Genomic DNA, 72,089 nt, shown 5'->3' on the forward strand with positions numbered 1-72,089 from the left:
TGTATGGTCATGTCTGTGTTGGTATGTGTGTATCTGTGTTTCAGCCACCTTCTCATTGCTGAAACCAAACACCTGACAGCTACAACTGAGAGGAGGAGCAGTTTATTTTAGCTTATGGTTTCAGTTCATGGCTGGCCAGCTCTAAGATAGAAAGAGCATGACTAGGGAGTATAGTGAGGGGAAAAAGTATTCAACATATGGCAGCCAGAAAGTATTAAAAACAGAGGGCTGGGTATACACTCTTCCAAAACTGGTACCACAACTATGGAAATCAGAGTGATTACTCAAAAATTAAAAGTAGAAGTTCCATTTCACTCATCTCTTCTTCTAGGTATCTTCTTAAAAGTGTTCAAGACTTCATACTACAGAGACATCTGCATACCCATGTTTATAGCAACACAACTCTTAATAGCTAAATCTTGGAAATCACCTATATTTTGATCAACAGATGAATGACTAAATAAAATGTGGTATTTATACATATGGAATACTACTTTATTACAAAGCAGGATAAACTTGAGTTTTTTATAGGAGGTACCTTGAGACTGTAATGTTAAGAGAAGCAAATCAGACACACAAGCTTAAATCACATGGCTTATCTCATATGAGAAACTCAACATACAAATAAAGTACAAAATAAATGATAGACAATAGAAAAAAAGATATTCTTCCAGATCAATCACCCGATAACTCACCTCCAACCATGCTCCACCTTCTAACAGCACATTTAGTTTTTTAATTCATCAATGAATGAGTCAGCTTATGAGAATAACATCCCTGTGATCCAATCAGCTTTCCTATATGAGAATTCTGAAAAACATTTTACCTCTGAACAATATGTTTGGGCACATACACATGGTATGTGTGTGTTAGTATGTGGTCTCAGTTATGGGTGCACATACACATATACACACATGTAGAATTGTGCATATATGTATGTGACCAGGGGTTCATAGATACATGGGAATGTATGTGCATAAGATGAGGGTAGAAAAGGCCATCCCTTTTTTTTTGTGAGAATGCACATGGAAATGTGATTCTACTTCATTTCACATCTTGACTGAGAGGAGCCCAGAGTTCGAGAACCTGCCTCAAGTTGCAGTGGTGACTCAGGTACAGGGCTCTCTAACCCCCAGGCTTGGGTTCCTTTGACCCCTGGGTTGCTCCTTGGGAACAGGGAGACAGTAGGGAATGGTATAGTCTCTGAGCCCCTACTCTGCACAGCCCCATATGTAAGAGGTGCATTGATCCTCTACCTTAAGGAGATCACTGCTCCAGGCGCAGTGTGGGTGGTCAGCCATCAAAGAGGGAGATTCAAAAGAGCTGGATGACAGCCTGGCTAGGGAAATAACTGCCAGGCAGAAGACAGTCCAGAGTAACAAGAGGACAGTGACGATGAGATGGACAGAAAGGGCACTCAGCCTAGACTCCAGAGTATTTGTGATTTAGCTCTGTTCTAAGGTATCTATCTTTAGGCAAGTCATGTTAGTTTTCTGAGCCTTGACTTGCACATCTGCCAAATGGGGCCATTCTCCCCACCCAAGCCCAATCCTACCTCAATGTGGGGTTAAGAACACAGCTTTTGGTATTTTAGGAGAGAGCTCCACTCTCAATCCTTAGCAGCTGTGTGACTTTTGGGAAGTCATTTAAGTACTCTCAGTCTCCTCACATGTAAAATGTAGTCTCTAATTGATAGGATTGCTGTGAATATTGACTAAAATAATGCTGGATACAGTCAGAACAGCACCTGGCACAAAGAAAGGAGCTAGTAAATATTAATTACTATCAGCACTGCTATTATTAGTAAAGTTGTTACAAGAATAAACTGATGTCGTGGGGTGGAAGCTGCTCAGCTGTAGAAAGAGCTGTTGGAATGGCTCTTACAGTTTGTGGTTATTTATATCCTCTTCCCTATTGAGAATCCTATACATTCTTATACCATTGACTTTGAACTTGACAAGCTTCAGTACACAGCCAACAGTACTTACCAGGTCTCAGCAGGAATTCTAATATCGCAATGCTTATTTGTCCTTTGACTATGAGAATATCAACTGCTTGGTGAGGCAGCTCCTCCAGCCTGAGCCTTGGAAAGAGCAGCCACAGAGCAGAGACACAGGAGCCAGGTTTGTAGCCACTATCATATGACGTACATAAGAAATGTGTTCATTATTGACAGCCACTGAAATCTGAGGGCTGCACATTACAGCAGCCAAACTGACACATGAACTGACACAGTACAAAAAAGAGAGGTCTCCAAGGAAGTGTCACTAACCTATTGAGGCGGAGTTAAGTTTTGATATCTGAGGTCAAGGAGTAGGTAACACACACACACACACACACACACACACACACACACACACACCCTCCGTATTGCTTGTCTTTTATTTCCATAAGTCATCTAATCATCTAATATATTAATATTTAGCAAATCTCTGGTGCTAACTAGCTGTTACATAGGATCCCCTCATCTATAATTCTGGCCCAATGTGGGTTCCTTGGTTGTCTCATTGAGAAAGTCCTTTAAGTCCAGAGCACTGGCTTTTGATTTGTTTGCCTTTATGCACTTAGGCCATCTTGTTAGAAACAAGAAGGCCACAAGCCAACATCAGCCCCCACCACAGACTATGGGAACAGTTCCCGGTCTCCAGTTAACAGTGGTTCCCTTCCTGTGGGTCTCCTTTTCAGAGCCAGCCCCATTAACCTGAGGAGCAAATGGTTCAATGCCATGCTCTGTTTGGCTCGGAAGCTGAGTATCTCAGAGGGGACCCCGAGTGAGAGCTGAGGACTGTGCTGTGCTATTCTGCCTTCCCTCTGGTCCAGCCACCCTCACAAGTGGTCATGGCAGACTTGGCAAACACTGCCATCTTGATCTTGGGAAGAGGAGCTGTTCATAGACTCTGACCTCACTGGGCTGGGAAAGTTCCCATTTGGAGTGATTTTTCACCCAGGAGGCAAAGCAAACATCTTGTTGCACAGTTCCCTTTCTCCCTGCCAGCCACCCCACTCAGGGATTCCAGGCATTTATTCTACTGCTTGTCCATTTTCTTTTCATACCATCCAACTGAGCCTTGATGGCTTTGATCATGCCTCCCATCCAGAAAGCCATTCACAGTCACTCTCCCCTCGTGTCTGCTTCTGGCCCTGACAGGAATTTTCCTGTGGTATTCTGTGGTCACAGTCCTATAATTTACAGCCCAGCGCATGCAGGCTTTCACCACACTGAAGACTTTCTGAGCAAATCTCGGTCTAGTGTGGTGCTCTGATTAACTGTCACAGAAGGCTGTGGAGAAGTTGCCTCTGGGGTCCAGCAGCACCCCACCTCCAGCTCACAGCACGCATGTCCAGTCACTATTTTCTTGTTCTCAGGGTGCAAACACCAGAGACATATGTGGGCAACGCTAGAGGCTGCTGGCCAGAAATATGGGAGGGAAAGAATCTCAGGCTGCCTCTACAGGACTGCGTTGAATGGCCTCTTAGTCACTCACTATTTAGTCCACAGTAGTTTGTGGCCTTCTCAGAAGTCAGCTCCCTCCCTTCCCTGCTCTCCTACTGTCTTCATCATGCTTGACTCAGCCTCCTTTGGCACCTACTTCTAAGCTGTCTCCACCAGTCTCTCTCGTTTCTTCCTTCTGTCTCATTTTTGCTTGCTTGTGTCATCAAGAGTTGTGCAGATTCTTCTTACTGCTATCTTTTGTGGGATTTCTGAGCTCTGGTTCCCATTTGTCCCGTTTTTCAACACACTCCATCCCGCCAATGGCTTCTCACCGATGCCCTGTTACCTCAGTTCAGTGGTCTCTGCCCAGTTCCATCTACCATCCACTCAAGGGCGCACCCAGGTTCCATGCCTCCTTGAAGTTTCCTTCTATTACCTTTCCTTTCCAGGGTGCTTGTAGTTCCTGCCAAGTGGAGGTCCTCATGCTTTGTCCTGCACTGTTTTCCATATGTTATCTCCAAGCTACTCCTCAGTAAGGCAAAAACTCAGGCAGGGCCACTGCAGAGTGTAAGTCAATGACACTGTGTATCTCATTAACAGTGTTCTCTTCATGTGGTCCAGCTTCTGCAGGTCCAGGGAGGAGTGAGACAGAACCTCTATGTCTACTACAGAAATCAGAAAGAAACCCAGGAGCAGTTCAAGTACAACAGTAGCATTTGTAAAAGTGATTATGTCACTTTTTTGTTTAAAACCTACCAGTGGTTTCCAATTGCAACAGAAATCACACCTTACCCTTCGTATGGCTTGCAAATACCTATAGTATCTAGGTTCTGATGATTTCTTCAGCCTTCTTTCAAGCCACAACTCCTCCCCACCCAGGCTACCTTATCCCATTCATCATTCTGCAGGTTCCAAATATGAACTGAGCCTTTTCATTTCCATAATGTCTAAGATGATATTCAATTAATAGGTTTAAATGTCTGAGTGAGGCATTTATATATTGGTATGAGTGGAGATGTGATACAGATTGAATTTAGTTTGTTCTATAAATTGTTAATATGTTCAAAATATGGCCCTCAATGTAGTGGTATTGAAAAGTAGTGAAGCCTCGTGGGAGGTCACAAGGCTTTCCCTCCTTCTCCACCTGGCTTGGTTGAGACATGATCTTTTCCTCTCACATGTTTGTCTGCCACATGGAGCTTTCTGCTACAAGGTAACACAGCCATGGTGGCTCTACCAGAGCCATAGCTATATTATCTAGAGTTTCAGCCTTCAAAACTGTAAGTTAGATAAACGTCTTCTCTCTGTAACTATTCAGCCTTGAATATTTCATGATAGTAATGAAAAACACTAATATAAGATGAGAAATTATTAGGTACGTATGAGTTACAGAGAACAGGGAATCACAGCTAAAGACTGAAGAGGTTAGAAGGCAGTGATAGACCCAGCCCAGGAGGAATTTGTCAGACCTCAAAGCCCTGAATACTATGCTTAACCCTGGCTTTGACCATATAACTTGCAGTAAGGGGTTAGAACATCCTCCCGGGGAAGGAGTATGAATAGCTTTTAGCAGCCACAAACAGGGTAGGCTGAAGCATGAAAAACTTGGAGACAGGACAAGAAGCTTTGGAAGTTCTCTAGTGCTGGCTAAGAAATCCTGTGGAGTAGGGCAGGACTAATAAGAATGCACAGGTGCTGAGGTCTGCCAAAGAGCCAGAAGGACTCACTGCTGGAGTAAAGAAGAAACCAACTCCAGGAATATGAGAATTTAGGTCTCAGACTAATTTTATCTGTCAATTTGACTGGGCTAAAGAAATACCCTGACAACTAGTAATGCTATTTCTGAGTGTGTCTGAGAGGCAGTTTCCAGAAGAGATTTGCATTTCTGTTAGCGAATCAAGTGAGGATCAACCTCATCGACATGGGTGGACATTGCCCACATCTCTGAAAGCCAGAAGTCAGAGCTCTTGCACCTTGGGCCTTTGGGCTCCAGAACACACACAGCAGGCCCTGGTTCTCAAGCCTTCTGAATCAGACTGAGTCACACCCCTGGCTTTGCTGGTTTGGGTAGACAGCATATTGTGGGGCTTCTTGGCTTCCAGAACCAATTGCCATAAGCCAATTGCCATCATGAATATATACATATTTCTTTGATTGGTTCTGATTTTCTGGAGAACATAGACTAACACAGTGTCTCTCCAGGAGTGCACACATTGGTCTTTAGGAAAACAAGAGGATGGCAAGACTCTGGGATCTTGGAAGAACTTAGAATGGGGCCAAATTAGCAGATCAGGAGAAAAGAATAGTGGCCATATCAGTGTGACATGAGCTGACATCCAGCAGCCCTGGGTCACTTCCCAGCTCTGTTGCTTTACTAACATACTGAACTTCACTCACCATTTAACATCTCTGTACAAGTTTCCTTGTTGATCATACAGGAATGACAATGGTCTTTATTGTTGTGATGATTCCTTAAGGTAATGCATACAGAAGGTATAATACAATGTTTAACACATAGTCAATCTTCAGGAAACTAGTAATAACTCTCTTTTGTAATTAACATTATTAATAAAATAATAATGTATAAATTGGAAGCTTAGAGGAATTCATATTTGGTGATTTAGGCACAAAAATTCTTTTCTTTTTTTTTGGTACTGGGGATCGAACTCATGACCTTGCACGTGCCTGACAGGTGCTTATGCCACTGAGCTAAATTCCCAGCCCTAGGCACGAAAATTCTATATATAATGAAAATTCCCAAGTGTATGAGCTAGGTCTTGGGAATACTGTGACCTGTGGCTGGGCTCTTAGGGTAGTCACTCAGCTTTTTGGTGGGGGCTGGGGCAGCTGTTCTTTCTCAGGCTAGTGTAGCTGGGAAGCCTGAGGTAATCAAGTCTATAGGCACTGAGCATGACTCAGCTATAATGAGTGGGGGTAGAGGTGACTGCACTGGAGTTGGGTCCATGATCCAATTAAACCCCTTCTTACTCTTTGATAATGCTTCTGACCAGACACATGATAGGAAGCAGCAGTAGAAGCCTCTGCCCACTTGGGTGGCTTCAGTTACGACTGAAGTACCCCGTCCTTCCAGAGCTCCCTGTCTACGGGCTGAGATGTGTGTGGATGAACACTGTGTGGAATGGACCCCGATGGTGGTTTCTATCACAGATGTTGTTCAGGCTCTTCTATCTGTGAAGCATTTCATAGACCTCTGCTAAGCATGCATCATGATGATTTCTAGAACATGAGCTCACTTCACCGTGGGTGCCAGATCATCATTACACTGGACTTGTATGATGCTAGCTTTTGGAATGTCAGCGCTCAGATTTGATTCAGACTAAGGCACGAGCAAGGCCAGACCCTGTTGCTTCTAATTGATGGAATCTTGAGCCATTCTTGAACTTTCTTGGGCTGTAATTCACCTGAAAAACAGAAAATGTTTGTCAGATTTTTTTAGTTGGAAAGTAAGCAAGCAGTAAATGCTTGTTAGTTGGTTAGTGATTAAAATTCATGAAAAAGGCCATCACATATGTGAGCACTTTTCGTCTCCACACAAAGCTGTGATACTGATGAGGCCATTATTATGATCCTCCACTTACAGAGAAAGCTGAGGTTCAGAGGTGTTTAAGCTGAAATAAAGTTGGCCTAAACTGGTCTTCACAATTGGGTGATAAAATTTGTCCCCACAGTTCTTCTTTACACAGTGGAGCAACTTGATATGTAAACAATTTGTAACTCAGTTACTGAGTCTCAGCCAATTGCAGCAGTCAAGCTTTAGGCAGTCACAGACTGCCACTGATCATCCCATGTCTATAGAAAGCAAATTATGGCTGAAGTCAATCAGGTTGTTTCTGTTTGTCCTATCTTTTTCTCTGGCTATAAATGAACCTATACATGTGGTGGGACATAGTGAATCATCACTGAATAGATTAATGTCTGGTTCTAGAACCTTTTTCTTACTCAAGTAAACTCTGTTCAATTAAATCAGACTTTATTTTTCTTTTAACTGAGGTTATGGGTGACTATATAGCACATAATAATCCTGGATCTTTCTAGCTAGAAACTTGTGCTCCATTTCCTATGTCAGATACTCTCAAAGATTCTCTCTGGCTGCTTTATATTCTGATTAAGAAGATACGGGATGGGTAAAAGAAAAGATCATTTTAACAGTTAAACCAAAGGAAGGTTTCTAGAGCTAGAACAAACTGGAAAAAACTCTGGTCATTGCCTGGGGCTCCTAGCACAGACTGTTAAACTGAAGTCCAACAAGATTAAAAGGAACAGAGCATGTTATATGTGTAAACAGTGGAAAACTCTTAAAGGAGATCTTTCCTTCCCTCGAGACCTTGGCATTAGTCTTCAAGGACAGCTGAAAAGGGATCCTCTCCAACTGTTCAGTGACTGTCTGGAGGAATGTCTTCTCTGTCAAGGTAATGCTCCTCCCTAGAGGCCAGGTCTGGAGCTGGATGTCCTGGATTTGAATCTTGATTCTCTGGCTCACTAGTCCTGTGGCTTTGATTGGTCATTTAATCTTTTTTTCCTCAGTTTTCCCTATGAAACCTACCTCCAGGAAATAGCCATTGGTATGACTCTCAGGACACAGTAAGCACTTAATAATTGCTAGCAACTAAATGAATATTGTCGCATTTCTAGGCAGCCTCCCTCATTTATTCAACTGCTACACTTTTGGACCAGATTTAACCAGGAATAAACAGGCATAAAGATGAACACGAAGATGAGGTAAACTAATAGACTCCGCTCAGTAATGGACTTGCTCAAAGACCATACAATCCCTAATCTCAAAGCTTTTCCTCACATCAATGTGACAGGAGATCACTGAGGCAGACTAGAAGGAACAGGCTGCTTTCGTGACCACACAGTCTGGCTGATATTGCCATGTGCCAGCCACCTTGCTCCCCTGGATGTGAATGTGGACTGCAGGGCAAGGCCATGGTGGGCAGCATGGGCTCACGGTTTCCTGCCTCCCCAGATCTGTGCTTTCTTCACAGGACGTCAGACAAGCGAGAACTCTGTCAGTATACTGGTAAGACACGATCGGGCTGCTGCTTGACGCTTTGTAACTGAACAAGTCGGTGACTGATGGAGCTGTCCATTCTTCCTCTCACTGTCCTGGCATCAGGAAAACTCAGCTAATGTTCTTGGGTCTGGAAACTATGTCGTCATTTCAGGCTTTCTCCATTACCACCAACCCCATTCCACTTGGCTGGCTACCCCGGGGAATTTGCTCAGTACAAAACAAATAAAAATGTATTTTATATTGGATCACTGGCAGCAGGATGGGTTCTTCCTGTAGCCTGTCAAACTAGAAGCAAAATCAAGCATCATTTCAGGGACCATGAAGGCTAACCCCTACACCTAGATTTACAGACTCTATGTCAGAAGGGACATGGGACAGAGGGGTAAACCCTTGCTGTAAAGAGGGAACTCTCAAAACTCAGCAGAAGCAGCCTGCCTAGGGTCACATAGCAAATTAGAGAGACACAAGACTGGAACCCCCATCTCTGAACTTCTTTGCACCCAGATTCCCCAGCTGGTTTTTTGTGGGGAAGATATAAGTCTTAAGTGGTTCCCAAAGCTTTAGGCTCAATAATGTATAAGTTGGGTCACTCAGAATTTTAATTATTAGAAATGCCCACATAGGAATTTTCAGATGCAATGATAATCATTATTCTTAATAATAAAACAGTGCTTTGGAAAATTTTAAAGTAACTTCCTAATCCTCCAAGCTTAAGTTTTTGTTTAGTGAAGTTTGGGAACTGCCAGACACTCGGTATAAAGTAGCCAATGAACTAAGTAATTCATTTGTACTGTCAGTGAGTTCAGATATTTAACAACACAGTAACCCCATTTTTTAATGGATGGATGCTGGCTCTTGGGATATTATTTGAAAAACCAGAAGTCTAAGACTTAATGGGTACTTGCGGGGGGCATCTGTACAGCTGTGATGTCAATGTAGGGGACATGCTTTCTACAAATAGCTGTTTTTTGGGGGGCAGCAAACAGGCATATGGAATACTGGGAGTTTATGCAGTTAAAAGAGAAAGAAGAAGGATGTAAGTGTGGCCACGTGGAGGTGTATACTGGTAGATGTGTTTATCAGTGAAGATTTTGAATCAATAGCCTAAATTAACACTTCCTCAGAGCTGTAGAATTAACATTCATTCCTGCAAAAACACAAACTTTCACAAGTACAGGCTCTGTCTTTATGTTTACCTTTTCCAGAGCCACAATAATCATAACACAACTAATTATCACCATGCATTCAGAGCAGCACCTAACTGCCTACATTTGTTTTTCCTAATAGCCCAGTGAGATTGAGTTTCTTATCCCCATTTCTCAGAAGAGAGAACCGAAGCACAGAGAAATTGAAAAGCTGCCAAAGACTACACGATCAAAAAGTGGCACAGCTGGGTATGGAGTCATGCTCTCTCAACACTGTAACCTCCTTTTAGACTAGGCTCTAAAAAACTCAGCAGGTCAGAGTTACCAGGGTTGCTTGTCAAAATAAAATTCTCCTAGTTCCAACCCTGAGCTACCTAATAGGAGCCTTCGAATTTGGGATACAGGAATATATCTTTTTAATATGTGGCCCCAAGTCTTCCAGTGGTCTCAAAGCATAGAGAACAATGTCTTAAATGAAGGACTCAATTTAACACTTGCAGGCGGGAACCCTCTCTTATTCCATCAGGCCAAGACCCAGGGGAAGGGCTTTCTTCGTGAGAGCTCAGCATGATTTCCCATCTGAGATATGTACTTCTTAGGTGACTGATCCCAACATTCACTCAACATGCAAACAAGACTCTTGCCCTCCTTGTAAGAGAAGGATTGTCCTCAGCCTTGTCTTCCTGTCCAGACACAGAACAATGTCTACCAGAGCATCTTCTGTCATGGGCTTAGGATGGATCTCCCTTTACCACTGTGATGTTCAGTTATCCATGTTGTCCCATCCCCTACCAATTTTCCTAATCAGCAGGGAGGAAAGGGTGTCACTTCACCCAAGTCTGCATGAATGTGATCTTGACAGCTCAGACACAGATTTCTAAGCCTGTACCCCAGGCCACAAGAGGCATCTTACCCTGTGCTCTAGGTAATTTGGCACAGATTAGGGCCAATGTGGTTATAAAACCTTTTTTATACAGTCTACAAGCACCAAGCCTATGATTATTTTAGATTCCTTCAGACAAAAACAAGTCCTCTGGCAGACAGGCAGCTTAAGGGCTCCAAAGGCACAATGATCCCTTTTGCTTGGGAATGTCAGCTAGATGAGAGGAGACCTCTGGCCTGCATGGTTGTGCCCAAATGAGAAAGGGGGAAAGAAAGAAGCTGAAGCCTGATGATACCTGCATCATCCCGCTAGTGGTAGGCAAAGAAGCACTTTGCCTGTTGTCCCTGTAACTGAAGGTCAGCACCAAGGCCTCAGTCTCTTGGTGTCCCTTCTGCTAAGAGTTGCTCCTGTACCACCCGTTCTCCACTTTCACCCTACCCCTCTGCCTTCATCTGAGTATATTTGGCTCAGGAGCAGTCAACTTTAAAGCTGCCAGAGTGAAAATATATGTTCAAATAAATTTGTTGAAACCAACTTCCCCCATCAGATTCTGTGTAGGAACTTGAATTTTAGGTAGTTGGGAATTTGTGTGGGAAAGACTCTAGAAAAGAGGGTAGGTAGTCAAATATCACTAATTACCAGAAATCAGCAATATGCCACTGAGAGGAAGATGGGAAAAATGGGTCTCTAAGACTGCCATGACCCATTTGAGTTTCCAAATTACATCCTAGGTACTGTGAGGTTAGTTTTTCCTTGTTCTCATCTGAAGTCATTGAGATTCCTATTGCCTCATTACCCTACTAATTTAAAAAAAAGACACTCTGGGGCTGGGGATTTAGCTTAGCTGCATAAACGCCTGCCTTGCAAGCAGGCAGTCGTGAGTTCAATCCCTGGTACCAATACAAAGGAAAAAGGAAAAAAAAAAAGACACTAATGATCAGAAGCCCACTGTGAGGGCTTACTGTCTCACACCCTGCAGAGCCTTTCCCAGCTTGGTGCTTCACTGTAATGATGGCTGATGGCCTCAGGTTCCCCATAAAGGGGGAAACAGATATTCACAAGGTCCTGTGATATGACAGACACTTTCATACATCACATGGAGCATTTGGTAGAATCCTAGGTCACCATGAGAGCCAGGGACGGTGTGCCCCTTTTTTTATGGAGATACCTGCAGTAGTAGTCACAATCTTTGACTCTCTGATCCATGCTTTTTGCCATGCTCTTGATAGGCAAAGTATGGGATCATCAGTGTGGACTCATTCATTCTATGTACATTGCTAAGATCTCTGTACTGCTAAAACAAAAGCAAGAGCCACACTAATATCTTCCTTTAGCTCCCTTGCCCTTGCTGAGGGCAAGACATCTTGTACTGTAGGTAAATGAGCTTCTTTTTCTCATTGAAAGTCTCTGAGTAGCCACCTGTAACAACTCCACGCTTCTCAGAGCAGCATGTTGGGCTGGAAGGAGCCACGGAGATTTTCTGAAACATTCCTTCCTACATCTTTTAAATAATACTAGATGACATTTTTGGAAAACTTCCTAACTGCCACAGCCATGGTACACAAATTAGCTCGTGAAATCCTTACAACATCCAAATGAGAGAAATAGGCCTATTTTTATTATCTTGAGATAAGGAAGTTATGACCTATCAAGGTCAAATAATTCACCCAAAGGGAAAGGCAGAGTTGGGGTTTAAATCCACCAGGCTGATCTGAGAACCCATTCTTCCCACCCACTGTGGAATTAAGGCCCTGCCCCTCCGCCTGCCCTGTTTGTTCTCCTGCCAAGAACTAGAGATGAGCTGGCTTAGGGAAGCATCCCTATTTCTGGGGGTTGCCCCTTCAGGTCTCCATTTGCTCTACACTCGAGAAACTTTCATTGTCAAGGATAAAGTTTCTTTTGTTTGTCTACTGTATAGTACGATGAGGGAGAAATTATTTGGAAAGAACAAAACCATTACAGGAAGTGGCTATATGGAAAGTGAAGTAGGGGGACTTTGGATCAAAGAAAGCACCATTTGTAAGATCAGCTTGAGTTTACATGATATAAAGATTGTCCTTCAATCAACAGATTTGTCATTTTTGGTTTGATCAGTATGACACTCTTACTTTTTACCAGATAGTAATTGAGTTGCAAAAAAAGTTACTTAATTATATCAGATGCTCTGTTGTCAAGTATCAGAAAAGTTAGTAAGATTGGCTAAACAATGTATGGGGAGTTACGGGCTCTTGAAAGGCAGGTACAATGGCAGTGTGATCTTCTGGCATGGTGGTCCTTGCTAGACTTGTGTGACTTAACAAGACAGAAAACAGTGGACATACATGTCTTCTGTCCAGACAAGGATTGACCTTCTCTGTGTCTCTTCCTCTGCTAAATGGGCATGAGATACAGATGTGCTTGAAAAATGTTTAAATTTTAAAAGCTACTGCAGTAAAGGACACATTGCTGTTAATCATTGCTGTTAATCCTTCTCAAACTATTCTCTGTCACCAGAACACCAGATTCACTGGAATGCCAGATTCAGTGAATAATGTGGATGCGGTCGTACTGTATTATTTTTATAAGTCTGCCTTTTTATTTACTGGCACTTGCAGCCCTATTCACCGTATTTTTTATCCTTCTCATAGTCACTCAGGAAAGGAGACCTTCCAGAAAATGGTAAGAATGACTGGGTATGTTTGAGGCTAGGAAGAGTATTTTGAGAGGGATTGATATCAACGTATGTTTTGCTATAATAAAAATTTTTAATTTAACTATTGACTGTTATGTTCAATTATCCTGTTGTTTTCTGAATGATCATATCTCAAGGGGATAGAATTATTCTGATGGTCTTAGACCAGTCAGGATTCATCCTGCGAGCTGGAGTGCCCAGTTGTACTCAGTCAAAATGCTGATTTAGACTGGAAATGAAAAGATGGATATTAGTGGTTGTGGTGGTTGAACTTCCCCTTTTATAAGTAATCCTCTCCTCAGATAAGAGCCTTAATCTACTCAAGAGGGTGGTACCCTCTTAAAGGGCAGTGACCCTTTTGACCTCTTAAAGATTTGATCTCTCAGTGTTGTGGCACTGGGATTGGGACATGTCCCTCTGCCTGGTTAATGGCTGTTGGTCTTGTGCCCTGAACCAGTCTATGAAACTGTAAGCTTCTGAAGGTCAAGGGTCTCAGCCAGTCCATTTCCTCCTTGATACTTGCAGCTGGGTCTTATGCCATGGAGGAGTCCCATTTACTAAATAACAGAAGAGCTGACTCCCTTAAAGTCAGAGAATGCAACGAAAGTCCTAAATCATTATGTCTAAGGCCACATCACAAAGCAATAGTTCATTACACTCATTTGGCGTGGTCAAGAAGAGAATTAGCTGAAAGAAAGACACTGCATGTTCCTGATTTGGAAATGAAGATATTTAAAATCATTTGTTGCATTTGTAAATACACAAGAAGAGCTTCTGGGGCAGTTTCTACATGCTCAAGCAGATCCTCTCTCCAGTGTTCTAACTTTCCATTGGGTTCAGGTGATCAGCCAATGGCAGAGGGCAGGAAATCAGATGTTTCTGTCTGGCTCCCTCCCTAATGAGATCAAACTAATGGTGGTAGAACTTTTTAACTCAAAGCCACAGCTCCTGTCAAGCTACCCTTCTAGCTGTAGCATTTCTGCTAAAGAAACTGGGTACTTGTCTCTTCTTTTCAGGCCTACTGTGGAATAGTTGCCCACTTGTTACAGAACCTAGGGGCTGCCATTGCCTGGTAAGTTTCCCCTTAATTAAAATCTCAGTAACTCTGTCCCAGTGTGGAGACCCTTCCAATATAGGCATAGTGGGTGTGTGTACCTATATATGCATAGGTGTGGAAGGATACACACCAAAATATTAACACAGTCACCAGTGTGGGATTAATCATAATTTATTCCCTCCTTTTGTCTCTGTATTTTATCATTTTTCTACAATGCTGCATATATTATTTATGTTACAAAATTAAACTGAGTGTGTGGCATATGGCTGTAATCCCGGAACTCTGAACTCTGGGAAGCTGAGACAGGAGGATAAAAAAATTTGAACTCAGCTTGGGCAACGTAGTGATTTATTGGGACTTTCTCTTAAAATTAAAAATGGGGTGGGAATGATGCTGAGGATGAAGGTGTTGGGCTCGGTCATTAGTACATTCCACCAGACAAACACACAAGGTTTAAGAAGTAAATAAAAGTTCACAAGTTTTTTTAAAAAATTCAGTTGTTTCTATGAGGGCTGGGATTAGGAAAGACAAAAAATCCTCAGATCCAGATCTTCTGGGTAGTGACCTGGCCCTGGTACTTGGTGGAAAGAAACTGAAGACATTGGACATTACCGCCCAGCTCAGATGTCATGTGGATTAATGAGATAAACACGTCTGCAGCTTGGAATTCTTAACATGATTAAAAAGAAAATAAGGAGCCCATTATCATTCCTGGGCTTCTGACAGATTCTTTAACCTTGGCTGCCCCAAATCCTGCTGCTGACCTACCTCTGCTGTAACCACACTAGGCACAGAACAGAAGAGGGCAGTCTTCAGATTTTAGCATTTATAGGCTCCTCTGAAAATGTGCTAAATGTGGATCCCATCGATCTATCCCCAGAGCTTCTAATTCAATAAGGCTAAGATGAGACCTGTGTGTTAAGGAAGCTGGCCTTGCTCCCATGCACAGCATGAGGAGCAGAGGTGTCTTGGCCATGAGTTTTGGCGGAAACCCCGCTTCCTTTGGCCCCTCATCCCTAAGGCCAAGTGAGCAGAGGGAGAAGGGAGAGAGGAGGCTGAGAACCAGGTGGCTGAGAGGGACCAGCAGGGTAAGCCTAAGCCAACCTTGTCATCACTCAGGAGGAAACCCACAGGCAGGACATTGAACCCTGCCTGGGTGATTAGTGCTCCGGAAACCACGCGGACCCACTGGAGGCTTTGACTGATGCTGTGTTCTTTTCCATTTCTTCTCTAATTACATTGATCCTGTACTTTTGCTGATGTTGTGATGGTCTAATTATAGACTTCTCGGCTGCTGAGCAAACAGTCATCCTCTCTCTGTAAATCTGCCTGTTACACAAGCGCCAGCTCTGGGACACTGTCATTATGTGCAGCCAACCCCATGATGTGCCCTGGGCAGCACAGCCCCACACTCTTCAGCTCCTTGACACTCACTGCTGAAGCTGGAAGCACTGGAAGAGAGCCAGACGAGGTGCAGTTTGTTTGTTTTTCTAATAGATGGGGAAACTGAGGCCCGGCGTATTAAAGCAATTAATACCACATGCAGCTAGGAATAAAAGCTGAAATGTGAGTTAGTAGTGGTTATGTAAGGGCTCTCTTTTTCTTTTCTCTTTTCCTGTTTTTCTATCATATCCAGTGAGTGTCTATTCTAGGAAATTTGAAGAGGAAATGTGTTGCCCAGCCAAAAGCAGAATATGGCAGGGTGGGGCCAGCTGGGCAGCTTGCATCCTAGAAGCTTCTCAAGAATCCATTTTCCTGGCCCTCCAACCCGGAGGCTTCTGAAACTTGTCTACATTTGAGTCCCAGAGCTCAGAGCATTAACGTATACTCTCTGTCTACTCAATGCTTACAGAGAGAAGTGTGTGAGCCTGGAAGGGACAGGGACATATTCTGGTCACCCAATATCTGAAGCATTTTTCTGTTTGAAGATCCTGGCCTTATAAGGTGAAGCCCATTTTACAAGGTCACAGGTGAATACAACAGGCAATCTGCTCCCCCAGCTTTTGTGTACCAGTGCACTCTGTCTGGGCCCTGCTCATCAGATGTACCTGTCTACCCCAGAATTTGAATCAGAATCTGCTGCTGGAAAAGCAGTAACAAAGAGTCGCAAAGACTGATGATCAAATAGTGAGGGCAGCAGTGACAGGGACAGTTATATCCAATTTCTATAGACAGCAGCGGTGACATATGCTAAGGCCTGCTCCTGGTAGCAGAATCACTGTCCAGTCATCCTGCTCCATAGTATACAGCATTTTAGATAAATTCCACATTATGTAAATCGAGTCTATTTTGATTGCTTGCAACTAAAACTCAAGATGCACAGGAAGACTAGAAGATCAATGTATGAAATGAGACCTAAGGGTTATCAGTGGAGAAGCTGCTCCTGGCAGTGGGCCATTTATCCTTTTTCTCTGGCAAACTATATAGACAACATAGACTTGAGTATTGGAAGTTTCAGGCATCATGGCAGGCTGGTAACACAGATGCATGGACAAAAATATATGGCAGCTTCCAAGCCGATCCAATGTTTGGTTATGTTGCATGAAATGAACAATTAACAATTTACACTCATGAAATTTCTTTTCCCAAAAGATATCTGAAAGACTTTAAACCTTAGATAAGACATCTGGGGAACTAGAAGTGATGGCAGGCCCAGCAAGGTGTAGAGAATTTACCCTCCTCTCCTTTCTTCCAAACTTCTCGCTAAGCAGTCCTGACATTAATGTGAGAAAAGCACATAAAGTCAGCATAGCCAAGCCTAGGGTGTATAGTCCATTTTCCCCTTCTGATCTATCCATTCTCATCAAGTCCTAGGTTCCAGTAATTCTGGATTTTGCTCCCATAAAACTTAAGACTTTCTTACTCCAAACCTAGTCCTTAACCTAGTCTTTTAACCCAAGAAAATACTGGACAGAAGACAGAGAAGAAACAGGAATTTACAAGTGTGAATTCTAGGTGGTCACTGGAAAGCCAAGATACATTTTGTCATTGTCCTACCCAGAGACTCGTTAGGAAACAGATAAATCCATTGTGTTGGTTTTTATATATGTCTATAAATGCTTTGATGTTCCTTTGCTTCTTGGTTAGTATACAAGTAACACAGGTTTGCTCAGTTTGTAAAACTTACTGAGCTCTGCTCTTACGAGCTTCGATACCTAAGAAACTGATAAGGGCTGTCTAAATACTGCACAAAAGGTCTTTCTTGCCTGACTAAAAGAGTAACAGAAGAATTTCTTTGCTTTACTGGAGTAGATATAAAAGGTTCTATCCAGACATAAAATTTTTTCAGGGTCATCACCACAAGTGAGGCATTCTTGCATTTACTGTTTTACTCCTTTGATTTTTCTCTCCTAGCTTTCATAAGTATAAATCTGACTCAATGTAAAAATGGCCTTTCAGCCATTTTGATTGGATTTGCTCCAACAAAGGCTGGAATTTGGCAAGAAGGCACTGATAATCTTGGAAAGACAATTTCAATATCTGATTCCATGTCCAATGGACAGGACCTGGCAACTTCCTGAGACTCCTTCCAGTTCTAGAATGCCACAGTTTTATGAGATAGAAAGAATGCCATGTATTATAGAAAAGTAAAAATCTGAAATAAAATTCAAAGTCAAGTGATGTCCCAAGGAAAAAATATACATGTATGAATACATAATGAATTACCTAACTTTGATCGGGAAGTTGAACAAAATTTCACCTAAGCAAAGACATAACTAAAACATGCTAGATCAAATTTCAGGCTAAGAATCTTTGCTTTGTATTCTATCTTGAAGCTATCACCAGGAGAGATTGAAAAAATAGAAACAGTCCAAAGACCAGGGTAATAATCTGCATTAGTTTTACTGTAATCAGAGTTTATAAATGAATGGTTAGGTTACTTGCCCAAGGGTTTACAGATAATGAAAGTCAAAATGATCCGGACTTAGAAAAAAATGGAGATTATCTATGGTTTTAGAATAAACAGAGATTTCTTAAAAGGATATTAAAAATGCTACACATTAAACACAAGATCAATAAAGTGTGCTAATTTAAAATTAAGAATTTCTGTTCTTCAAACATAAATTTAAAATAATAAAGCAGGAAGCCACATAACAGAAGACATTTGTGATATGTATATGAAACAAAGGACTCATATCCAGAATATGTACAGCATTGGTATCATTAAGACAGAGAATTCCCACAAATGGGCCAAAGACTTGCACACACACTTCGCTAAAAGGGTCTTGAATGGCTAATAAGCATCTGAAAAGTTGTTCACCATAATAGATCATCAGAGAATTGAAAATCTAAATCATCATGAAGAAATCAGAAATCTCACATTGCTTGGGACACAAATTATCACACACCTTTGTTGTTTTCTTCTTTTAAAACTTTTTGTTTTTGAATTTTTTCTTTGATTTAAAAAAAAACTTCTTTTAAATTTTTCTTTGCTTTTGTTGTTATTGTTCTACCACTTTGGCTGTTTGGCAGTACATTTAAAGATAAATATGTATATACTCAGTGAGCCAGGGATTCCAATCCTGGTTTTAAATCCCAACATAAATGAATACTATGTCTACCAAGAGACATAATGTAAGAATGCTTCTAGTAGCTTCATTTATGAAAATCAAAAACTTGAAACAGTGCAAGTGTCCACCAATAGTTGAATGAGCACATAAAACGGTTGACTATAAAATGAATACACAGCAGTAAAAAAGAATGAACTGTGTTGCACACATGTATGAATGTCAGAGACACACTTTTGAACAAAAAGAAGATAGGAAAGCACATCTACTGCGCATTCCCTCTGTATCAGGTTTAAGCACTGCTAATCCTAATGTATGGTGATAACAGATTAGAATGGGTGCTATGTAAGACGCTGAGTGGGAATGCATTTGAATAAGCTCGAGATGTTCTGTATCTTGTGTTAGGTGTCAGATATATGCAAAGCATATGAAAATTTAACCAATAGGTACACTTTAGATCTGTGTACTTTATTGAATGTGATACCTCAAAAAACCAAAAGTAAAAATAAAGTCAGATAATATATCTTAATTTTGTGTCCAAAAGTAAGGTCACTGTACCTTTCCCTACACGCCCTCATGCTGGTACCTTTCCCATTGGAGTTCCTGGAAACTCTGCTCCCCTTTGCCAGGGACAGCATATGTGTGAGAACTTTTCATAGCTTGGTAAACACTGAGGGTACACTTATTTCAGGCAGGAATGAAAAGGGGGAAGGGAGAAATAGTGCATTCCAAAAGTAATATTTTCCCCCAGCAACTAGAGGATCAAAACAAATTCAATAAATGTTTATCTGTAATAACAATTGGCTACTATTATCTATAAATAGCACTTCACTTCATGAAAAGCACTGGAGTAATTAATACCTTTTTAAGAATTTTTAAAAATACTTATATAAGCCTACAAATTGTCCCATCCTACAGACATTATGTGGAGGTCTATGGAAGGTTAAATTACTTGTCTAAGCCCTTACCGATTACTAATGGAAATGTCAAATTAGTCTGCTTATTGGGAAGGAACCCAGTCCAGGCCCTGGCTGCATGTTACATAACTTACACGACCAAGTCCTGTGGTATCCTGAGTAGGCTAAAGCAGTAGCGGTTCCCAGGATTGGTGATAGATTCCCTGCAGCCTGCAGTCGCACTAACTGCACACAGGTGGTCCCTGTGGCCAGCGAACCAACTGCGCCTTTTCTCCAAGACTACGTCTTCACCTTCAGCCAATTTCCTTGGGTAATCAGAAAGGTTCCCAGTACCCAGAAGCCTTGCCTTTTTCCGCCTTCACAAATAAACGCCCTCTGAGTGGGCATCTCACTCTCCGCTCCTGGACCTGGGGAGAACCAGCTCGACAACCCCCGGAGAAACCCAAAACAAATGGCCTTCGAGACAGGAGGACAGAGACGGGGAAAGCAGCGATAGGGAAAAGTTATACGACAGGTATATTCTGCAGAAGAAAATGTAGAGGAAAGTAGAAAGGAAGGTGTCCAAGAGACTCCGAAGCGAAAAGGCAGCTTCGACACAGCCCTTCTCTATTGCGCCTGCGCAGTGCTACCTCCTTGGCGCCCTCCGCCCCTTCCCTGGGGGGGGGAGATTTACTCGTCTCCTGGCAACCATTCACCCGAGGAGCCAATCAGAGGGCTCCGCTCGCCCTGCGTCTCTGTCTGCGCCGGGGCAGGAGGATCCCAAGGGGCCGGGCCGGCTCCGCCCGGCTTTGGCTCCCTCGGGAGGGCCGGCCTCGGGGCGGGGGCAGGGGCGGTGGCGGCGGGTGGGGGCGTGGCCAGGCCGAATAAGAGCGGAGGGGGCGGCGGCCGCACGGCTCACTAGGTGCCGCTGCCTGGGGGCTGTAGTGACCGTGCTGCTCCTGCCGGGGGCTGCCCACGCCAAGGACCCGCCTCCGTCGCCTCTTCCACCGCGCAGGTGAGTGCACAGCCCCTTCCCCTAAAGACTCGAGGATGCAGCCCGGGGCTCGGGGAGCCCCGCGCCCGGCCCTCGGGGGTCTCTTCGCACCGGCGCTGGTCCGTCCTTCGCCGAGCGGGAGCCGGACGGGAGGTGCGCACAGGTGCCGGGACCCGGCGCCCCTTTCCTCTCCTACGCCCGTGATCATCCGCCCTCTCACATCCCGTCCCCGGATGCGCAGTCTGGCGCGGAAGGGAGCTGCAGCCTCTCCGAGTCTGCGGCCGGGGTTTGGCAAACTTCAGCGAGTTCCCTCCGCGAGTCCCGCGGGCCGCGCGCCAGCCTGACGCGGGCTGGGCGGCCGACTGGGAGAGATGGGCGCCTCCCGGAGCCGGCGGCGACCCCAGGAACCCTGCTGGCGCTCGCGGTCTCCGGTGGCCCCTGTGCCCCCGCGGCGCGCACGCCGTCGCCGGCCGGCGGGGAGTTGGAATTCGGCGGTTCCGCCACGCGCGGTGGGGCAGCTGGCGATCTGGGGCTCGCGTCAGGCGGGGGAGGGCAGGGGCGCTCCTCAGGACCTGGGTTTTCGAGAGAGGGGCGCAGACGCTTTCTGAACTGTCCTTGGACTCACGCTCGTGCCCTGTGCACACGGTGAGCTGCAGAGAGACACAAGGGAATGACTTGTGCGCCTGGCGTCTCTCGGAAACTTTCGAGAATGCGGTGTCTGCGAAACCTGGGTCTTACCCTTTGGGGATTGAAACTTGCTTACCGCGTAGGCTAAAAGCCAGGGCGAGTCAGTGGACTTGGATAGCGGGGCCGCTGGTGGCTTAAGAGGCGCGGCTGCCCCAGGAGGTGTCGCAGTTGGGAAACTTGGTTCGCGCAAACTTAGAAGCGCAAGGAGCAAGCTGGGAAGGGAGCCTCAGGACTCGGAGCCTGAAGCTCACAGATCCGCAGCCTGGACACCTAAGTACAGGACGTCGGCGGGCTGGCGAGGAAACCAGACGTCGCTCCCTGGAAGGAGGGCGGGCTCCGGGGGGGAAATGCCTGGCGAGCTTCCCTAGAGCAGACTCCTGCAGCACGGCTGTCAGCGTGGGATGGTCAGCGTGGGATGGTCAGCCTCCAGCCAGCCATCCCCCTGAGAACACTTGCTCAGGGTTTTGGCCGGTTCCCTAAGGGGAACCTGCTTCTTTTGAGTTTTTTAAAAATGGAAGTATAACATGTACAACATCTAACGAAGTACTTACACACTACAGTAAGCTTTCCTAAAAACTACGTAGTAATCATTTGTATTGTGACCACTTAGTAGTCCGGATATTTGGTAGGTGGATTAGGAGACTGAGCCAAACCGGGAAACAAGGTTAAGGTTATTGATTCCTCCTGAAGTAGATTCTTCCCTGCCAGGCAGCCCTAGGAGTGGGGCGAGAGAGTGGCCGTTGTTGGCTACACTAAGCTTTAAACGTGAGTTAAGTTGGCAGGACCGTGAGCCAGGAAGCAAGCCAGGCTGCTGAAAGGTTGGCCAGAGAGCTTACCAAGAGCTGCACTGTGCCTCCAGTCGCCAGAGGTATTATTGGGGATTGAGATCTGCCACGTTAGACCCTGCAGTTAAAGAGGGTGGAGTGGGGACTGACTTTTCCTTTCAGGGAAGCAGTCTGAGCTGGACCAAGCAGTGGTTCTGTCCTTTGACATTCTTGTTTGTGAAAATGGAAAACTTAGTATTCTTGGGGTCATGCTTAGTTTACTTCAGATAGCTGAAACTTTGTTTCTTAAGATATATTTTTTAGCTTTAGAGAACATGTATTGTCAAAGAGTTTTTAGAAAGGTGACTTTGATATAGTATTGTATATAAATGTTCAGGCAGTTGAAAGGGAGATATCACCTAATATCAAAGCTTCTTTGTAGTTTTTTTTCCTGCTTAGAAACCTCTCATTGTTACAAAACAAAAATTACTAATTTCGTAAGTGACTGTAATGTATGCACATAGAATCAACAACACTCTTTGTGCTTTCCTCCATAGTAACTATCTTATATCCAGAAATTAAATTTGTATAAATCTGAAGGAAAGGATTTTCTCTTGGCTTGTTTGTCAGAATGATTGTGACTTAGGTCCAGCATTAGGGACTTTCCCCTACCTAGTGTTTTCAGTATACTTTGAATATGACTAGCCAGGAGAGTACAACCTGACTTCCAGCTCCCTCCCCAACCTCAGTCTCCCAGCAGTACATATACTTACCCTTCATCCCTGAGTGTTCAAGGCCAGGGGTAGATATGTACATTTTGCACTGCCCCTCAGAGACAGAGAATTCCTTCTCAATGTCCAAGGAATAGCTCAACAGTACAGATAACTTAAAAGTAAACTGTAGTACCCTTGTTCTCCCAGGTCAGTTAACTAGATATACTTGATACAACATTGAAAAACTTACTGCTCCTTGTCTTGAATCTTCCTCTTTGCTATGTTTTGTTGGTGGAATTAGTCACCAAAGAAAGGCAATCTGAGAGCTGCAAATGAATCTATCAAACTATTTTTGCCATATGAGAGAAGTTGCAAAAGTCCAAGACTACCTGCTTAACTTAAACTTGTGTTGTTGGGTTTCTTGGTTTCCCTCTCTGCCATATTGAGCTGCATCTGTTACTTTGTATTCATGTTTGCAGTCTGAGGTGTTGCTTAGATAAAGGTATTCTGACTAGATAAAATCTTTTGTTGTTTTTTTCATTGTCATTGATAAAACAGGGCAATATAGTAAAATAACTTTCTACCACATTAATGTTTAAAGTATAGTACATTTGGCGTGAATTGTATCATGCCCCATATTTAAAGAAGCAGGCTACTGCTCCTTAAAGAATTGTTTAAATCTATTCAAAGACATCAATAAAGTCTATCCTTTGGGATATTTCCAAGCTCTGAAGCCTGTCCATCATTTTTTATCCATTTTGAACACACATTATAAGGAACACACTTATATTTGGAATTTCAGTGTTTTAGAGAAAGCATCTTTATGTAACCCACCTATGTATGGAAAATTTATGAATTGTTTTGAATTAATGCCCTTTGTATATCTGCCCCCTGTGGCTTGTGTTAGAACTGTTTATAGAACTTCTTGGAACAGCAGGAAAAAGCCAATATGAAGAAATAATTGCTGATGTTAAGCAATTCTCCCTCTGTGTAGAATGTTTTTTAATTGCAGAGCATTTGAGAGTCTTGGTTACTATATTGTGTAGCATATTATTTCTTGGATAACAGTGACTCAGTAAGGAGTTGAGTGTTTGGTAAGCGGTGGTTTGTGCCAGGTGCTGGAGACCAAGGGAATGGTATGTGAGTGGAGCTGGGCTGCTTTAAGATGCACTCAGAGAACTCAGTTTTCTCTTACTTCCCTGGCATGTGGGTACCAGGAAGCCAGGATCATGGAGCCCACGTGCTTGCTTGGAGCATGGCCTTGCACATAGAAGGCACTACTGTGAACTGGATGCATGTTCTTTGGGGATCTCTGATTTACACTAATTTACATTCCTTATGAAAGGGGGCACACTTAAAGTAGGTGCTCTCCTTATGGGCCCATGCACTCAGTGGAACTTTGGGGATCCAAAGCTGCCAGCCTACAGCGGAAGTATAGATTTGGAGCTGCAGTGCAGTGACTGCTAATTGACCAACAGCTGAAAGTCCTCAGTAGAGCTCCAGCCGGGCTCCTTTGTGCGCTTCCCCTCTTCCCACAGCAGCCTCGCCAGGCTTGCTCAGCCTGGCTGCCTCCATGTTCGCTCAGTTGCTGGTTCTGCTGATTCTTTCGTTTTTATTTTTTGTTCCCTACTGTCATTGCTGACCTGGTTTCAGGGCCTGTAGACTGTAGCTCCATCAGAGCAATACCAGGCTCCTCATTCCTGACAATTCTATGGAACCAGATACCTCAAATACTAATCTAACAGTTCTCAGGAACTGCCCATCCCCTGGGGATCCCTATGCTCCTCCAGACCTGCCACTTCCTGACTGTCCTTGACCTCCCTTGCATGTGTATTCCCAGCTTTCCTACCTTACCTTGTGGAATACATATGCAGAAATTCAAACAGTGAGTGGCTGTTTCTTCACTGAACTTTATTTTAGTACAGATTTGGGCCACTGGTACAGACTTCTTACCCATCTCCTCCTGACTGAGGGCTCCCTTATTCCACACCTCACCTCTTTACAGTCCTTTTTGCACATTATTTTCTAGTTTTGAAAATTTTATCTTCTATTGGATAAGCACAAAATTCTATATCTGTTCCCATATTCTGCCTCCTGTAAAAACATTTGCTGAAGAAAATTAGCCATGAATCTCAAAACACTCTACCTTCATTGGCTTCTGTTGCCACTGGCTTCTCTCACCTTGTTTAACCCCTGTAAGATGCCAGTAGAGATAATCCTCCTCCAGCCCTGGCTGCATATCGCTCACCTCGAAGATACTCTGTGGATCCTGCCCTCTGTTTGTCATGATGAGAGACAAGCACTAGAACTCAGATGTTGAACAGTTTTGGACAGCTCTGTATTTCACATGGCAAAATTATATGGGGGACTGTAGTAGAAAAAATAGGATCCAGAGCAAAGATGAATCAGATACTAAATGGGTACCTGTTGTGTGTCCAGGTGTTTGCCCAGGGCTGCTCAGTTAGGAACCAGCACACTGCTGAGTCCTGCAACCTGGCCTTTTGTAGTCTTTATGTTCACTTCTTCTTGCCTCTTAGATTATGGGGAGACCCATAATACACATATATACATAAAACACAACAAATTAGTTCATGCTGTTTGATACAAATGTAAGAGGTAAACTAACTTTCTAGTTGTCATGTGAAAGAATAAAAATAAGTAAAATTAATGTAAATAATAGGTCTATTTAACCCACCATATGAACTACTATCATTTCAATCAATATTTAATCAGTATAAAAATATGAAGAAGATAAGTATGCATTCCTTTCTCATACTCTGTGAACTCCAGTGTATATTTTATACTTAGAGTACACTTTTGCCTGGATGTACCATATTTCAAGTGGTTAACATATGGCTTAGGGCTCCTGTTTTGGAATGAATAAATATTCCATAATATTTCACTCTCAATATCTGATTTTACATTCATGGGAAACAAGAATTAATCCAGAGTTAGGAAAAAAGAATATGAATCTCAACATAAGATCTTTGTCTCTTGCGTTTACTTTTGTCATAAGCTCCTGAGACAGTACTCAGAACACAGTAGGAACTGAGATATTTGAATAAGAAAAAAAAATTCAGTTCATTGCACCTGGCTTGTCAATAATCCTGTAAGTCAAACTTGACACCAAAACATAGGACATTTGATTCCTAGTCCAGTGCTGATTTCTTTACAGTATCTTAGAGAATAACTAACTATAAAGTGATAGAAGATTTTCAGTAAATTATGGATACAATCTTCTGAGACTGGTAGGGAACCTGGATTCAATATATCAAAATTTTATCAAAATTAAAACATCAACAATTAAAATTTACCAACATCCAAGAGGAAGTAACTTTCAAGTTACAGATGTTTATGCAGTGTCTAAATGACACCACACTATTCAATAAAGGCTAATTTAATGATAATCATCTTAGCAATTTATATTCACAGCTCATGTAACTCCACACATATAAGGTACCAAAGGTGGCTTGGCCACCTAACACAAAGTTAGTGCAGAAATAAGTTCCACTTTTGATGTTGCTGCTTCATGTTAATCCCACTCACCCACATTTCTGCCACTTCCAATTATTTAATGTCAGAGAGATGAGTCATTCAGGCTGCTGCATGCTCAGCACCTGGAGCTCAGGTACCTACTGCGTGAAAACCTGTCATGCAAAGCAAAAACCCAAATGGGCTATGTGTGTAATTAGCTTCTGGACTGAAGTTAGGGGAAGTTCACATGGATTTGTGAATGGGGTGTGTGTAAGTGTCTTAACCGTGATAAGTGCTGCATTTGAGGAACTAAGCTTGCTTGTCCCCTTCCTGATAAGGCCCAGGGATGCAGCTTGTGACAGTGACTTTTAGCTACTTTTAGCTGACTGAAGTCTTTGTTTTGGGCAGCTGACAGCTGTTCAAAGTTCTAAGCTGGAGTGTTATGTTAGATAGTAAATTAGGGTGTGGAAATAACCTTTGATAAAACCTGCATGTTGTGTGCTCCTAAACCTGGATGGTGACATAGGCATCCTTACAGTAAACACTCTCCTCAGGGAATGCCTTATGTTTGTCAGTCTGGTCCATCTCCAAAACAAAAAGACCAGTTTGGGGCAGATCTTTAAATTAGTTTAGACTAGTAAAATTTCTAAATTTCTTGACTTAGAATGTTGGGGGCAGGGACAACCAAGTAGCAACAAGTATTATTTCAGTTCAGTTTGTATAAGGCTGATGCATAGGGGGAAATATCATGGACATTTTTGCTTAACTTGCATCTAAATTTGTCTGTGTTTTGATTTTACTGTTTACATTTGCAGCAACTTAAGGATATTCACTTCAGTATTTTGCTGCAGAGGCACCTTTGTTGAATGGTAGTGTTTTGATTCTGTTTTGCGCTATTTTGCAGCCTCAGCATAAGTTCGTCCAGCCTTATCTCTCCATCCACACTTGTGTAGGCATTCTGTTTTGAAAGGTGAGAATGCGCTTCCTGTTTGGAGTCATCTTCGGGCGGTGCCTGTGTACAGAGCTCAGTCACTGATAACCACTCAGGCTGTGTGTTAGCATCAGCAAGAAGTGAGACTTGGTGATGGTTCCTTAGACTCCAGCAACTGGGTGCATGGTAAGGCAGCACCCAGTTTTGCTCCCCACACCGAGTTCAGTCCAGAACTTTGCTGTGAGAATCAAACCAATTTTTTTTGTTTTACACTAGTAAACATCAACGTGAGGTGGTTGGAAGGCTGCTGGTAAGCCTGAGAAGATAGGTTGAGGTCTACAGCTGAATGTCCTCAAGCCATTGAGGGAGAGGAGGAAAGCTGAGAGCTGTAAGACTCTGTCCCTGACTTACAAATGTTTTCCCTGGGTATAATGTTCTGGCACAGGGCAGTTATTTCTTTGAACTGAGGTGAAATGAGTCATGGGTATTTCGTAGAACAATTGCAAAAATAATTTCTTGTGAAAAAGTTAAGATAGAATATATTTTATTGTTTTCTTAAAAATAAAACTGGGCTTTGGGTGTAGTGCAGTGCTTGGCTAGCATGTATGATACCCTGGATTTGATCTTCAGTACCACACACAAAAAAAAACTGAAGTAAGCATTATTTTACTGGTTCTGTTGCTTTGGAACAAAACTCATCTAAACTCTTATTTCATGCATAGGAAACACATATAGCTGAGGATGGTGGTACATGCCTATAATTCAAACACTCTGGAAGGCTGAGGCAGGAGGACTGAAAGTTCTAGCCTACCTCTGGCAATTTAGGAAGACACTGTTTCAAACTTTAAAAAGGACTGGGGAATGTAGCTAGTGCAGAAGGCCTTGGATTCTATCCCCAATATTGGAAGAACAAAATTGTTTGTAAGTACCTGTGTTATGTGCAATTTTTAAATATGTTTGGGAGCTATGGGGGAGCATTCACAATGTGACTTCTTCCCCTGTGGTGGGGTCAGGTCCTGTTTGGGGGCTGGCTGTTGCTAAACAACAGCTTCCTCAGGTTGTTCTTGACCATAGAAAACCTCTGGCCTTCAGGCCCAAGAATTCAAGTATTAGGAGGGGATTTCTCTTTAGATCCATATCGACCCTGGGTTTTCTCTTTTCTACCCATGTATCTGCTGTCGTATATTGGAAGCAATGTGACTGATGTCTAAGGGCATTCCGAGTGCTTGGCTCTTCTCTCAGGTGAGAGAATTTTATGGGTCTAACTATGTAGATGTGGGGATAGGGACAGGTGCCCAGTCTTCAGCTTAGCATTTATATGTTTGTGCATTCTAGGCTGTTACTGTTTTCAGTTTTCTCCCACTCTCCTTTCTGGACTATCTTTTGGGGTCATAGTAACTTCTTAAAAATTAATTTCATAGTCAGTTATGATGGCACACATCTGTAAAACCAATAACCCTTTGAGACTGAGGCTGGATAGCAAGTTCAAGCCAAGCCTGACAATTTAGGACCTTAGCAAGACTGTGTCTCAAGATTTAAAAAAAAATTTTTTTTTAAATAACAGGCTACAAATTTATGTCAGTGTTGGCCCTGAATACCCTATCTGCTACTGACAACAAAACAAAACAAAACAAACAAAACCCCCCTACCTTTCTGTAACTCATTGAGTTACAGGGTTCTTAGATGTGACAAGGTGGCCCTCCTTGCTGTTGGGAGTGTCCTGTTCTATTCCTATACCAACAACTAGCACTCTTGATCCAGCCTTCAGAGTGAATCCCAGTAGTTACCCCTTCATTCCTCATATTTCTAAAAATTTTCCTATTATATCATTTTTTCCCTCTTACTAGTTGTCAAACAGGCTAGGGACCTAGTTGCTCCCACCAAGATGTCTCTGTCCCACACTTGCAGAAGTGAGCATCTTAGGCTTTCACCTTAGCCACCTTTTTTCTAAAATGTCAGCATTAATATTGGCATATCTTTTGTCGTGTGTATCTAGAGATCTCTGCAGTGCTGCCCCATCCGCTCATAGATGGGGCTTTTTGGAGGCAGCTGGATCTTGGGTGTGGACTATGGATTAGGGTATGTGATAACTAAATTGGTTTAGCATATTTCTGGGTATACATAATAGGGAGCCCCTCCCTAGGTATAGGTTGCACCAATCAATAGGCTTATAGCTGGGATGGAAAGTAAAGGGAAAGGTGAAAGGCACACGATTGCACTTGCTGCCTCCTGCTTACCTGCCAGGTTCTCCTCTGTGATGCTCCTCTGCCATGCTGCCCTGCTGTGGAGTCAGCCAACTGTGGACTGAAACTTCTATGAACTGTGAGCTGAAATAAACCTTTTATCCTTTAACTTGTGGGTATCACTGTACTTTGTCCCAGCAATGAGGAAAGTAACTAAACAGTGTGTATACTTAGTTTCTATTGTGGCTCCTCCTTCCAAGCTAGATACACCCCCAAATCCATAGTGACTGTGGGGGAGCAGGTTTCTGTTCTGACAGCTTTTAACGTTAATACTTCAGTTCCAAACACTTCTTCCCTGCCTTCAGCACCTGCCATCTGGCCCGTATTACCCTGGATTAGGTAGCCTCACCCCATCTAGCCAAACTTCTTTCCTGTCATATTACTTAAAAATCTTCATATTTCATTCCTTTTATTTCTGCTGCTGATGCCTCCTTCCCAGGAAGCCTCTCACATAATATTTCTGGCACTTACCAGCAGTGTATCTGTGAGAGTTTACAATTTGCATCTCCTCTTTCTTCATTTGAAATGGAGGTTCCTCTTTAGGGTGTTTGGAGGAATCAAATGGACTGATGCATGTAGAGCCCACACAGCATTGTCTTGCAGCCTATTTGGGACGTTATCAAACAAGCTAAACCTCCAGTCACATTTAGTGTTCCCTGGACATGACTATGGCTACTGCTATAAAAGCACCTGAAGGAGTCTTGGCCAGAAACCTGAGCAAGAAGTAGGGAAATTAACATTTCCAGAAGGACATGGGCAGAACCAGAAGATGTTTATATTATGATGTAACTGATGTCCTTTGATGAGTGGAATTTTATACATTTTGTGGTCAAGAAATTGTCATCCCCTGATTGTCTCTGAGGGGCTCCTCTAAGCCACCTTGATATCTTTTGCTTTACTGCTTCACTCAGAAGCAGGTAGTAAAGGGTGATGGACTCAAGCTTTGCTGTTGGGTAGGGAAAGAGGCAGTGGAAAGGGAAGGTGTTGCTGATAAAGGTTGGCGCCATGTTTTGGTTTGCATTGGTCAAATCTTTATGATAAAAAAAGAGCCCTTTAGTAGCAGAAAAAACTGGTTATCCAGTGCACAGATGGGTTCATGACATGTGTTCATTAGTTTGCCCTCGTGCCCGATCTACCATAGCACCTTGGCTTGGTGGAGAGAGTCACCAGTTTGAGTTGAAGAGTTGGGCTCAATTCACCTTATTTTTTCCGAACCTTATTAATTTGAGAAATAGAGGCAGCTGTACATTTCTCAAGATTGTGAGAGAGCGTTAAATAACTGACCTGGGGAGGCCTGTGCTAAGGACTGTTTCCTTCACTTTTACATGTACACTTCTTCACTTCTCCTTGTACAAATGAATAAGAAACAGGCCAGGAGCTGTGGTTCTGCCTCAGTCTACTCACTAAGGGAAGAGGCCGTAGGAGATGGTGAAGTGTATTGCCGTCACTTGAACTGCTGCTTAAATTCTCTTAAGTTTTATATGCAACAACATAGTCTCTTTTTACTGCAAGAGAAGGAGACGAGATTGTGTGGAAGATAACGCAGGAACCCCAGAACGTGGATTTCCTCTTGGCAAGGAGCTAGGGCCATCAGGTATCTGTGTCTCACACACACATGTCTCTTAGTTGCACTAGTGTGTGTCCAGGTGTGGTCTATAGCTCATGAATGGCTTCTACCCTGAGCTGGAAAAGTCTTACTAGGGAGACAGACATTTTTGAGATATCATCCAGAAACAGTGAGAAGGGATTTTGTAGCCAAAGGAATGCTGAAATGTGTTTGCATTTGTTTTTGTAAACTTGCAGTAGGATCAGAAGAAGAGAATGTTGTTCACTTGCCTCTGGATGGAAGATCTGAATAACTGAGGACTTCTAGTCAAGTCCTGTTTTTTCTCAAACCTTTTAAGAGCTTTCCTGTTAAATATCACAAATACGTATTATCCTTAACCTCCTGAATATAGGTCACCGCAGTCCTTAGTATGGCCACTTCACATCAGAGCTCTTGGAGAGCTTCTAGGTCTAATGCCCACTACAAAATGGAACCAGTGCCTGTTGGAGCTTAGACAGGCATGCGGTTGCCATCATGTTGTCAGTACTGTTATCTCCAACTCAAGCATCTGCCCACATGCTCACCCCAGTCTCCTTGTGCTTTCCTTTTCTCTGAAAACATTGTTGCTGGAGTTAATTTGCTGTCTAGGGATCTATGGAACATATTCTGCAGAACTAGAAATAGCTTTCTTTTTTTTTTCTTATTAAAGTATAAAAAAAAGATTAAGATTTCACCAAGCTCTGTCATGAGCAGTGGAAAATGTTAAAGCAATGACAAATGTGATGTTAATCTTTGCCAACTTCCACTGTATCAAAATACTATGAATCTGTTTTTCAGATACTAGTTTAAATTTACTAGACTTCAAAGTAGTTTGTTTTTCAGCCACTATTTTGTTAGTGACTAGGATTTGCCTTTAGCTGGGGCCATTCATGAGTTGGGAATGTTGGTTCATGAAATTCTTTTATATAGGGATTATATCAGTATTGATTTAAAGCAGTTAATTAATACTAAAACTGTCAAATTAAGCTGCTCTAGTATATAATCTGAGTACTAAGGCCTGCATCTTGTATTTATTTCTCATAATACTATGTTTGTTCAAATAACTTGAAAATATATGTTTACTATTAAAAATTATTTACATGGAGGGCCAAATGGGGACATTTTAAATAAGCACAAATGACTTAGGCTTCTCTAGTGAGCTAAGAATTAATACAAATTAAGTCTAAATGTAAACATTCAGTTGACTCACATTCTTCATATGTAAATTCTGGTAAATCAGGAGAATTAAAAATCACACCAAGAACTTCTTGGCATTTGTCCATGTCTCTTGCTGTGCTTTTATATTGACTCTTTTTCTCCAAACGTTGTCCTTTATTCATATTCATGTGAGAAGTTGGCATGAAAGATGCCATCCTCAGGTATCTTTGATTTCTGAAAAAGTAATTACTGTATTTATAAAGTTCCTGCAATTGTTGTCAGTAATCAAAAAAAGCTATCATGAGGGTGGCTGTAATGTGTTTGAAGGGAGTAAAATGTAGAAAACATTGTTTGGTAACAAACATAGAATGGGGCTAGAGGAGGTGGTTTAACCATTATTTTGAGAGTTTTGGTTTTTTAAGTATGTAAGTAGAAACTTGACCAAAAGATGCGCTAGAGGAAAAACACTCTCTCTTCCCTGCTACAAAGACCTGGAAGGAATGCTTCCAAGTGTGTTTGATTTTTGGCGCATAGTAATGGGAAAGGGGGTGGGAAAGGGAACTAAAGAATCTGAATAAGTTGGCTGTTCAAAGCAAGGCTCATACCGAAAAGATTTTAGAATTTGGATCATGAGATTTTAATTTTCTTTTATCAACAACTAATGCATGAATAAGTCCCACATTACAAGGTTACAACATGTTTTCTTTTTCTCTGGTCCCCCAAACTGGAGTTAGCATTTGATGCAGGCTATATTGTTCATAGTATATCTTTCCAGAGATTTTGCATGCTTTTATAAGAATAAACATTTACACTCAGTTTTGTACATGCTTTTATAAGTTTTTTGTTTGTTTTTTGATACCGGGGATTGAACTGATGACCTTGCACTTGCCAGGCAGGTGCTTACACCACTTAGCTAAATCCCCAGCCTGCTTTTCTAAGTTTTGACAAGTATCTCACAGTCACACAGATAGAGCAGCCACTGTGTTGTTGAACAAGTGTACATATTTGTATACAATTAGAAACATTCGCTGTTTAACTGTCTTCTGTTGAGGTTTATTAGTAATTCTTCAATGAATATTTCTGTATAATTGTGAGTGTACCCAGAATATGAACCTTGAAATAGAATTGCTGTATCAAAGAGCATGTCCATTTAAAGTTTAAGAGTCTCACATTGTACTTCAGAGAGAGCCCATGGGCAGAGTACAAGAGGCACCTGCTTTCCCACACATCAGACTTACTGATCTTGGCCAATACTGTAGGTGAAAATGTTTCACTGAGGGCTCAGTTTGCCTCCCCCATTACATACGGTTAAAGGTGTTACATATCTGTGCTACTGTTCACGTTTTTGCCTCTTGTCTGTTGGGTTTTGGTATTTCTGATTTGTAGGAGCTCCTTATTTATTAAGGAAATAACTACCTAATGTTACAAATACTTTCCTACTTTTGTCTTCTAACTTCTCTGAAGTATTTTTTTACCATATAGTCACTTTTATATATCAGTTATCAGTTTTTGTCACTTTTAGGTTTTATACCATTTAAAAAGGGCTGTTTACTGTGTATGTATAAAGTCTATTTTTTTTCTAGTACTTTTAAAGTTTCATCCTTTTTTACTTAAGATGTTGATCCAGCCACTTTGATCTTAGTTTGTCATGATAGGAAGCCACCTTTATTTTTTTCTTTTTAAAATCTAGATTAACCATGCAATGTCTGTATTTTCTTTACCCTTTTTCTATACTTCCTTCATTATGTACTCTTCTCCTTATGCATTTGATTTTATTTCTAAACTTAAAAATTCTGTCCCAACAATTTGTCTTTTTTGTGTTAATAACATGCCTTTTGTGATACCTCTATTAGGCTAATGTACTTAGTCCCTATTTTTTCATGATTTTTTGGGTGCTTTTTTTACCCTTCTTCACATTGGAACCTTATACATTCCCTGGCTGAAGTAAGTTCTAATTTTGAATCTACTATAAATTCACAGGTTTTAAGATATATAAAAATTCTCACACATTTACTTTTAATCCCCAAAGGAAAGAGTCTTAGTGTCCAGATCCCTATCTTCAAGACCTATTGTGTTGATATCACATAGTGGTCCTGACTTTTAACCCTGTGTGACCTTTTTAAAACATCAGTGCAAGTATCCCATACACTGATAGCAAGGTGACTTTTCTGTCCCTGTGTGACCTCTCATTCTCGTATCTTACATATTAGTCTTGAAAGTACAACAGGCAATCAAGAGCATCGAGCAGGTCGTATTTTTGTAGATCAGCCAACATATTTGACTGGAATCCCTGTCACCAAATCACACATAATCTAGCTGTGTCTCAAAACAAAGCTAGAACCTACCTTCCTATAAAGAGAGTTATGTGAGACATAATGTACCATACTCTTCATAAGAGGGGCCACAAGGAACCACTGAGGGTCCAGAAAGCATCGGAAAAAAGAGAACTCTCATGTCTCAAATCTGGTTTGAAACTAAAGGCTATCCATAGCAAACATAAAATATTACATCATAGACTTTGCTTGGTATCTGTAATTTAGGAGTGTCTCGGATTGCATAGGGCTTTTAAGAGTGTCAAAAAAGGATAGAGGGTCAACTTTTATTTTCTCATTGACAGCTTTTTTTTTTTTTTTAAGCAGGCGGAATACTCATCCTTAGATGAGTCTTCCTAGAACCTACTTTGATCATGGTATTAAGCATCCCATTACCATCTGAGTTGGTTTTTAATCCCTTAATTTAGATCCTGAGTTAGGGGTACCATGATATGGCTTGAGGGGAGGGTTGGGGACCACTGGACACCTGCCATTCCAGCTGCATGCTGCTTTATTTTCCTCAACCCCAGCCAAAAACTCCCATTGTCTTTCTATTGACTTTTGTTCTGTACCCACAAGTGAACTCTCCTGTGGCCTTCCCGTTCACTCAATCAAGGGACTTCTCTTCCGCTCATGTTCCATTTACTTCCTGCTTGTAGAGCCATATATACCATATGAAAGATGCCTGGATTGACATCTTTTGATCTTATCCATCTTCACTAAGGGGAGCTATTAGCTCAGTTTTGTATGCCCAGCAGTGTCCTGATTCTGTGGGAATCCTGGCACTGGAGCAAGACCAGAAATCCATGTTGGAACCCCAAGAGAATGCATGCTGATGTGCATTAAAAAACAGCAGCTTCCAAACAATGAAACTGCATCAGGATGGATTTTGTCTGTGTGATAAGTCAGAAAGCACAGAGGTGGCGAAACTGGTCACAGAGAAATGTGAGGACAGCAATGTGACCTGTTGTTTTCAGCTTTTTTATTTGTCTATCTAACATTAGACTTACCTGTGTCCACAGGTATCTTAGCTTTCTAATATACCAGTATATGGTTTTATATATTAGGATTTTTATAATGGGGTTTGCAAAGATCTGTTGCATCTCACTTTTTGAGAAGTACAACATAGTTGAAACTTACTTTGGATACTTCATGGTTCTGGCAAGTGAAGCATGAGAAGCAGTGTTTTTCTCCTAGTACTCAGTGATAACTTTATTTTCTTCAAGTACCTTCATGGAGCTCTTTTTCAAAATACGGTTGAAACATTACACCACTCCAAGGAAGTTGCCAGGTCCTGCATAGGGCATCCGTGCTGGAGGGCTGGTTCCACTCTACAGCTGAGCTAACCTTTGGTTGACCAGAAACTTTGTCCTGTATGTGGCTTCTTGTTTCTATCCTGAATGACAGAGTATTTGTTATAAGACACATGTGATTTATAGGGGAAAGGGACTTGGGAGTCTTTCAAAGTGAATGTACAGTGTGCTTTGTTTTGGTAGAAATGGTCAGATTCCAAAATCTTGGTGAGGTTGCAGCATAAAGTGGAGAATTTGTCTTCTTCAGGGAAGGGAGTGTGTGTGTGTGGGTGTTGTCTAGGTATCAGTTGAAAATGTAGTTAGGGAGCCAGCAGCAGAGGAGGTAATTGATAAGTCCAAAGAAAACACGGCAAGTGAGCAAAACATACAGGCTCTGTATTTTACCTTTTTCCTCTTCTTTTTTAAATAGGCTCTTTCTTGATTGAAAGTGTGTTGAGGTTACTTGGTTTAGTAGGGTTGTCTGTATTCTCTCACACAAAGCAACTTGATCTCTCATCCCTCACAGACCAAACAAGCAAAATGATAGCAGAACCAAAACTGACACAAAACAATGTCATGACATGATGCAAACTGATAGAGTGAAATTTGAGCATTCATCCTTACTCTCTGTGTTTACATTTTCAACTTATTTAATTTTCATAGTAGCACCAAACTGCAGGTGCTATGACAGCCACTTCACAGGAAAATGTTCAGGGGTGAATAAGCATTTACTCTGAGCTCTGTGAGCTGCTTTGCAGTGTTGAAGTGAATCCTAACTTTGTTTTTCACCCCTCACTTGCAGTTTTCCTGGCCAGAATATCCCCACAATGGCAGAGGAGAGCAGCAGTACCCAGGACTGTGTGTCCTTCAGTGTGCTCAACTGGGATCAGGTTAGCCGTCTGCATGAGGTCCTGACCGAGGTTGTACCCATTCACGGACGAGGCAACTTCCCCACCTTGGAGATAACCCTGAAGGACATCGTGCAGACTGTCCGCAGCCAACTGGAGGAGGCAGGCATCAAAGTGCAGGACATCCGACTGAATGGCTCTGCTGCTGGCCATGTTTTGGTCAAAGACAATGGCTTGGGTTGCAAAGACCTGGACCTGATCTTTCATGTGGCTCTTCCTACAGAGGCAGAATTTCAGCTGGTAAGAGATGTGGTTCTGTGTTCCCTTCTGAACTTCCTGCCCGAGGGTGTGAATAAGCTCAAAATCAGCCCAGTCACTCTGAAGGAAGCGTATGTGCAGAAGCTGGTAAAGGTCTGCACAGACACAGACCGCTGGAGCCTGATTTCCCTCTCCAACAAAAATGGCAGGAACGTGGAGCTCAAGTTTGTTGATTCCATTCGGCGTCAGTTTGAGTTCAGTGTGGACTCCTTCCAAATCATCCTGGACTCTCTACTTTTTTTCTATGACTGCTCCACCAACCCTATCTCTGAGGACTTCCACCCCACAGTGATTGGGGAGAGTGTTTATGGGGACTTTGAAGAAGCCTTTGACCATCTGCAGAACAGACTGATCGCCACCAAGAACCCTGAAGAAATCCGAGGTGGGGGTCTTCTTAAGTATAGTAACCTTCTCGTGCGGGATTTCAGGCCCACGGACCAAGAGGAAATCAAAACTCTGGAGCGATATATGTGCTCTCGATTTTTCATCGACTTCCCAGATATCCTCGACCAGCAAAGAAAGCTGGAGACCTACCTGCAAAACCACTTTGCCGAAGAAGAGAGAAGCAAGTATGACTACCTCATGATCCTGCGCAGAGTGGTGAATGAGAGCACCGTGTGCCTCATGGGGCACGAACGCAGGCAGACCCTGAACCTCATCTCCCTCCTGGCCTTGCGTGTGCTGGCTGACCAGAACATCATCCCTAATGCCACCAACGTCACCTGTTACTATCAGCCAGCTCCTTATGTCAGCGATGGCAACTTCAATAACTACTATGTTGCCCACCCTCCAGTTACCTACAGCCAACCCTACCCTACCTGGCTGCCCTGTAACTAACCTTGAGACCTGAGAGTTTCCTCGGTGGGAACCCACTAGGCATGTGCTCTTGAGTAGGGGAGCCTCCTTTTTGGGGTAGGTGTTTGGCTTTTAAAGGAGAACTCAGCTCTGATTCTGATTTTTTTTTTCTTTGTGTACCCATTGGAATGGGTCTGCAGTATACCATGAGCCAACCCTAAAAAGACCCATCTTACAGTGCCACTTCAGAAAATGTTATAGGAAGTGTGGCCTATCCACATCTTTCGAAGATAGACATCCCAAACATTAGTGCCCTGGGATTTGAGCTCTGGAATCATCAAGAGTGGAGAAATTGGGGACCAGACAAGAAGTGCTAAGCCTCTTTTCTTCTCACCTGAGCCTAGAGTAGGCTGTGTTGGGCTACATTCTGGTTTTTAGCAGTTACCTGGAAGTTGTACTGATATTTCTCTTCTTGTGTCAGTTTTAGTCAGGCAGAAAATAACAAACATGAGGGTACTTTTGTGACTTAAATTTTGTTCATGGGGCTAAATTGCTTGTGTCTAGTCCCTGTCAGCAGAGCTGAGAATTTTCTTTCATAAATAAACCAAAGTCAGTAGCTGGAGATATGGTTGAAAGTGGTTTATGGTTTAGAAGCTGTGCTATCTTGAGAAATTATGAGATACTGCTAAGAAAAAAATGATCTTGTTCTTGAAATGTAACTTGAAAACAAAATAAAATGTGGAACATAATGCTAATGTAGAATTGTGGTGGAGGTGGTGGTGGGGGTGGTGATTGTAAATAGGAAACATGAATGTTCTTCTTTTCTTCTTATTAAGAAACTCTTATTGAATGACATCTTTTCCCCCCATTTGCTCTCTCACGAATGACCTTTGTGTTGCTCTTCCCAAGATTGTGTTTGTGTTCACTGTTGTAACTGACATGAGGGTCTTCCCATGTTTTAATTGGAAACCCATTTTGGTAGGATTCCAGAGATGACAAGCTGTCTTTCTGGAGTACTTTGGCCATTATCTGGTTTGCTTTCTTGTTGCTTTTTAAAATAGTGATTTCTTTCTCCAGGTATTTATGACAGCCCCTGGATTTGGGTATTTAAGTAGAACAGAGTGACCTGTGGAATTGGCTTAGAATTTAACCACCTGCCCCTGTGCTCTGTGAAGGTAGGGGTTTAGCATTCAGTCTGGCCTTGTGTGCATTTGTAGCTACCAAGGTGCTTTGAGATCTTTCCAGTGTATTTGGGAAAGAATTGAGTGAATGAAGAATGATCTTCCTTATTTGGTAGATTTGACAATATTTGTTTATATTCTGCACTTTAGAAGGAAAACAGTGTTAATCTCTGTCTAAAGCAAATTTAGTCAGTGGGAGAGGGCTCGGCTACTGTTGCTTTTCCCAGTAGATTTAGATAAGGGATTTTGTTTTGAAACTTTTTGTGGGCTCTTTTAGAAAGCATTGCTTTAGAGTATCAGGGGGAAATAGTATTGCCGGCCAGTTTGGTTTCTAGTCAAATCCATTCTCTATTTTGTCCTGTGGCCGTAAAAATCCAAAGCCCTGAATGATTGTTTTCTGTTCATTTTAAGCATTGATATTATCTTAATACAGAGATACCTAGTAGAAAATGTGTGGTTGACCTTTTTTGTAAAGATACATTTTCAGGTTTCTTCTGCAATTTCATATCTTGGCCCCCTTAAACAAGATTGAAACCTAAGGTTTAGCTTGTTCCCATATCGCTGTGTGTTAGGTGACTAGAAACCTCTTTTGTGTAACCAGCTCTTATTTCTCTGTGAGCCTTCGTTATGTTTGAATTCACTGGCTTTGTGATGAGGCCAGTTCTGTGAGAGGATCTGAGGTGTTACAATTTTAGCGGGGGTGGGGTAAAAAGTGATCCCAACCTTAAAAATTATTTTGTCATCCATGACTTTAAAATGCTGCCCTTGTGGTTAAATGACAACATATTTACAGAAAAATTACAGATTTGTTTAAGCAAAGCTTTTTGAAGTGTAATGAAGCCATAGCCAGCATAAGCACTGGGTAACAGAAATCAGTATTGGTTCTACTTAGAAGGACTGGGGACAGATGCAACATGGGAGCAAGATATTATCTAAATCAAGTAATTAAATTTCCAGTTTGTCCTTGGAGTTCTTTGTGCTTATATGTTTGGTTTTTTTTTCTAATCTGGAAAGAGTCCTCCTTTGATGAGGAAGAAGGCAGACATGGACATTATAAGAACTTTCCTGCTTTTGAGTTCTTTAGTACCGTTGTATGATGGCTGTCTTGCTAGTCTTTTACCCAATATTTTTTGTCAGCCCTGCTATTTGTGAATGGCTATGTGTTCTAGAAGCATCAGGGTAAAAAGTTGCACTGACCAAAGCTGCACTTTTAAAACACAGCCCCTGTACTGGTGGTGTCTTCACCTGCTCCGTGAGCCTTTTGCCAGCCTCAGAATAGGCCAGGTAACCTTGAATTTCAGACATCTGGAAGTTCTATCTAAAGCTGCCTTTCATACTGCACACACAAGCACCAGACGCCCTGAACTTGTACTGCATTCAGTGGTTCCTTATTTTTTGTGTGTGTTGAGTAACATGAAACCCTGTAGGGGCAGAGGGCACTAAAGTTCAAGGACAGGTTCTAATCTAAATTTAAGCAGCCTCATTTTCTGCAGGACTCAGAACTATTTCGTGATGCCTTTTCAACCAGCCTTGTTTCTTGAAGTCAGACTGAGCATCAGCAGGATGTAAAGGGGACCCTTTCCCTTCTTGTTGGTAGAAAAAACACACACTAGAATCCTGGCCTTGAATTTTAATGCCATGCTCTGTCCAGCATTAGCAATAAGACACTATTCCTCACTCAGTATTGATGCCAAAATGAAACTCGCTGTCACCAGCACCTTTGCGTCAGAATTTCTGACTGCATGTGGCCTGTGGCATGGTTCGTACATGGGGACCTGGCAGATGGGGCAGGTTGAGGAGGGAACTTGATGCTTGGTTCCTGCTAGTTATGTGGTTTGGCACTCAAGTTTTTGTTTTTGATTTCATTTTTCCTCCGGTTTGATTTACACTGAAGATTTGAGTCACAGCAAGCTACGTTTGAACCTGTGCTGGGTGGTGATGTGTTAACAGTCACATTGCTGAAGCCCTGAGCCTGAAGCTTATCCTTTGCCTCCGACCTGTAGCACTTTTGTAGTAGGTTAGGTTTTTAACTGATATTACTTAGCTTTGGGAATGGTGCCACTCAAAAACAACTTCCAAACTTTGAGAATAACTCCATTCTAGTGAAGTGCCTGTTAGTGGTGCCTTGTTTTAGGATGCTGTTACAGCTTTGGCTCCAACATCCTCTTCCAGAGAGTAGAGTTAAAGTTAATCAACTGTGAGAAGAAATCCTGATACTCACCAGGGCCATTACCTTCTGGGTATCTGAGTGAGGCTGTACACTAGGGAAGTCCCTCTGTGTGGATTCTGTACATTGAAAGAACTTCCAGTTTCCAAGGTTAAGATTCATATCCTAAATCGGGCAGACAGTGCTTGCTTCAGCAGTACACAGACTATACCTGGCAGACATCACAAACTTACAACCGACTTACAACATATTCCAATTCAACCAACTAAACTCAGAGGACCAACCGAGATGGTTAGAGGAGAGGTATTTACAAAGACCTGGCAGCTTTTTGGACTAGTGGAAAGCTCAAAGGAAAGAAAAGGCCTATTTTGTGTGTTAAAGTGCCTACATTGTGTTTACCTATTACTTTTTTAAAAATAGTTTAAGTGTAAGCTAAAGATAATGCTTGGAGTTCTGCATGGGATATTGAGGGTTGTTGAAAATTCTCATGTGTGCTTACTGGACAGGAAGGTGAGATGACATCCACTGAAGAGGAAGTAGTTAACATGGATCTAATCATTTTTTAAAACTTAAGCTAACTGATTTTTTAAGGGTGAAATTTAATTATCCTAAAGCAGCTATTCATATTCAAATTGATATAGAAAAAAGTGAGATACTAATTAGACTAAATTGGAAGATCTTTTTTCTATATTTGCTTATCTTTGAAGTACTTTTTTTTTTTTTAGCATGCCCAGGCTATGTGGGTTTCCTCTTTGGTAATGGTCACTCACCTTATTCCTTAAGCAGATGAGATCACCTGTCAATGCAAATGTGTTAGAACTTGGTGAAATAAAGCTTTTGAGTGTGAAATAAAGGTATATTTAAAAATTTTAAAAAAGCTTTGTCAGTTATGCTTATTGCTTTGTTTCTCTTCAGTGTGAAACTCATTTCAGGTTTCAGGAGACATGGAGATGAACAGTTATTACCACTTCAACCTTGGATCCTGTTCTGAAAGGTAGTGGTCTGGGTGGTGATGGTGAGGTACACTGGAGTCCATAAACCCCTTAAGTGTCCAGCTAACTTAAACTAAGCTTCATTGTGGACCTCAGTCTGTTGGTAATCCATACTGCAGGATGGATCTTGAAACATGTCTTCACTGGCATCCAATGTGACCCAGTGTTCTCAACCCCAAATCTCTTTCAGTAAGAAAACCAAATAACCCCAGCCATACTATGGGCAGCTACTACCAGAGGTTCCTCACAACTCCTAAGAAATGTGGGTGTGACTAAGAATATCTGGGAAGCTGATAGATATTTGAGGGTTGTGAAGAGAAGCTGTAGACCACTGGTGGTGAACCTCTGGTGTGTGTGTGTACCATGGTGGGCTGTTTGTTATCACTGAAAGCTCTCAGAAATTTCCCATCACTGCTGTAGACTGTGTGTACTGATTCCTTACAGCCACTTTCCACCTTTCTAAACCTCCCCCTCATTCTGGCACCTTCCAAGATCTCTCTTCTGGGCTGAGTTCTATCATCCAAGTTCTGTCATCTTCACTAATAAATTGGTATCATTTCCTGTAAAATCCTTCGGCTTTCGATCAGAGTGCTGCTGCTCTTATAAGCTTTTCAGTCGAAGGATGAGCATTCTCTGCAATCCAAAAGGGGTAGAACCTATCCAGATAACTTTGCATGTTAATTCAGTAACTCTTTCTCCTCGGATGCCCTATTGGAGGCTCCATTATCTCCATGAGCTTTACAGTTGACTGACTGTCTACTCAGCCTGGTCAGACTCTGGCTAGCTATGGAACTGCTCATGATGATTGCTCCCTCTATGATCGCAAAAAGTTGAATCAGTTGCAGAGCAGTTTTCCCAACTGATGTTTGCCCCTTAGCCCGTCACACTGTACTATGTAAAAACCTTCTGAAATGGTCCTTTACCTTCTTGATTGCCCTCAATTCTTGTTTGGACCACTTTTCAAGTCTTGTTATTTATCCCCATGATTTTTGATTCCTCCAAGAGATCTTCCTAAAGCCAATGTGTGGTGCCTCTCCCCATACATTAAAACTTTTTCAGACCATGCTGTGCAAGAACAGGCTTCAGACTGTTATTTGTGGAGCCCTTCAACCCCTGGCTACCTTACCATTCTTTTCCTACTTCCTACTTTGACTTCCCTGGCCTGCTTATAGTTTCAGAGCACAGTGCCTCCCGGGCATCCACCGTATGGCACAGCAGTTTTCTAAAAACTCGGTGTCTCACTTTGCTACCACCTTTGGCTTCCTGGACCCTGTCCCTGAAGTTTCCCCTGCCTCCTGTTTCTCCTGGTGCCCTTTACTGAGTTGCATCACTTCTACACCTACATATCGAGTACCTCTGTGTTCTTGTCCCCTCCGCCTGCCGCCCACACAACTGGCATAGATGTTGAGCTTGGTGTTTTTGTCCCTGGAGAACTTGGACTCTGGCCACCAGCAAGGAGGAGGATGAATCCTGGATATTTACCTGGAAGTGTTGTAATGCCCCATTCTGGTGCCAGAAATCAGTCTCAGGCACTGTCCAGACCAATATTTACATGCAGAACAGCTTGTGTGGGAAGTGGTGGTGCTCAGTTCCCTGGACTGAGTAGTCACGTCCTGGAACACTGTGACGCTGTTGATCACAAATGTTTCACCTGAACACTGTCATTACTTAAGGCTGAAGGCTTCAAACTTGGCCATATTCTTCTTGACTGTCCACTCACCCAGTCCTCCCAACACACCCATCTGGTGGTTTAGTAGGATTTGTCCCATGTCATCTTCAAGTGTTAATTGAGGTTCTGATTGCCACTCAGCCTCTCTAAGATCTCCGAAGTGCACATCTAAATGAGTGAGAAGTTTTTTCCCCCTTCACTGTCCAAGGAGGTATTTGAATATGGTGGTAACACACTTGGTTGACGTTTGGGATGCTGCTTGTTGAAAACTGCTGACAGCGTTAACGACTTAAGAGGGTTTACCAGATAAACTTTCATGAGATACATTCTTACACTTCTGCATGACCACAGAAAAGCTTACCAGGTGAGTGATTTTATCTCCTAATATACCTTATTGCAGACAAAGGCAGAGGGAAGTGAGAGATCACACCAAGACTGAGGTGCAGAAAGCAGTCAAATAGCATCGTGGTGAGTGGTCTACTCTCGCTCTCCCAGCCTCCTGCCAAAACTTGAAGAAGGAATTGGTGAAACTGAGTGATTTCCTACCCCAAGTGACTGCAGCATAGCTGGTTTCGTACCTCCTGGCCTCATGCTTTCTCCTATACCACGGGGCCGTGTTCTGGGAGCAAATGCTATCCAGGAGAATGTGCTGTCCTAGCAGATGAACCACATGCCTGTCTGCCTCTTGATCTACATCCCTCTCAAACAGATTTCTGTGAGTGCTGCCAGAAAAGCTGGATGATGTTGGGAGGCTTGGTTTCATGCCATCCCTGCCCTAGCTTGGAGCAGTCCAATCTGCCTATTCTGGAAAGTAACTGGATCGCACATCTCTCACCTCAACTCCAGGACCTTTTCCCCAAAGCAGATCAGCTCCCAGGCTGTTTTCATTAGAGGAAAGGAATGAGAAACATGGGTCACCTGCATTTCTCTGATGCTTATCTGGGAAGAGGTATCCCAGGCTCACTGTGTGCGAGAGAAGCCTGGAGACCAGCAGCATACCAATGACTTTGGCTAGACTATTCTAAACAATTTTAATCCATCTCCTCCACATGGATGTTACATAAGGCTTTGTTCAAGGGGTTGGTTAGAAACTAAGCTGTGGGAAATGAAATGCCTTGTATTTGATGAAGACTTTAGGGCTCACCAAATACACATTGCATGTATGTTAGCTCGTGGACTTCAGAAACCTAAGAGAGGCAGCCACCTTGCCACTGGACAGACAAGGAGCCAGAGTGTAGTGTGCTTCTGAATTGTCCACAGCTCCACATCTCCTGAGAGGCTAGGCGGGTGCACAAAGATCTGACTGCACAGCCAGTTCTTGCTCTTACGACCCTGAAGGCATGCTGAAGCCTACGTGGTGTGCAAGTATAAATTTTTATGCCAGCCCTTCTCAGGGGCCAAGGAGGTGTTGAGTTGCCTGGTAATAGATCCGTTTTCACTTATGCAGGAATTCCTTAAACAAGCCAGCAGCTTTTCTCAGACAACCCTCCCTTTGTGAATCATGTTGGGGGGCCATGCTGTAGGTGTTGACAAGTTTGGGGCATACTCGCAAGTGCCAAGTCTGTGCTAAGCCACAGCATTTAATCTCCCAGCAGCTCTGAGATGGAGAATTGTTTAGAGACAAGGAAACTAACATGTTAGATGTCTGGCAGGGCCAGCACACAACTGTGGGGTGTCTGACTTTTAGTCGCCCAACATTATTGTTGGTCTTTATCTTATATTTTGTGGAGTGGCACATGGAAGAGGCACAAGGGAGCAAATAGCCTGCCTTCCAATAGGAGTGGCTGAAGAGGAGTGAGAATGCCAGAGCAACTGAGTAAACTGGTTAGTTAAAAACAAAAATTAAGCCAAGTTAGAATTAGGTGCCTATTGTGTTTGGCATGAAATTTTCAATTAGTCTTGAAACAGCTTTTCCCTAAACCCTTAACTAAGAAGCCATGTAATATAGGGGTATTTTAAACTACTTGGGAGCTGTTGGCACAGGGCTTTTGCAAGTCTGGAAACTGCTTCCCCTGTAGCTCTGGTACAGTGAAACCAAGAAGGGAGGGTACTCACAAAACTAGTAGCAGAACATGTAGCTGTTGCTGGAGTCAAACACCTGCAGATTTTCATGTACTAAATATAGTAGAAGTTGGGGTCATCTTATCTGTAAATAAACACTACAGTGAGGCAAACACTTGTATGAAAAGAATCTTTACATTGGCTCCTGTGCAGCCAGGCTGGGAGAAGCAGTGTTTGGGCCCAGAATGGCTGGCTGGCAATTTGCTGCTATGCCACACCCCAGCTCTTCGTGCTCCCAGGCCACAAGTCCCTTGGTGGTTCTTGAAGTCACCTTGGTGTACCTGTCATCCCTGTGTCTTTTGTCTCCCATTCCCACACCTCAGTTCCCCAGGCCTTCACATGATCTGAGTGTGGACAGAGCAGAGTCCTTTCTCTCTCCAGCTCTGGCAGCACACTTTTCAGCAGGCTTGTTTTCCACCCTCTTTATATATTACTGAAAGGAAAATGATTCTTTGTTTTGCCTGCAGAATTTTGGCCATGGCTGAGCAAGCATAGCTCGTTTCGTACATTAACCCGGGGGCTTTCTGCTGCAATTCTGGGCTCTGTGGCCCCAAGAGCATACTTCAGCCTCTTCTCTGAGTGCCAGCTGGAGACTAGGACCCCAGGTGTGGATCCCTTCTGCGGGGGGCAGTAGGGCAGTGAGCCAGTGGGAGAAGCAGAGCTTGGGAGCCCAAGTTCAGACACAGTGCACCGCCTCCTCTCTCATGAGCTCACAAGCTGACTAAGATCAGGTATTCTCCTCATGAGTCCAGAGCAGTGATAATACTGACTTTGGAGTTAGGAAGAAGGAAGGGCAAAAACTGTTTTCTCTAAAGCACAAACCCTGTATCAGGTGCTTACACATGCATACATTAGTAGATATTCTATTCCTTCTGGGAATTTATAATATTCTTGAGGAGTTAAACTAAATTCCTAGCATTCCTAAATGTTAAAGCCCCAATGTTTATATGTCGTGGATTCTTTGACCCTATTGGGTATCAGGAAGGAAATAATACCAACTACAAGTTATTGGGATTTATGCAGGCTGATTAATGGTGTCACCTATACTGTGGCGGATGGTCATCACAGTCTAGCCAGCTAAGTGGGATGGTCTCTCCCTTCCAGGCCCACTCCACAGATGAGAAGTCATGGCTTAGAGAGGTTGAGCAATATGCCTCAGCCCACAAAGCTGCCTGGCCTTCCATAAAGCACACAGGGCCAAAATGGTGTGGACCCGGCCCAGCTGCTGGCCTTAGAGCCAAGGGTGTCGGTCAGCACTGTCTTGGCAGGCTGCCCATTGGCCTGGGGGTTGCAGTATCATCACAGTTCCCACTAGACAACTAATTAGCTTCCCTCCTGAGGTAGTGCTAACTCACACTGTCCCCCAGAACTTCGCCCTCGGTCCCCACCCCTCTGCTGGGGGTAGGCAGAGAATGAAAGACACTGTTCTGGAGGGCTGCAGCAAGCTCGCACACAATGAAGGCATTTTGTGCTTTCACTGAACCTCTTCCCTGTACCAGGAATTAGAATCTCACGTTGAACAGGCCCAGAACTCTCTTGCTCCAGCGTGGCGGGCGCTTTTGTAAATGTATGACCTGCTGGTTTTGCTGGGATGTGCACATTTCTAATAATGGTGATGATGAATAAAGAGGACTTTGCATGGCGGGGGAGTGGCCTTTCTCAAAAGCTGCTGTTTCAGCTGGCTCCACCAGTGAGCCCCAGAGCCAGCCCCCAGCCTGCTGCCCAGGATCAGGAGTTACTCACATTTCCTAACGTGATTGTGTTCTCCTGGGAGACTACGCTGCCCCTATGCCAAGGGCAGGTGGTGATGTCAAGTAGCCAGAAGACCTGGATCTGCAGGACTTGCCAAGTGAGGAGCTGATGCACAGCCATGCAGGGTCAGTGAGTTTCTGACCTTACCACTATGAAAGTGAATTAGACAAATAACTTGCCAGGGACATCATGAGGACGTTTTCTAGATCAAGGGTCAGCAATATTTTTCTATAAAGGTCCGTATAGCTCAGATTTTAGATGTTCTAGATCATTTGGAATCTACCACAGGCATCCCATGTAGCTGTTGCATCTCAAAAACAGCAATAATATATAAAGAAGTGGGCATGACTGTGTTCTAATACAACTTGATCCATGGACACTAAAATTTTCATTTCATTTAATTTTCATGTATCATGAAATATTGGTCTTCTGGTTTTCCCCAAGCATCTAAAATTGTCTCCTGTTGGCAGACTGTATGTTAATGAGTACAGGACTAACTTGGGCCACCAGCTGTGGTTTGTCAGCCCCTGTCCTAGATGACAGGCTGTTTCACAGAAAAGTGCTCTCTGATGCTTTCTGCCCCACCCCCACCATGTCCCTTAACAAGCTGGAGCACAGGCTGCCAGTCCTGTTGCCACCTGTACCTACCACCTAACTGCCATCTCAGGATGTCCCGTGGTTGCCTATTATACCTGCTGGCATGTGTTGCTGTCACTGTGACTCTGAATTTAGTTGTTGAAGTTCTAGCTACAAGGACTTCCCTCCCCTCTGTCCCCAGGTTCTCCTTGAGGTCTGTCTTCTGCCTTACCTCTTACCCAGGTATGAAAGTCGCTTTCCCTACTGGGGTCACAGGCTCTTTTCTGTTTCCAGCAAATATGACCTCTCTCTCTTCATAATGCTCCCAAACATGGCAACTTCTAAGCAGGCTGGTACTGCTCCTTTATGGCTCTTCTCAAAGAACTCAAAACAACTACCTGGGACTTCCATATTACTATCCTTATTGCTGAGGCAAAGTTATCCTTCTTGACCCACAGACTAGCAGGTTCCTAAGGCACTTCCCCCAGGCTAAGGAAAGCATCCTGGGCTGAGCCTCTGACTGCAGAGATGTTTACACTTCTCTGGAGGGCTTGGGACTGTTGGACAGTGCAGTAGCTGACTTGCCCCCACGCTGCGTCACCAGCAGAGTCTGAAGCCCTAACTCAGATCCCCTTGCCCCAGAAACTTAGCCTCTGCTTCTATGGCAGCCACAGCAGACACACAGGCTGTCAATGAGTTGGAGAAATCATGGCCAGACATAGCAAATGCTCAAAAGAGGGCCGGAGATCTACACATGAAAGCACTCAGTCTAACTTATCCTGAAGAGTCTCAGAAGAGATAGGATGGTTTTTAACAAAATCAGTGTGACTCTATGAGTTAGGAAAGTTCACAAGGGACAAGATGAAGGAGGGCCACAAGGAGAGAGGTGACTTCCCCCAATCTCCCTGCCTGCCACAAATAAGTCAGGGAGACACAGCCAGAAAGCAGATGTCTGGAAAATGGTAGGCTTCAGTAAGAACAGGGACACCTCTGCCTGGAGAGGGAGGCGGTGAAGGAGACAGCTCTTTGAAGCAGTCCCAACGCTGTTTCTCCCCGGCTGCTGTCTCTTCCATTCAAGAGTGAACAGGCAGTGAGAGTGAGAAGGCAGAGGAGGTGGGAGCCAACTGGACTTTGCGCTGTCATTTCCTAACTCTGTGACCTTTGGCAAGTGATTTCTCTGTTTCCTTAGCTATTAAAATGGAGATGCTTCCCTGCTGCAATTAGCAAAAGAAGTAGCAAAGTTAAATACTTCAATTCCCAGGATCCTACTTCCAGATTCTGATTCAGTAGGTCTGAGGATCAGAAAATCAACCCTGGTAGTTCCCTGTCTCACATCTGAGCAGCATAGCCACAAGGGTGAAGGAGGGGACATATGACAGGAACAGAGATAGCCAGAGCCCTGAGGAGCTAGGAAGCAGGGGTCAAGTCTTACAAGACATTCCAGAGCAGTGAAAAGTCTTGAACATGTCACAGATTTAACAAGGAAAAAGGGTGACCAGAAACATCAGACCAATAAATCTACACTTGGATTTAGTTTGAATGTTAAAAAGATTACTCACATTGATTCAATGAGACTAATGTACTTGTCTTTTTCTTTTTTAGACTATTCGGTCAGGGTGTGGAAAGACAATTTGTGTGTGTATATTTAGTTGACCAGTGTTAGTGTGTTATATTTTTATTTCAGATTTCGAAAAAAGAATTGTACCTGAATAGTAATAAAATCAGTGGAATTGTTGGTCTATAGAACAAAACAATCCAAGAACTGATGCCTCTGCTCGGAGTGTAGTGGTAACAGATTTCTCACTTCCCTGAATAAAATCTCCAGTCTTAGAAGGTTTTACACTAGAAGGAGAATCCTACATCAGGAAGGGTATATGACCAAGTAGCTTTATCCCCTATACTCTCCAGAAGCCCTCCCTTGTTTGAGTGGCCCTGAAATTTCCTGTCTCCAGGAGGCAGGTTCTCTATAAGCTGCCCCTAGTGTAAGTACCTCCAGCCAGCTGAGCAAAGGTGGTTTCCCAGAGCCAGCTGAGCAAAGCTGGATGTTTTAAGAGGGTGTACTACTAAAATTTAAAGGCATAAGAGGGAAATAAATTTAAAACAAGAAGTAAAACAGAAGCCAAGTACAGATTACTGGTTCTGAATACTCTTGATACAGCCCACATCACCCTTGATGGGTAAACTTTGTCTCCAGCTCCCAGGGGCTGGCTCTGGGCTCAAAACTCCACTGGTGGAACCCAGTTATGGTCACCAGTGTTCTAAGACCACTTCCTTGACTTCCTGACCCTCCTGTGTTGAGATCGAAGAATCCAGGGGCAGATTTCTTGGCTTCTCTTTATCCAGGATCTTCCTTTTCAATATTTCCATCTACTGAAAGACTTCCTGGAAAAGGCTCAATGTTGAGGTGAGACCTACTCCTCTTCCCTGTATACCACTAGACATAGCATTCATAAGCCAAGGACAAATCACCTACAGTGGGAGAGGTATTATTCCCTTGTAGATCCCTAGTGGTCATCATTTCATATTTCTCTCAATCTGAAGCTTTGCTTCAGGCAATCAGTCTGCCCTCAGAAACCCTCACTGCCTGTAGAACTACACTCAGGATCCTCCATTGTCAGCTTCGAATTACCTTCCATGGCGGTCTCCTATTTCCTCCATCCTATACCCAACTGAGTTCTTGGATGGAGAGTAGGGTGAGTTGGACAATGTAGTAGTCTATTTTCCAGCAGTATAATGAGATATCCACAGCTGAATAACTAAAAGGAAAATAGGTTTACTTAGCTCGCATGCTGGACTTCATGGTGAGGGGCATTGCAGTAGAGGCACAGCATATGAGAAAGAGGACATTGTAAGAGCTGGAGCACGATGGCAGTCACAGGACAGCTATGTTAATCACTTCTCAGGGGAACATCCTCAGTGAACCACTGCCTTCCTGTGAGGTTCCACCTCTTAAAGATATCACCGGCACTTACAACCATGCCAGGGATCAAGTTTTCAGCTCATGAATCTTTGGGGTACAAACTCAAACCATATCTAAGCCACAAATTGGTGAAACCCTCACTTTATGATCAGTGCTACTGCATACTGTGTGAGAGCTGGAAAGCATTGGCCCAGATGCTGGAAATTCACATCTCCTAGGGATTGGCGGCTTCACTTGAAGTTCATGTGTTGGAAACTTAACCCTCAGTGTAACAGTTTTGGGAAATGGGGTATAGTAGGAGGTGACTGAGTCATGAAGTCTGTGCTCATAAGTGAACTGATGTCATTACCTCCGAGGGGTTTATTATTACAAAACTGGACTTGTCATAAAAGTGAGTTTGGCCTCTTACTGCACTCTTACCCTCATGCTTTCTTATCCTTCTGCCTTCTCCCTAGGATGATGCTGGACAAAAGCCCTCCAGGTCCCAGGGCCATACTCTTAGACTTTTCAGCCTTCAGAACCATGAGCTAAATATAAGGTTTATAATTTATTCAATACATAATCAATTACATATTCTCTTACAGTAACCAAAAATGTGCTAAGATGATGTCCTATTCTGGTGTGTGTGGTGGCCTAGTAGTTTCAGGGAAGGGACTGGTCTTCACTGGCTTTAGTTACCTCATCTGCAAACTGCAGACATTGGGCTAATCAGTCTGCTGGGGACTTGCCCATAGATCCTGCCAAACCCATTGCCACAATGGTCTTTGTGACTCAGAAAAACTATAAGGACTCAGTTGCTCAGAGAACATCTGATATGTTGTGGGACCCTTGCTCAACTGTAATAACAGGTAAACCTGTGGTCCTTCTGAGCTCACCTTCTCATAGAAGAAAAGTCACTGATCTTTAGTAAGCGCAAAAAAAAAAAAAAAAAAAATGCTTACCATGTGCTTGTCCTGACCACTTTGTCAGGTGCTGGAGAGTCAAACATGGATGAGATCTACCAGTGAAACTCCGTGGGAGAGTTCCTGAGCTTCTGGGAAATAAAAAAGAATGCCCAAGTGTCATGCTTATTGAAAGTGATGACAAGACAGAGTCCCCCAAAACAGGGCCTCAGAGCTTCATCCTGCAGTAGGAGACTCATTTGGCTGGGTTCACTCCAGAGAATGGGGACCTACTGAAAGATTTGAGTAGAGAAGTGAGATTCGAGTTTTGGAAAGATAACCGTTGAAACTATGTGGGAGATGAAGGGCCAGAGTAGGACTGGAAACAGGGAGATGGGAAGAGTGACTATGTCAGTGGTCCAGGCAGCATGTCTTGAGAGCTTGTAGACCTGAACTCAGGCCAGAGTAGTTTATATAGAGCCCTTTAGAAGTACAGATACCACCAAAAACAATTTGTTCTGTAGACTCACGTGTCAAATATTTGTTTATTTCAGTCAACCATTATGTTTTTTCTTGTGCACTGGTCTCTGTCCTCCATCTTCTCTATATAGTTACCTTCTCCACTTCACTCTCAAATGCCCACAACTCTGCACTCTCTCAGCCTCACTTCAAGCCTCATCAGCCTCATAGTGAAGACCAAGAAAGTGTCTAAGTTAATATTTCTTAAGGATATGCTTTTGAAATTATGGAGACAACAACTCTGTGAGGGACTATCCCATGAACTGTGAAATAGTGAGCATCTTGGCCCTTAGGGCCCAGCATGGCCGTAGCATCTCCGAATTATTGCAACCAGTCTTCCCCACTTAGTAGTACAGTACTTGGCAGGTAGTTGTCTGGTTATTGTTCATGGCCCTACACATGGGTCCTACCCATACATGCATGCCTTTATTTCACCTCATGTTGGAATAATTTTGGCTGGACATAAAATTCTACACTAGAAGTCATTTTTCTTTAGAATATTGATACATTTTTTGTTAGCCTCTGGAATCATTGTTGAAAAGTCTCATGTTTTACTGACTCTATCCTTTGTATGCGATCTCTCCTCCTGTTCCCTTCCCATTTCAGGCTTCTCTTCTGATGTTCTGAAATTCTCACCTTATTCTATTTTGCATGTGCATTTTTTGTGTGTGTGTGTGTGTGTGTGTGTGTGTGTGTGTGTGTTTAAATAATCACTAGCTGGATTTGCTGTGGGTCATTGTATTCTGAAAGTTATGTTTTTCAATTATGGAAATTTTTTCCTTTGTTATTTCTGTAAAACATTTGTTTCCTTTATTTTGTCGTTTAGGATTTTGGTTATTCAGATGCTGAACCTCTAGAATAATCCTCAAAAGTCAACCTGTTTCTCTCATGTCTCTTTTTTCTTTAATTTTATGAATCATTTTCTGAAGATTCTATACTTTCAGGTAAATTTTTAATTTTTGCTATCAACTTTTTAGCTTTCAAAAATTCATAAAACTGCTGCTTGTTTTAGTTTCCTATTCCTATTTCTCAGATGCCTGGTAAGCGCGAGATCATGAATTCTATCTATGGTACAAAAAAATATATTACTGGTCAGTTTTTCTGTCATTTTCTTATGCCTCTTGTACTCTTGTTCAATTGCCTTTTCTCCATTTCTGTGTTTTTGTCCTTGTGTTTTATTTTAAGGCTTTCCTCAGAAGGCGGGTGACCCTTGGCTGTTGCTTCTTACTATGAAGGATCACTTAAACATTAATTAAACACTTCCATCAGTGCAGTGGTCCTACTAACAGTCATCCAGCCTTCTCTGTGCTCATCCATATTCTTGATTGGAAGGCCCCCAGATGTGGGCATCTGTATGTGTTTTCCTCTTGGCTGCTCCGTTTTCCCGAAAGCAATCTTTCGGCCATCTGTAGATCTGCTTGAGACATAAGCCTGACTCATGTGAAAATCTCATTTTCAGAATGGAAAGTCTCAACCACCTCCTTAGTTGTCATTGTTGTCGACAGCCTAGGACCTGTATAGATGAGCTCCTGTAAAGTGCAAACTTCCCATCTGCCACGTAGGTGACACAGGAGCAGCCTTCAGACAGTGCAGGCTTGGGAGGAGGCTGAGCACTGTGAGTTTTTTTATGGGTCTGTGGTCTCCTCCAGCCATCACATACCAGAGGTGAGATGTCTGGTGCTTCTCAGGCTTAAGCCTTCCCCAAAATTTTGGGCTCCTCAGCTTGCTTCTTGCTCATTTTCTTCCCTCCCCAACTTTCATTTCAGTTGTTTTGAGTCTGCTAAGTCAATTGCTACTCATCTGTTTCTCAACTTCCAAAAGTATGTGGATCCCACTCACCAGCTGCCACTTCTCCTTCCATTCTCGTTGTCATTGTGGATATATGCCTTTTTCTGTGATATTTTAGGGGGAATTAAGGCAGAGACAGGCAGTGTCAATTTTGAACTGCTTCCTTTCACTTAACAATAGGATTTAGGATTTCTCTATGTTTTTCATGGCTTTGAGAGTGCATTTATCTTTAGTGCTGAATAATATTCCATTGTCTGGATGCACCACAACTTATCTATTTACCGACCGAAGGACTTTGAGTTGTTCCAAGTTTTGACAGTTACAAATAAAGCCATATTAACATCATGTGTATGTGAAATATATATTTATATCTATATCAGTCTGTTCTCCAGGATGAATGTAATTATTATGTATAATGAACATAAACTAATAAAAATTTTGTATATGCATACATTTTATACTCTTTTGGATAAACCAAGAGTGAGATTGCTGGATCACATTTATTTATTTATTTAATTTTAAAAAGAAAAAGAATAAAGTGATTTATTTGTTTAATTTTAAAAAGAAAAATAATAAAATGATGAAGAATTTCTAAACAAAGTAATAGATTAATAATGATTAATATATTGCATATTGTTATCTTCAAAGTAGTTGTTCAGATTACAAGATAGAGGCATGGAAAATTGATCAAATAATGAAAGCACAAACCATTCTTTTCAATAAACTAACAGAGACTGGTAATATAATTATCTGTCTTGTGTATCTATATTTATCTGTATCTCTATATTTATATCTATTTTGATATCTATCTTCCTTTCCCTTCTTTCTTTTCTCCTTTTCCCATCCTAATTGTTCTACACTCCCACTAACAATGGGGAAGAGTTGCTTTTTCCTCACATCCCAGCTAGCATTTGGTATTGGTTGATTTCTGTATGATAGCCATTCTTTCTGAGGTGAGACAGAATCTGTGTTGCTTTAATTTGCATTTCTCAAATGATCAGAGATGTTGAACATTTTTAAAAATCTTTATTTTCCATTTTTATTTCTTCATCTGAGAAGTGTATATTCATCTCAGGTACCACTTTTGGATTGAGTCTTTGAATTTAGGAGGTCTAATTTTTTTCATCTATTTGTATGTTCTGGATAGAAGCCCTTTATCTAAGGAAGTTGGCTAAAAGTTTTTCCAACTCTATTTTCTTTTCATTCTGTTGGTAATTTGTTTTGATGTACACAAACTCTTTAATAAGATGAGATCCCAGAAGTTGATTCTTTGAAGTACTTTCTATATAGTTTATGTGTGGCTCATGAACTCTGCATACCCAGATGTCTTCAAAATTTACCTACTTTGTCTCCCACTAGATTTAGTGTTTCCATTTTAATATTTAAATCTTTGCACTACTTTGATTTTATCTTAGTGTGTGGTGATAGACATGTGTCTAGTTTTAGTCTTTAGCATGCAGAAAGCCAGTTTTTCCAGCATTGTTGTATCTTGCTTTTTGATCCATTCTGCCAGTCCATTTCTTTTGATTGGTGAACTGAGCCCATTTATATTGATATGTATTGGCTTATAACTGATATGTATTAGCTTATCTTTGTCATGTTATTTTCCTACAGTTGATTCCCTGGTTTTCCCATTTATTTGCTTGTTCTGCCTGGAAATTTCTTTATGATGTTGTACTTGGAATTGTGGTATGTTTAATCTCTGTCTAGAATATCTTTTAGTATTCTTTGTAGGGTTGGTTTGGTGGTTATGAATTTCCTCAGGCATTCTTTGTCATGGAAGTATCTTATTTTTTCATTAATTTTGACAGATAGTTTTGCAGGATACATCCATCTGGTTTGGAAGTTGCTTTCTTTCTGGACTTGAAATCCTTCATTTTAAGTTCCTCTTGACTTGATAGTTTGTGATGAGAAGTTGGCCATGATCCTAATGGGCTTTCCTTTAAGGTGATCTGTTTCTTTTCTCTATCAACTTTTAATGTTCTATTTTTATGCTGAATTTCTGGGATCTTGATTATTATATGTCTGAGTGTAGATTTATTTTCATTATATTTCATTATCATTATTTATTTTCATTTCATTATTTCATTTCATTTCTATATACCTCACTTATCTGTAAGTTGGATTCTGTTATCATGCTTGGGGAATTTTCTGCTATTTATTTACAGACAGCTTTTTAAAAAATGTTATTTGCATTGGCTCTTGTTTTTTTCACTGACACCTATAAGTCTTTTATTGTTTTTCTTTGCATCGTCATGGAGCTGCTGAATTGCTATTTCATGGTCCTTTGGTATTTTTAAGAGATCTTTCTTTTCATGATCACTAGTCATGATCCTGTCTTCAAGGTCTGAAAGTCTCTCTTTAAAGTTTCATACAAGCTGTTTTTTAGCTTTCAATAGAATTTAAATTTCCTGAATATCTTTTTGAATCTGTTTTATTCAATTTCTTTTCTATATTCTATATTCATTCAAGGTTTCAATCATTTTCCTATGCTCCTCTATTTTTTTAAATCTATGTCTTGTCTTGCTGTGTTGAGCAATTTCTTCATTATGATTGTCAATTTGATTTTTACCTGAGAGATTATTATTTCTAGTCTGATTTCCTCATGGATTTGTTTCTTTACTTCACTTTATATCTTTTCAGAAATTTCAGGTGTGTGTCTTTCAATTTATTCTATGTTGGTGTCTCCTATAATTGTTGTAGATGGGCTGGAGGTCTGAGATTGTTCTTTGATTTTTCATCTTGCATTTTCAGTTTCAGAAAAAAAACTTATTTTTTTTTCCTGTGATGATCCTTGTGAGTTTTTGTAGTAGGTACCTATATCACTAGTATCAAGGCCTTTCTAGGAAAAGTCTGTTCTTCAGGGATCTCTTTTGTGTGTTGGAGGTTCTTAGTTTGTATCTGTCCCAAGAACCTACATTCCTAATTAATTTATAGTGAGATGTTGTTATCTGTCTGGTTCCATCCCCAGTCCTTTGTTGTTGGACTATGGGTAGGTTATTACCCCAGAAGTTCCCAGTAATGTTACAACAGTGGGAATAACTGATTAAGGCAGATATGACATCCTATGTAAAATAGCATAGTTAGCATCAAACACAATTTAAAAGCTAACAAACTGCTTAGTACTGATTTTGTATTTAGACCACAAGAGCAATGTCTATAGTTGTACAACAGAACTGATCATAAATCAGGAGTTTGTATATAAAATGTTTCCCTTTGGTGGAGTGATTTTACTTTGTGGTGGGAAAATTTAGGGAGGCTATTGTATAAAACAATGATGACTGGAAAAGTGATACAGGCAAGGTTGGAAGTAAAGGATGATCATGCTGGGTTGGGAAACTAGAGAAGAGAGTAGAAAAGAAATAATGAAGGAGTGATTGAGGGATTATCTGAGCTTGGTTTTTAGATTTGGGGATGGGATTAGTTTTATGTGCCTGGAATTCTCCTGAGTCATTTAGAAAAGAGGGAGAAAAAAGAAAACAAAAGAAAACAAAAGAGAATAAAAGATAAAGAAAAACCAAAAGAGAAGAAAATTAAAGAGAAAGAAAAAATTGAGGAAAAATAAAAAGTAAAATAAGTAAGATAAAAGCAAAAATAAATTAAGATAAAATTAAATTAAATTTAAAAGAAAGAAAAAACAAAAATAAAGAAGACTGCTCCACCCATCTAGTTCTACTCCATGTGTCTTTGTCCCTAAGCACAATAATAGTTCACCTAACTTACCACCTGATGCTTCATATTTCAATCTTTTCAGTCTCACTAGTCTGTCTCACTTGCCTGTCATTGTGTATGTGCCTGAGTTAGGGTGCTGCTGTGTGACTGGTGTTCTCCCAGTTGCTGGATCCTGTGGTGTAAGGGCAGCCCAGTTGGTGATTCCTTTATGCTTCTTGAGTTGACCAGCCTAGGATAATTGCTATGAACCAACAGTTAGCTCATATTGTTGCTGCTGCTTTAGACTTTTCCAGACTGCCAGACCCACCTGTCCATTGTGTGTGCTCCAACTGGGGCCTTCCTGTGTCATTAGGGATCTTTCAGGTCCACCCAGGCCCTGATGGAGGAAGGGATCACCAGTGCTCTCCAGGCCTGTCGGGGCCTTCTGGGTGGAGGGTGGGGTCACCAGCACACTTGCAGGCCTGCCAAGGTCCTCCTGAGGGATAAGAATATATTTAATAAGAAACTGCCACTGTCTTCCAAAGAGATTGTACCATTTTATACTCCCACAGGAAATGAATGAATGAAGAATTATTATTCTACATTCTCTCCATCATTTATTGTCGTTAATGTGTCAGATTTTAGCCATTCCAATAGTGTAACAAAATTTGTAATGCCCTTATACATTAACTTTGTCATGTGAATCAGTGCTGAGGTTGTTGTAATTGACACATTTTTCTCATTATGAGTTGTTTTCTTTGTACATGCCTGATACTATTCTTTTCATATTTAAGATATTGTGAGTTTTATACCCCTGAGTGTCAGATATTTTTATATTTCTATATATATTTTTGACCTTTATTCAGGATATAATTACTTAAAAAATTTGATCTTTTGGGTATTTTAAACTCTGTTAGATGTAACTAGAGCAGAATTTCATCTCTTGCATTAATGAGGCAAGATCCTTTTGAGTACTCTACCTACTGACCTGTGTATTTTAAGGCTGTACATTTTGGCTTGATGAAATAGGGACAATTCCAAGCTCTGTGAGGCACAAGGAATTCTTTGCTGTAGCATGGTTCTTTCTCTCCCCTACATGTTGGCTTAAAGGAGGATTCAGCTGAAGACTCTAGGAGGTCCTGTGCAGATTCTTCTCTCTCTCTTTGGAGCTGTCTGCTCTCTGATATTCCACCCTGCACACTTTTGAGTCCCTGGCCTATCCAGATTCCCAACTCCATTTCTAAAACTCGGTTCCTCTTGGCTTCTTCATTCCTTCCTGGAGAGACTGGAAACTCACTAGCCAGTAAGCTAGAGGTCAGCTCCTGTTTCCTATTTCTTAGAAATCACCATGTCATCTAGGCAACTCTCCCCAAGACTGGGACCTGCAATGGTAGGAGTCAGAGAATCTGCAGTGGAGGATGGGTCTGATTTTCCAGAAGGCCAGAGCCAATCTCCGTCTTTGAGAAGAAGAGGTTAGAGGTAGGAAGGAATGAAGCTTTTGGAAAAATGACTGTAATATCAATGCTGTTTTTATTATTAAAAACCTATCCTGTTTTTCCTATTTAAAAGCTTCATCTATTTGTTATTCAATGTCTTTAAAATCCTGGAAGGAGAAATATTGCTAATTATGAGATCTATTTTGGCAGTTTAAAAAAGACCAGCTAACTGGATGACGCCCCAGCCCTTTAACTCTTATCTCCCAGGCCTTCTGGTTTTTACTGTGGATTATCCTGCACTTCAGTGAGTGGGAGCTGCTGAGTCCACTTGTGTCTCACGAATTTGAGGATGAACCCTTTGAACAGCAGCACTTCAAAAGTTTTACCTTCATGATAAAATTCTTTCTAAAATGCATTACATACTTTCCTGCCTTAGTGTGAGTAATAAAATGGTAAAGTTGGTAACTAATGACTTACAAGCTTCAGTTTGGCACTTTTTAAAGTTGCTTTACATGTGTTGATTAATCCTCACAACAAACTGGAGAACTAGACACAAATATTATTGCTATTTTACAGATGAGGAAACATACAAGGAGTTTAAGAACTTGTCCAGGGCGTACAGATCACAATTAAAACTTTATGCATCTTTGTCAATGCAAAGATGTCATTGAGATCTAGACCATATCCAAGGGTGTAGGCACACTTACGGAAAGGCCCCGGGAGTTTGAGATCTGAATGAAGGCCCCTCAAAGTTTATTTCAGGAGAGCTCACAAAGGACCTCTTATTGGCAATACTTGCTCTCCATGGGAGCCAAAGAGAAACGAGCCCTGAAGGTATCCCCTGGAAAAGGGAGACTGGGGAATTGATGAGAACAAGGAAGAGCAGAGGGCTGGAAACCATAAGGCTAGTGGGAAGCCATGGTAAAGTGGTAGAAAATGTAAAGTGTATAGATGGTGACCAAGAGGGGGCTTCCCCTGAACACAAAGCAGTATAATTTCTGTTGATACTTTAGCAGGCTGAATGGGGTCATTCAGACTTGAGTTCATCTATATCTACTGGGTGGTCCTGATGGTCACCTAACCTCATCATGTATGAACACATTGATAAAATGGGGAAACATATTACTTAAAATTTAGGTATGATTGACTTGGATTGACTCAGATATGCACATAAAGGGCTCAGCAGAATACCTGGAATGTAGTAATAACTCATTAAACAGTCTTCACTGTTTGTAATAATGAAGTGCTGGAGTAAGGCCAAGAGGAACAGTTGCCTTTGCTTAGATAATCCATGTTGCTCATGAGCTCATGACTTGAGAATAGCCAGGGAGTCACACAATGGGCAAGGCTCCCTGGGGAGGGAGCTTGTTCTCTCAAGAGAGGGGTGGGCCAGTGCTGGCTGTCCAACAAGAATCCATTGTTGAGCAGCTGTGCTGAGCACACCCCTGTCTATTCTGGTGCCCTGGGCTTTTCCTTGCTGGTCTTAGCTCTGGATAGCCATGGCTCTGGGAAGTCATAGGACAGGACTTCACCGTAGCAGCTTGAACGTTAGAGTACTCCTATGTCAGGAGCTCTAGAAGCCAGCAGGTCCAGGAGGAGGGTGGAGGTCTCAAGCTGGAGGAACCCAAGGGCAGCAGCAGATTAGTCTGGAACAGAGTTATCAGACCAGGCAGCACATGGCTCAGCTCTGTGCAATCCAGTGTGTCATGATTACTACTGGTCCCATCTCTTTTTCCTGAGGCCCAGCTACCAACAGAACCCAGCCCCAATAGGACTTCCTCTCCTAAAAGCCACAGCTCCCCCAAAGAGGACCACTGATAAGCCAGTGTCACTAGAATTGGTCCAGGTGTTCAAGGCAATAGACTTTCCCTAAGCACAGAAACAGGGAGGGTGTAGAAGGAAGGGATAGTGTTGAGGCTGCACAAAGCAGGCCCTCAAAGCTCTAGATGCAGAAGGAAGGCCCAAAAGACATCTCAGTGAATAGTCTGCAACAAAGAACTTTTTTTTAAAAAAAGTAAATTTAGTGTTTTAAAATACTATGTCTATGACTTGAAGAAGAGCTGATATCCCAAGGATTTTCTACATTTTTCTTTAAGCATGAAAACCCATTTGTTGCATGAGCTCTCAGTAGATAATTTGCACAGCAGGTAGACACAGAGTAGCAAACTGGAGTTAATGCAGGATCCCACATGTAGTGCCCACTGCGTGTGGCTCCCACCTCTATAGAACCCCAAGCCCAGGTTGTGAAAGCCTATGTGACAAGAGAATGATAAACTGCCAAAGGAGACAGGTCTACACGTTAAGCTTATGTTCTGCCTTGTTGGCACTGAAACATTTCCCAACCTTATTCCAGCCTCGTTATGGGCTGGTGAATCCAAACAAATAAACTTTTAAAATTAATTTTCAAATGAGTAAAATGAGAAAATGTATTCTCCATTTCCTCCCTTATTTGTATAACTGCACACAGTTTTGCAAATAAAGTATCACTGTTCCCTTGAATCCCTCAAGAGCACCGTCTCATCATCCCTGCTCCTCCCCCTCAAGGTCACTGTGTTGACCTTGGAGATACTCTTTGTCTTCTTTTCCTTTTAGTTTTATGTGGGTATCTTTAAACACTGCAGGTTAGCTTTGCTTCCTAAAAAAACATAACTTCATTTCTTGTATAGCTTGCTTCTTCACCAGGACGTCTGTAAGATTCAGCCACATAATTTGATGAAATATTTCTATTTGTGGTAGATTTAAGCCTTGTCATGTCTGTGTCCTTGGGCAAGGTTATGCAACTTTTGTGAGCCTCAGTTGCCTTATCGGAGGCAGTGTTTCAGAAATGGTTTCAGAAACAGCTCCAAATCTCTGTCTTATTAGAGAAGACATAAATATAACACAGGGTCACAAATTGCTAATGGGGATGGGGGAACAGAGAAGTAAGCCATTTTCTGTGAATTATAACTCCCTTTTAATTAAACTCACACAGAAAAATGAAATATATCTGGAGGGAGAGGGGATGGGCATCATGCTATTTAAACTTTTTCTATGTTGATTGATTAAATTAATAAACAAATATTAACTGTTACTATTTACATCCTATTTATATAGTGCTAGTTATTAATGATATAAAGATAAACAAGACATAATTCCTTTCTTGAGGAGCTCCAATTCCAACAAGAGGGAGGGGAGGGGTGGGAGGAAAAGAGAAGGGAGGGAAGGAGAGGAGAGGACAGAGGGGAGAGGAAAGGAGAGGAGAGGACAAAAGGGGAGGGGAGGGGAGGGGAAAGGAGGAGGGGAGGGGAGAGGGGAGGAGAGGAGAGGAGACAAGACTTTCATTACTTTCACAAATCTGGAGTTGCACATGGTCACTTCTTCAGTGTTCTGTTTGAACAGCCCACATGCAGAGGAAGGTTCTGCTGTTGAAGGGAGAGATACTGAAGAATTCCGGCCACGTCTTAAAACTATCATGATGTACAGAGGCAGGAGGAGCTGGCCCAGCTGGTGGTGGAGAATAGTGAGATGCCCATGACGGAGAGTACACTAGCAAGGAGACATAGATGGGCTTGAACTCTGGCTGACCCTCTGGGCAGGGCCTCACCCTTAGGATGTAGAATCCTGCTAGCACAGGCAGCTAAGTTAGATAGAAATTAATCCACAGTCAAAGAGGAATTGGGCCCTCAAGGAAGTCGGCACACATAAGAAATACAAACATCAGATTTGTGACCAGAAGTGAATCTGAAATGAGCCAGGCTCAGAGTGGGAAAGCTGTAAACAGGCCTGCATGCCTCCTAGCGAGAAATAATAGCTTGGGATTATACTGTAATTAGCGCAACCTGGTGCAGAGGTTGGGTAATCAGAACACCAGACCCATCGTACTCTCCTCCCTTCCCAGGAATTCTTCTGATTTTTCCATGTACCTTTTCTATGTAACTTGTTTCATTACTGAATCAATATTAGATAGCTAAGCAGATATACTTATCCTATCAGTTGACTGTAATTTTATCCACATTGTCCATTCATTGTGATTTTTCTGTATGAACTACCTGTGACGAAGGACCTGGAGAGCCACCGATTCAAAGCCTGCTGGAAATTCAAGAGCTGTTAGTCTCCTTATTTCCTATAGAATTTTAAACTTCCACCGTTTGTTCAAAACTTCATTCATTTTTGTTGTGAGGATTGTTGGCATGAACTTGGTACCTTTGACATCTAATAGGTCGAGAGTTATATTTTTCCTGTATAACTGCCAGGCTTAGCTCTGAAGGCCCAGTGCTGGGGCAGCCAGGGCTATCTGTGGGGATTTGATATTTTATTGGGAGCCCAATGCCAGTGTAACTGACCACTACTATAGGCAGCGATGCACTAGTAGGGCCCCATCATCTGGTTCCCGAAGGGATTTGGCCCCAGAGAGACTGGGAGGTTTCAAATCTGGAGCGTGGAGGGAGCTACTGTCTGTACCAACGTTCTGAACTCTGATGGTGGCCAGCCAGAGCTGCTGGCCAGGTTCTAACTAACTTACACTTGAAGGGAGAGTGCAGAGAAACCTCTCAGTACATTCTTAGGAGTTCCAGTAGACCTGATGAAACACTCAGCTTCTCTCTTGGAAGGTGCATACCCACTTGTGAGCCAATATGAGGTTTTCCCAACCCCTCTTGGGCTGTCAGGGCTCCCCACACCACCTCATTCTATCCTCAGCTGAAGACCTGTGCTAATCTGCTGTCAAACTCTCCCCCTTGAGATGGGTGAGTGGGAGGAGGCATATCCAGTCCTTGCTCAGTGTCTGTTCAGAGGGCCACCTGTGTTATAACTTTAGCCTCAAGGTCTGCTGGCCTCTCTCTCCTTGAGTTCTCGGTAAGATTGCCTAAATAAAGCTGCTTCAAGATGTCACACTCTGCCTTTGCAAAGTTCCAAGCCCTTCTTAACATTTCCCCTTTGTGGTTACCTTTTGTGGCCACTCCTAGATCTGAACTCCTGATTCTGTGACCTTTGTTCAGTTTATGAATTACCCTGAATCTTTTGCACTGTGCCTATTCCGTGCCCCAATGGCCCAGAGCCCCTATTCATAATTCCACAAAATACTTTAAAGTAAACAAGGCAATGTTAATTACAAACTTGACAGGAAATATATAGAAGGAGAAATTTATGTCACAGAAATTAAGAATTTCCAGATAATATCAAGGATACCCAGATGAATTTGTTTCAAATGATAAGTAATGTTTCTGTCAGTCTCTCTCTCCTTACAACAAGGTCAACAATTTCAAATTGAACACTAGTCACTCTTAGTCTTTGGCCTCCCCTCTGCAGGGGATTTCTTGGGGTCTATGTCACCTCTGTTGGCCCTCACCCCACTCCAGGTTAGTTTGCCCAAATTATCCTGGCTCTGAACACAACAAAAGGGCCTTTTACTCACCTAGATCTGCTGCCCTTTGAAGGTAGTTCTCCCTATTTACATAAATAAGATATGACAAAAGTCTTAAAAGAGGGCTACCAAGGCAATAGCAAGACTTTGTCTTCAAATGGTTATATAGCTCTTTGACTGGCTGTGGTGGTCCTGGTGGAAGAGGTGTATTAGGCTGAGCTACATGAACATTTAACATGTATTTTTGACTTCCTATGATTTAATAAGTTCTGGGAACAAAATAATGAATTGGATGAGGTGGAATATTGAGCGATAAAAGGACACCTCAAGGTAGTCATGCACAGGGCCCAGTAGTTGGTGCAGGGTAGAAGGATACACAGCAAGCTATAAAATCCCAGAAGAGTGATCACTCTCTGAAGACTTCATTGTGATAGTGACATTTCGTCTAGATTTTGAAGGTCAAAAAAGAAGGCAGGTATTTCAAGTAGAGGAAATATAGGCATTTAGTGATTAAAAATAAAAGTTGGTGTGGGGGGAGATGTACAAGAGAGACCAGTAAGGTGGGTGACCTGCAGGGTTTTGGCCAGTATACCTCTGTTTGTTATATATGCACACTGCAGCAGACAGAGCTTACTTCCGTTTGTTCAAACAGAAGTAATAGCAAGTTCGTTCTTTTGCCAGGGTTATGTAACAAATTAACACGAATCTAGCACCTTAAAAGAGCATGCATTTATTATCCTGCAGATTCTGATAGGGAGGCATCAAATCACAGCTTAGTTGCAGCTTTGGCTTTAGGGTCTCTCACAAGGCTGCAGTCAAAGTGTCTTTCAGGGCTTGATCACAGTTGAGAATTCACCATATAGAATTCACTTCCAAGTTCACTTGTGTAGTTGCTATAGTAACTTGCAAGGTGTTGGACCAAGGGCCAGAGCTAAATGTCACCCAGAGACCACCGTTGGTTCCTTCCACATGGCAGCCTCTGAAGTAACACTTGCTTCACCAAAGCATGTGGACCAAGAAGGCAATAGAGTCTTCTAACAAGACTCAAGTTATGAAGTCCACATAATGTAACTGTGGGAATAAAATCCCATCACTCTGGCAGTGTCCCCTTGACTAGAAGCCACTGATAGCTCCTGCCCACATTCTGGAGGGGATTTCACAGAAGTGTAAATACTCGGGTTGGAAGTGGGGCATTAGGAGCCAATAGAATCTGTCTATCGCAGTCAGCAACAGCAGTGATGAATTGTGTGTATATGTGGTGGGTGTGGGTAAAGACAGATGTGTCCCTCTGGAGACTGAAGTTCCCTATAGATGGTGTGAAGGCAGGGAGACATCTCCAGGATAGACTTGCAGTCATGCATTTAGGGAGGCATGGCTTCTTCTTGTGCAACCCTGTACCAGGATGTCATCCTGCCTGCAAAGACAGACTGGATGCCTCTGAGCTGGACTGAAACTGTTGTCTCTATGTACCCTGAGAAAGGGGTATGGGGCCTTTTACCCTGATTTTGCCACAAAGCCCTGTATACTTTGTCAAGGAGTTTGGTGGTGACATGAATTAGAATGATAGTCATAGGAACAGGAAAGAAAAGACCAGAAAAAAATTTAAAATGCAGGAGTTATAATTAGTCAGATGTACAGTAATAGTGCTGGTTGTGGGGAGGTGTGGGAATAAATTTCTACAGTGAGAAATTGAGCAGCTAGTGGTGTTATTAACCAACAGAAGAAAGCATGGCGAGGTGACTTGGGCACTTTAGGCATCTGATTTTGAGAAGAGATGCTGATAATTGCCCATATATTTTAGGATGAGGGTTAGGGATGGGCAATTGGGGATCACAGGGAGAAGCTAGTATCTGGAACTGCCTTTGTGGAGCCAGAGTATCCAAGAAAGCAAGAGTCAGCTTTGAGGAGCATCTACCCAGAGAGAGCTGGCGAAGGAGAAAAAGAGGAGCTTGAGACAGAGCCTCCAGAGGCATGTGGAAAGCCAGCAACGCATGATGTTCCAGGAGCCAGGGGAAGAGTGGTCAGTAGTGTCAACTGTGGGCATGAAAAGGGCCAAAGCCTGTCCTCAAGACTTTGTGGAGTCAAGTGTAGTGAGTGGAGAGGGACAAAGCCCTGTTCGAAGGAGCTGAGACGGGAGTGGAAGAGAAGCATAGACCTAATTTTTTTGTAAGGACAGTAGGGTTACTGATCAAGACCATAGGCTTGGGTCCTGGCTCTACAGCCAAGCAGCTAGGTAGCTTCTAGGCCAGCCCTGGCTTCTCAGTGGGTGGGGTGTGGTTGGGGGGGTGATTCTCCCCAGGCTGCAGGGGTTCTGAGACTTATTGGAGTGGTGCGTTTGACAGCATAGGAATACATGGCTCAAATTTAACCAGCCCCCACTCCTGTTCCATCCTATCTATTTTCCAAAATCACCTTTCCAAATGATCTAACTGCTGGTTCAGAGGGCCCCACTATTGCAGAAGAATATTTACAATCCAGGCCTGAGTTGAATTTGACTTTTCTTCCCATCCTCCTTGAGCACCTCTCTCCACCCAGCAAGCAAAGCTCTTTTAAGCCTTAGGTGCTGTTTTCGGGAATCAATATGAAATATGCACAGTGACCCATGAGACCTTGCACTGGTCTCCTCACTTCTCAGGGATTTACAGTTCTTTCCAAGTAGGGAAGGAGCACTTATGCATCTCTATGCTTTGTTTTAGCTTTGCAGTCTTTGAATCTTTATCAGTAGTATCTGTCTAGATTCATTCTAAGGGTTTGCAGAACAATGCATGTGGGAAAAGTTGGGGGACCAAGGGGAAATGGGAAGAGCCTGGGGAATGTGGCAGAGATAAGGAGCATCCATGAAAAGTTCTGTTGCTCCCCACATTTTTCTCTAAGTACCTGTTGCCTGATGGGCAGGAAATGGGGAACAAGCAGAATGTAAACCACAGCTTTGCATTTTCAGTGCTCAGGTTTCATTTCAAGGGGTAAGGAAGTATGACGCCATTGTCAGCTCCTGGAATAGTACTGTGCAGGGTCATGTGAACCTAGGCAACGTGCACACACCACACACACATTCTGGTTCCACATTTGTAATTACAAAGGAAGACAAATACACATTGAGGCACACAAGTACATAGTCCATGCTCTTGGAGTGGCTGTGCATGTCCCCTTGGGCCCATGATGGGTCTGCTGCCTTCTGGGCCTCTAGGGCATCCTCATGTTTCCCCTCTTGGTCTTCCCTGTCTCAGCAGGCTCCATGTCTTTGGGGCCCTGATATTTTAATGTCTTCATTTATAAGGTTGCAAGCAAGCAGGAAGGAAGAGTAACACAAAGACTCTCCAGATGTCATGGTATTTGCATCCCCACAGGCTAAGAGCCTGAGAAAAACTAGGTTTAGCTACAAGAAACTGGCGGTGCACAGGTGCAGCTTTCAAGACAGCTGGCAAGCAGTGATGTAGATGATACTAAGGCAGTTTCAGTATTTACAAAATAGGCTCAGCAGTGACCTCACAGGATTCTCAGAACAACTCTGCAGACCCTACGTGTAGGTATTTGTAGAGGATGAAACTGTGACTTAGGCAGGTGAAGATTTACCTCAGGGCTAACAATGTGTAGGGGCTCAGACCTCCTTGACAGCTCAGTGCTCTCAGGAAGTGCATAGCCTTCTGGAGATAAAAAACTCAGTCAGAGGAAACAGGCAAGTCACATGTACTCACAGGTTGTTTGGGCATCAGAATGAACTGTTCATATGACAGCCTCACATCTTTCTGAAATAGAATGCCTGGTTGACAACCTAGAAATAAACAGATCTCAGTCTTTTCTCTTGTCTTCTCTCTCTCTCCATCTTTCTCCATCTGTCTGTCTGTTTCTCTCTCTCTCTCCCTATCCCCAATGCATGCATGTATATCTGCACATGCATATATGCACACATTTGGCATGGGTCATGGGAGCAGACCATGTAGGACTTTTACAGCTCAAACAGGCCTGAGAGCTCACTGGGCCCAGTGTTTTCCAAAGAATCTCCTGAGGTACTTGCTTAAAAGATCCCTATTCCAGGCTTTGGGAATCAGAATCCCTAAGGCAGGGGCTATGGAAGCTGGGGTTATCAGGTTCTCAGAGAGTCATATCACCAATTAGGTGTGGAGATGCTGAATCTGGACCCATGCCTTCATTGTATAAGCAACATTTCAGCCACTTACAGACATCACTAGAGTGACCCAGAATTACACAGCAAATTGGTAACAGAGCAAGCATGTGGATTCCAGCACAAGTCTTCTCTATCATACTTGGAAGATTCCCCTGACCATGTAGAGAAGGAAAGGTGGGAGAAAATCACAACTGTCAAACTCTGCCATAGATTGGGATCTGTGCTTGAGAATTTGATAGTAAGAGCACAGGGAGTTCCCAGGTACCCTGTGTGCTGGGTGCTATGTACACCATTTAATCTTCACAGCAATGCTTTAGCTGGGTGCTCTCACCATCCTCCTGCAAGGGATGGGGAAATGAGCATACAGATACTCAGTGCTTCCCAAGGCCCCAGAACTGGCAAGAGGCAGAGGGTAGGATTCCAACCGGAGCATGCCAAAGCTTTGCTGGAAACCTGGGAGCCCAGGCCCTCAGGCACTATACAGGGCAGCTCTCGGAGAGCTTATTTTATTGAAAATCTCTCAAGGTAAGCAGCTTCTCTTTTAAAGGCTTAGAAATGAAAGCCACAAGCAGCAAGAAAACCTAAGATCACACAGCCAGCAGACCATGAAAGTGATTCCTCCCAGTGTATAATGCCATACCAGGTGCTCAGCACACCTGCAGCTTTCACAAGCGCTTTCCAGAGAGTACAGACCACCCACTGTTCCAGAAAGAGGATCATCCTCTCCTGGACTCTGTCTGAGGACCCTCTCCTACCACCTGCTGCTCTGTCTCCACTTCTGTTTTTCTCTGAGTTTTCTATGGGCAGGCTCAGCACAATTTTAGAAAAGGGTTATACAGTATATATTTCTACTTGGTAGACCTCTGTCATCACTAGTTAACTCTGCAGCTGTTGTATATTGTAAGGTCAGCCACAGGCAATATGTGAAAGTATGCGTGTAGCACAGTAAAACTTAATTTCATGGGCCACAGTTTTCCCTTCCCTGTTCTAGAGAAATCTGGGGCTGCATATAGGAACAGAGTCAACTTACTATTGCTCTTCAGTGGGGAGAAAATAGATCTGTGTGGGGAGACATGTAATTAAGAAGAACTTGGTATATCTTGACTTAAGGACTCCATGCCTAAAAAGCTAGAAAAGAGTTCCTGGTCCACAAGGATTGCCTGTTCATTCATTCATTCATAGAATGTTATTGAACACTTGTCCTGTGGTTGGTATGTGCTGAACCCTGGGGAGGCCTGTCCTGTGCAGAGCTTATAACTCAGTTACAGTGGGATTGCAAGGAAGATGAATGATAGGCCAAAATGGAAATGACAGGACACCATTAGTTGGGGGAAGATCAGGAAAAACTTCCTGGATGAAGCAACATTTAAGCTGACTTCCTTGACCAGGACCCACTCAAATGAGGGCAGGAGCAGAACAAGCGATAATCAGTGCTGGGAAACAACCTCAGCTGATAGGTTTTTAAATGTCAGTTGCAGAGAATAGCTACACTGCTGAGTTGACCCTTTTGAGATGATACGATTATTCTGGACAATACAAACATCTGATGTTTCCCGAAGGCCAGTGCATCTGGCTCTTGGTCATGTTCCATGCTCCAAGTGGTCCAGGCTCTACACTGAGAGAAGGGCAGGGCATAGCTGGTGTTCTGTGTGTTCCTTTGTTTCTTCAGGGTTACCCTTGAGCAGAATCTTCAAACCATTTAGCAAATCCAGATCACAGATTGTGTTAGATAATATATTATTTAAGGTGGTACTTAAAAGCTCAACATTTATAGTATAATTTTTACTTAAAACATAAAAATGTTTATTATCTTTTTAAAAAAAATAGAGAAATCATATCTGATAAAGTCCCTGCTGCTTGGGCCCAAGATATCCAGTTTTAACTTACAGGACTATACAAGAAATACCAACTACATGACCAGGAGCTTCATGACGGTTTGGGAATGATGAAAAAGCTAATGTTAAGGGATGGTGATGGCAGTGCAGGGCCTGTTTCCTCTTTGCACATGCTCTTGGATCTCTGAAGCCAGTGCAAAATCTCCTGGCCAAGGTCTGTAAGCTTCTAGCTATTCACATTGCCCTTGAGCTCTGAAATGTATACTTGAGGGACTGATGACACTGCTAGAGGCTTCCTGTTCCAGCACAGACAGCCTCTGGGCATAAATGAACTCTGCTGGTGAGAAGGATGGCTGAAAATAAATTGTTGGAAAGGCTTGGCATGGAGTTTCCCAAATAACTGCTCACCCTGGGTCTTTAAGGAGGCAAAGAGGTCACTGGAAGGCAGCCACTTCTAGGGTGATGTTGAACAGGTAGGCAGTAAGAGGGGACCTGCTCTGGATGTGTGTGTGTGTGTGTGTGTGTGTGTGTGTGTGTGTGTGTGTAAGTGTTGGGAGAGGTGGGCACAGCCTTCAACACAGATTGACAGATAACCAGGAGAAAAGCTTTAAGGTCTTTTCAGAAGGGGAAGGAGTTTTGCCTTGAGGAGTCTAAGTCTAATCCTTGAAGAATGGGGGATACCTGCCCTGAAGTCCCCCTGGTATTTGTGGTTCTGTGGGGGTGAGCATGGCTTCCCAGTTTCCTGGGGTAGAAAGCATCTGGTTCACAGCACCAGTACAACAGGAAGCCCACACCAGTGGGGGAGGAAGGAAAGGACCCGTTGCCCATCCAGATATTCGTTTTACCCTGATTATGGCCTCACAGCTTCAGAGCTTTTTGTTCTTCCCTGATTTGCTAAACTTAGCCCAGAAACCCGACCTGCATACATGCCAACTAGTTTCGTCCTGGGTACCATTCCAGTTACTATGCAGGCTGCGTGGAGGGCTTTGCTATGACTGTGTGCTTAGGCCATCTCTGGTCCATTATCGATGACTTTCATGGATGGCCACCAGTTTACAATCTCTCCTATTCAGGGTGTCTCACTGCCAGGTAGACCCACACACACTGTTGTGGGTGTTCAGTAAACATCTGCTGGATAAAATTTAATCCACCTAGAAAGCCAGGTGTTCAGTAGATCTCACACTTCCTTAGATGACTCAGCACAGGGGAAAGGGGCAATGACCTTTTGAGTTATGGCCGGAAATTGAAATTTTATTTCTGTGCTTGGCAGGGAGGAGGGGGTAGAGGCCCCCATTCATTGAAAAGCAGTTAGTGGAGGGTCTCTTGTGGGTGAAGCACAGGCTGCATGTGGGACATACCCTGTGTGCAGTGGAGCTGGGGACCAGCAGGAGGCCCCTCTGTTTGCGGAGGTGGAGAGCAGCAAAGATGTCCCTGCCAGGCGAGCAGGAG

At 42.7% G+C, this 72,089-nt stretch overlaps 1 protein-coding gene and 2 long non-coding RNA genes across 3 annotated transcripts in view; 1 reads left to right on the forward strand and 2 right to left on the reverse strand.

Moving 5' to 3' along the window:
• Positions 1 to 5,851: 5,851 nt before the first annotated feature.
• Positions 5,852 to 20,360, reverse strand: LOC134477672 (uncharacterized). The gene is made up of 2 exons (XR_010049803.1): positions 19,787 to 20,360; positions 5,852 to 6,855 (listed from the first exon to the last, which is right to left on the reverse strand). It is a non-coding gene; the product is annotated as an uncharacterized LOC134477672 (long non-coding RNA).
• Positions 20,361 to 20,479: 119 nt separating this feature from the next.
• Tent5c (terminal nucleotidyltransferase 5C) lies at positions 20,480 to 41,970 on the forward strand. The gene is made up of 2 exons (XM_003479266.5): positions 20,480 to 20,646; positions 36,587 to 41,970. Exon 2 carries the CDS (start codon positions 36,612 to 36,614, stop codon positions 37,785 to 37,787), a length of 1,176 nt encoding a protein of 391 aa, XP_003479314.1. The 5' UTR covers positions 20,480 to 20,646; positions 36,587 to 36,611; the 3' UTR covers positions 37,788 to 41,970.
• A 16,266-nt stretch (positions 41,971 to 58,236) lies between these two features.
• Positions 58,237 to 72,089, reverse strand: part of LOC134473059 (uncharacterized) — a 21,092-nt gene continuing 7,239 nt past the window's right edge. The window contains exon 4 of the long non-coding RNA XR_010043162.1: positions 58,237 to 58,398. This is a non-coding gene — a long non-coding RNA (uncharacterized LOC134473059). The remainder of the gene's footprint in view (positions 58,399 to 72,089) is intronic.

The sequence above is a fragment of the Cavia porcellus genome, unplaced genomic scaffold (genome assembly GCF_034190915.1).
Source record: "Cavia porcellus strain 051 isolate PalLab524CR breed Dunkin Hartley unplaced genomic scaffold, mCavPor4.1 scaffold_1, whole genome shotgun sequence".
Classification (NCBI taxonomy): domain Eukaryota; kingdom Metazoa; phylum Chordata; class Mammalia; order Rodentia; family Caviidae; genus Cavia; species Cavia porcellus.

Bases quoted from the DNA above. Each gene is read 5' to 3' on its own strand.
- Tent5c (XM_003479266.5), top strand. From the start codon at position 36,612: ATGGCAGAGGAGAGCAGCAGTACCCAGGACTGTGTGTCCTTCAGTGTG.